General features: G+C 43.4%; 2 protein-coding genes across 2 annotated transcripts; both read right to left on the reverse strand.

Annotated features, from left to right (window-relative positions):
- Window positions 1–20,147: 20,147 nt before the first annotated feature.
- On the reverse strand, window positions 20,148–26,093 carry TCHH (trichohyalin). Its single transcript, XM_049875631.1, has 6 exons — window positions 25,956–26,093; window positions 23,554–25,046; window positions 22,542–23,124; window positions 22,217–22,472; window positions 20,741–22,159; window positions 20,148–20,590 (listed from the first exon to the last, which is right to left on the reverse strand). Exons 1-6 carry the CDS (start codon window positions 26,091–26,093, stop codon window positions 20,241–20,243), a joined length of 4,239 nt encoding a protein of 1,412 aa, XP_049731588.1. The 3' UTR covers window positions 20,148–20,240.
- A 28,378-nt stretch (window positions 26,094–54,471) lies between these two features.
- On the reverse strand, window positions 54,472–58,247 carry RPTN (repetin). Its single transcript, XM_049875633.1, has 3 exons — window positions 58,110–58,247; window positions 56,862–57,288; window positions 54,472–56,789 (listed from the first exon to the last, which is right to left on the reverse strand). Exons 1-3 carry the CDS (start codon window positions 58,245–58,247, stop codon window positions 54,472–54,474), a joined length of 2,883 nt encoding a protein of 960 aa, XP_049731590.1.
- Window positions 58,248–71,619: the final 13,372 nt, after the last annotated feature.

A 71,619-nucleotide genomic window follows, 5' to 3' on the forward strand; every position in this document is an offset into this window, starting at 1 on the left:
GTACACAGCCAAAGATACAGCATTTCAACAATTTCTACATGTACAACTCAGTGACATTGGTTACATTCTTCAAGTTGTGGTACCATTCTTGCTATCCTTTTCCACATTATTCCACCACCAGTATCTTAAACTCACTGCCCCCTAAGCTCCCCATCCAACCTTTTGAGTTACCATTGTCACTTTTATCTCACACAGATAATTTTTTAAAACAGCACAATGCTCAAGGCAGATACCTTTACTAGTTAAGCAAAACTATTCTTTGGTTTTAAAAATGATCTCAGGGCAATAGTTTTAGGGATTTATCCGGCTTCCACAGCTTCAGAAAATCTGGATTCCATGAGAATTTGAAATTCTGGTCTGCATTTTCTCCCTTTTGACCAGGATTCTTCTATAGAATTTTTGATCAAAACATTCAGTAATGGTAACCAGTCATCATCCAATTCTTCTGGTCTTGTGTCAAAAGAGGCTGTTGTTCATGGAGGTAACCAAACATATCCTCTTCTGATTCCTGACTCTTCTTCTTCCTTTGTTGCTTCAGGTGAATGGAGACCAATTGTTGTACCTTGGATGGTTGCAATGAAGTAGAAGGCAGAACAGAAGTACTCAGGAACAATATTGGGCCAATTGATTGGGATGTCCCTTGAAACCAGGACCCTAAACCCCCAAACCAAGAAAACAAATTCCATGAGGTATTTGGTTGTACATAAGCAGCCTGAACAGCTGCCCCCCCCTCCCTTTTTTTTTTGGTAAAAAGATATATAACAACATTTAAACTGGCAATTCTTTTTTTAAACTTTCTATTTCATTTTTTAAAAAATTGTGCTTTAGGTAGAAGTTTACAGCTAAAGTTAGTTTCTCATTCAAAAATTTATACACATAGTGTTTTGTGACATTGATTGTAATTCCCACAATGTGACAGCACTCTCCCCCTTTCCACCGCTGTGTCCCTGTGTCCATTTGTCCAGTTTTCGGTCCCTTCCTGCCTTCTCATCTTGCTTTCGGATAGGAGTTGCCCATTTGGTCTTGTATATTTGATTGAACTAAGAAGCACATTCCTCACAGGTGTTATTGTTTGTTTTATAGGCCTATCTAATCTTTGCCTGAAAAGTGGGCTTTGGGGGTGGTTTCAGTTCTGGGTAAGCAGAGTATCTGGGGGCCATAGTCTTGGGGGTCCCTCTAGTCTCTGTCGCACCAGTAAGTCTAGTCTTTTTTCATGAACTTGAATTTTGTTCTACATTTTTCTCATGCTGTATCTGGAACTCTCTGTCGTGATCCCTGTTAGAGTGGTCGGTGGTGGTAGCTGGGCACCATCTAATTCTTCTGGGCTTAGGCTTGTGAAGACTCTGCTTCATGTTGTCCTTTAGTCCTTTGAGTTAATATTTTCCTTGTGTCTTTGGTTTTCTCCATTCTTCTTTGCTTTGGAGGGGATGGGACCAATAGATATATCTTAGATGGCCGCTCTCAAGCTTTGAAGACCTCAGATGCCACTCACCAAAGTGGGATGTAGAACATTTGCTTTATGAACTGTGTTATGCCAATTGGCCTAGATGTCCTCAGAGACTATGGTCCCCAGCCCTCAGCCCCAGCAACTTGGTCTGTCAACATGCCTGGATATGTCTAGGAAACTTCTATGCCTTTGCCTTTGTCAAGTAATGCTGACTTCCCCTGTGTTGTGTGTTGTCCTTCCCTTCACCAAAGCTGACCCTTGTCTACTATCTAGTTAGTGACATCCCTCCTCCTCTCTCCCCACCCTTGTAACCATCAAAGAATTTTTTTTCTTTGTGTAAACATTTTCTTGAGTTCTTATAATAGTGGTCTCATACACTATTTGGCCATTTGTGATTGATTTATTTCACTCAGCATAATGCCCTCCAGATTCATTCATGTTGTGAGATGTTTCACAGATTCGTCATTGTTCTTTATTGCAGTGTAGTATTCCATTGTGTGTACCTACCGTAATTTATCCATTCATTTGTTGATGGGCATTTAGGTTGCTATTGTGAATAATGCTGCAATGAACATGGGTGTGCATATGTCTATTCATGTGACAGTTCTTATTTCTCTAGGATACATTTCTGGGAGTGGGATTGCTGTTCCGTAAGGTATTTCTATTTCTAGCTTTTTAAGGAAGCTCCATATCACTTTCCAAAGTGGCTGTATCATTTTACATTCCCACCAGCAGTGCATAAGATTTTCAGTCTCCCTGCAACCTCACCCACATTTGTTAATTTCTGTTGTTTTTTCTTTTTTTGATTAGTGCCAGTGGTTTCAGGATGAAATGGTATCTCATTATAGTTTTGATTTGCATTTCCCCAGGATCACAAGCATTTCCTCATGTGTCTGTTAGCTGCCTGAATGTCTTCTTTCATGAAGCATCTTAAACTGGTAAATGTTTTCATTAGCTCCTCTATACGGGTTCCTCTTAGTAGAGAATATTTAATCAACAGGATAATTTAATTTGGTTGGTGTCTTAGATATTTAAAAACATGATTATTTTTCTAAAGAACAACTTTGCCTGCTTTTAAAATGATGTAAGAAATAGACAACAACAGATCCATGAAAACAAGTGTAAAAGACAAAGAGCTAGGTAATGAAGGGGTGGGGAAAGGAATAATTATATGAGAAAACCTAGGCATTGCTTTTAAGCAAAAACCTTGTTCTATGCTTCTTGATAAACAAGAACTGAATGTTGTGGGGGGAGAACCCACATTGATAATTTCCACCTATAACAATTTCTCGGTATTCTCTCAAAAAGGAGAAGATTCCTCCTGAGAATTGGGATTGGTATGTGAGAAAAAAAAAAATTTTTTTTTTTTTTTAGGTCATCTTAATTCTGATCAGTCAGTATCCCTTGAACATCAGCTATCTTTGACACACTGTGCCAGGGACTGGAGTGTTCGAAGTTAAGACCTACCCCTGCTCTGGAGCTTAGGGACTAATCTCATGAGAAATACTTGAAAGGAACTGGATTATGTTCAAGTCTGGAAAGAAAGAGACTTATAAGGAGGCATATTAGCTGTGTTCAAATATTTGAAGGGTTGTTATGGAGAAGAGGAATGGGGTGGAGAAGAGAAAAGAACTTATGTTCATTGAACACTTATGACATGTCAGGAGCTTTACAATGGTTATCTTGCTTAATTCTCACAGCTGTTTTAGGTAGTTTTTATCCACCTTTAACGGATAAGGAAGTTGAAGCTCTTGACTGTTAAGTAACTTGCCTGTGGTCACGCAGCTAGTAAATGGCAGAGCCAGGATTCAGAATTGAAACGTCTCAAGAATATGTCTCTGAGCCCATTGTCTCAAGCTCCTTATTCTGCATAATGCCAGAGAATAAAATAGAGCTAGAGTCAGTGGTTGGAACTTTTCTGAAAAGGAGACTTTAGTTCCTATTAAGAACTTTTTAAGGAGTAGAACTGTCTGACAATAGTATGGGCTTCTCCTAAAGTAATGAGAACCCTGGCACTAGAACTGTTCAAATAGAAACTGAATCATGTCCATTGACTAGGTTATAGAAGGAGTCCTGCCATGGGAAGAAGTGAGACTAATGTGACTTACAATGAAGGACACAGGGCTCTTTCAACTTTTTCATCTATGGTTTTAGGTTATAGTTCTTATTTAGAAAATCAAAATTGAATCTTGCCCTGCCTCTCTGGACAATATAAATGCTGGTTCCCTAGCCCTTTTACAGGCATATCTAATTTTCCAGTCCTTACTCAAGACTGTTTAATTAATACCTATACTTCTGAGTGGGCAGTGACTTAGAGGGATGGTAGAAGGAGAAAGGAGCTTTCTATCTAATGTTTCAAAAAAGTATTAAGGATGCTGTACAACAAGCCAAAAGCCATCCTACCATCACCAAGGAAAGGAGGCTTCCTTTTCCTTCTAAAAAGATCCCTCTAACCACCCCTCGGTGATAGTCTCCCCCCACCCCAATTTTGTATGGAGATGGTGCAGAAAGGAAGACAGGGCAACAAAAAGAAGTTGATTAATATAGAACTGTGTTTAAGAGCCTCTTACTCTTTCAAAGTCATGACTGCAGTCTTGAGTAAAGACTTAAACTAAAATCCATATGATGGCTACTTTGGAAAAGAATGGCTAATAAAACAAGTTTTAATGATTCTCTATAATACTGTAAAATTTGGCAAGCAAAAAGAGGACTTCAACTTAGATTTATGTTTTAATCATCTTTTTATTTATTGTAACAGTAATAAGAGTTTTTCTCCAAGACGCTGGACTAAGCAAATGTATATTCTTAAAGTTCCTCCTAAAATAGAAGTATAGGGATAAAAACAGAAAAAAAAAAAAAAGAGTAAACTACATTTATGAACACAACTCAGGAGAATCACAACTGAGAGAAAGATTTCAATAAATCTGTAGAAGATGGAAAGTGGCTGATAGAACGTTTAAGACTGAAACAAGTGGAGGAAGGCACACCCAAGAATGTGCTATGAGGGTATGGCAGAGGAGGTGGGGGAAAATCTGGCCATCAGAACTTGGAAAAGCTCTGGGCTTAGAATCAGCAGATATGATGGAAGTTGTGTGAGAAGTGGGACTGTAAATAGGTGCAGGAATTGAAGATTTGTATCTTAGTCATCTAGTGCTGCTATAACAGAAATACCACAAGTGGATGGCTTTAACAAAGAGAAATTAATTTCTTCACAGTAAAGTAGGCTAAAAGTCCAATTTCGGGGTGTCAGCTCCAGGGGAAGGCTTTCTGTCTCTGTCGGCTCTGGAGGAAGGTCCTTCTCGTTAGTCTTCCCCTGGAGTAGAAGCTTCTCTGCGCAGAAACCCCAGGTCTAAAGGACTCGCTCTGGTCCTTGTGTTTCTTTCTTGGAGGTAAGAGGTCCCCCTGTCTCTCTGCTCGCTTCTGTCTTTTGTATCTTAAGAGATTGCCTCAAGACACAATCCAATCCTGTAGATCCAGTCCTGCCTCATTAACACAACTGCCGCCCGTTCTCCCTCATTAACATCATACAGGCAGGATTTACAACATACAGAAAAATCCACAATACCGGGAATCATGGCCTAGCCAGAGATACACACATTTTTGGGGGGACACAATTCAATCCATGACAGTTTGTATAAAGAGCTTCTGTCTCCATAGTCATTTCCATCTCTCTTGCACGCTTTAGAGCAGAGAATACAAGCATCTGGACATTTACTGCTTAACCCTCCTAGCAAAACCCCCAATGACTCTTCCCTAAAGAAACTGAACAAACTTCCTAGAAATGCTAAATGTAAGCCCCTTGAGTGTCCTGAATGCCTTATTTTCCACTTTATCTTCAGAAGCTAGAAGAGTACGTGGATTATAGGTGCTCTATTTTTTTTTTTTTTTTTATCACTATTTGTTGACTAATAGACTCTGGAACTGTTACCAGAGAATGGCCTAGGTTCTTGTCTTCAGTGTAGGAAAGAATTCAAACACTGAGACAAATAATGCCAAGTGAACAAAGGTTTATTAGCAAGCAGAGGGTTAGTAGTAAAAGTACATTTGGCTAGGAAGCGTCAAGCTGGCTACTCAGGTAGAATCTGAGTGCCTTGATAGTCCTTTTCTTAGGGTTTTATACCCTCAAAAAAAAAAAAAAGATTTTTTTTTTTTGTTTCTTATCTGTCTCTGTTAACATTTAAAAGCCAGGACAGGACCACCTGTGGAGACTGCTTGCTTGGCTTAAGGTTTAATTACGAAGTTAGGGACCTTATCAAGTTAGGGACTTTATCAAGTTAAGGACTTTATCAAATTAAAGACCCCTGTAAAGATCATTTCCTTGGCTTAAAGTTTAACTATGTAGGGACCATCTTATTGAGGAACGTCACCACCCCCTGCCTACCTCTTCCCAAATAGAAGCTCTCCCTCTCACCCTTACAAAACCTAAGGCTTCTAGTATAAATGTTGGTACTCCAACAAAAACTCTCTCCAATAGGGCATTTGGTGAATCTGCAGCATAACAGCCATTTCCTTGAAGATTGACAGGCTTCTCCCTCACCCTGCCACAAATTCCCACTCACGGAAGCAACTTTAGTGCTAAAAAGACCTATTTATACAAATAGGAGAAACCCAGGCCTTTTTATTAACATAAATGTGCAACTTAGAATATCTAGGCATATGAATAAATCAGCAGCATAAAAGAGAAAGAACAAGCTAAACAGAAAAAGTGACCCCAGAGGAAATACATAAAACTCAGTAAACACAAGAGAAGTTTAAAAAGTCTAAATATATCCCTAGGAGATTACATGAAACAGGCCATGAAACATGAAAAGTAGATAATCAGTGAACAAATAAGTTTTTTTTAGATAAAAGATAATTTCTGAAATTAAAAATTCAATATAATAATAATAATTTAAAAAAGTTCACAAAATCTTCTAGAACGGGACTATTCAACAGAACTTTAGATATTGACATTATCTAATACGGTAGTTGGAGCCTTGGTGGTACAGTGGTTAAGAGCTCTGCTGCTAACCAAAAGGTCAGCAGTTCGAATCCACCAGCCATTCCTTGGAAACCCTATGGGGCATTTCTACTTTGTCCTGTAGGGTCGCTATGAGTCAGAATCTACTCAACGGCAATGGTGTTTTTTTTGGTTTGTAATATGGTAGCCACTGGCCACATGTGACTGTTAAGCACTTCTGTGCACTACAACAGTTATTTAAAACCATCTCTACTATCTTCAACTATGTGCCTCCCTTCTCACTCTTAGAAGATGATCTTGCCTCCTTGTTAGGAAACTAAAAGTCATCAAACTGGAATCCCTAAACTTTCTTCCACCAACCTATAAACTTACTTGCATCTATCTACATCCATGTTTTCATTCTGTTATACCAGAGATGGTGTCCGTCTAAGCCTAATTCCTCTTTCTGGATCCTATCCTCTGCTGCCTCCTCAGGAAGCTTGCTACGTTGATTATTCCCTCTCTTTTCTATATTTCAAACTCTCTTTATTTGTTCCTTCCCAATAAAGTCCCTCTTCAAGTCTATCTCATTTTATGAAATCCTAGCCTGTGTCCACAACTCCACCAATGATTCCCCTACCCTTCATACTCAGTGCTCTTAAGAGATTTGCCTTCTTTGTTTCTACTTTTTCCCTGTGCTCATTTACCCATTGCATTAAGGTATATGAGATCATCACTTACTACCGTCTTATCACATGTAGTGGGCGGTTTTCAGCCCTTATCTTGCTTGTATTCTCAAAATATTTTATGATGACAACCACTTCCTCTTTCTTGTAACATGTTCTTCCCTAGCTTTTGTGACACCACATACTTCTGGTTTTTTCCTGCCTCTCTAACTGCTCATTTTAATTCTTCTTCTTAGTATTTTCTTTTGCTTTTCTCATAAATGTTGCTGTTCCTAAGGATTTTGTCTTAATCCAACTTTTGTCTCTCTTCATCTATGCCCTGAATAATCTCATCTACTTTTTTTACTACTGATAGGCTGATATTTCCCATTTATATATAATTCCAACTTATTACCTGAGCTGCAGACTCATATAACCAGTTGCCAACTAAATATCACTTCCTGGAAACCTCAAAAGCACCTCAACCTCAATATAAGTAAAATTGAACTTGTCATCTCTCCTTACTATGAATCCAATGTACCCTTGTGCTTCCATCAATAATGGCGCCACTATTCACCCAGTTTCATAAACTACAAACCTGATATCATAATTTATCTTCCACTCTCCACCACCCTTTAACATATCACCAACTTCTGTTCATTTGAATTCCCAGATATCTCTCAAATATACCCACTTCTCTCCACCTCCACCACAACTATCCTAGCTCAGGCCATCATTGTCTCTTCCAGGGACTGCTGCAATATCCCGCTAATGTTTTCCCTACTTCCATCTTGACCTTCTCCAACCCATTCTACACACTGAAGCAAGAATGATTCCTATAAACTATCAATCTCTGTTATGGGTTGAATTGTGTCCCTGCAAAATGTGTATCAACTTGGCTAGGCCATGATTCCCAGTATTGTATGGTTGTCCCCTGTTTTTGTGATCTGATGTGATTATCCTATGTGTTGTAAATCCTAACCTCTATGATGTTAATGAGGCAGGATTAGAGGCAGTTATGTTAATGAGGCAGGACTCAATCTACTAAAACAGAATTTGGTATCAGAAGACTGGAGTGCTATTCTAACAGATACTTATAATGTGGAAGCGGTTTTGGAATTGAGTAATGGGTAGAGGCTGGAAGGGTTTTCAAGTGCCTAATGGGAAACCCTGGTGGCGTAGTGGTTAAGTGCTATGGCTGTTAACCAAGAAGTCAGCAGTTCAAATTCTCCAGATGCTCCCTGAAAACTCTATGGGGCAGTTCTACTCTGTCCTATAGTGTCACTATGAGTCGGAATCGACTCTATGGAAGTGGGTTTAGGTTTTTTTTGGGTTAATAGTAAAAGCTTCTGGTTGTACTTCTTCCAAGACAGATTTGTTTGTTCTGGCAGTCCACGGTATATTCAATATTCGTCAGCACCACAATTCAAAGGCACCATTTCTTCAGAGGTCTTCCTTAATCATTGTCCAGCTTTCACATGCATGTGAGGTGATTGAAAACACCATGGATTGGGTCAGGTGCACCTTAGTCCTCAAGGTGACATCTTTGCTTTTCAACACTTTAAAGAGGTCTTTTGCAGCCGATTTGCCCAATGCAACGTGTCTTTTGATTTCTTGACTGCTACTTCCATGGGTGCTGATTGTGGATCCAAATAAAATGAAATCCTTGACAACCTCGATTTTTTTCCCATTTCTCATGATGTTGCTTCTTGGTGAGTTGTGAGGAAGAAGTACAACCAGAATGCTCCTTAGAAGCAAGGATGGTGAGACTATGTCTCACATACTTTGGACATGTTATCAGGAGGGATCAATCCCTGGAGGAGGACATCATGCTTGGTAAAGCAGAGGGTCAGTGAAAAAGAGGACGACCCTCAATGAGATGGATTGACACAGTGGCTGCAACAATGGGTGCAAGCATAGCAACAATTGTGAAGATGGCGCAGGACCATGCAGTGTTTCATTCTGTTGTGCATAGGGTTGCTATGAGTTAGAACCAATTTGACCACACCTAACAACAACAATAGTAAAAGCTTAGATTGCCTTGAAGAGACTGTTGGTGGAATTATGGACATCAAAGACAATTCTGGAGAGGACTCAGAAGGAAGTGAGTTGAAATGTTACCCTGGAGGAGGTGCAGATGGCAAGGAGCAGCAGCAGTGAAATGACAGTAGCAGAACAAGGGGACCAGTGTGAGACAACGCTGGAGCTGACTCATGGAATGAGAGAGCTGAGTGCCTTTGTGCAAGAGGCTTCCTGGCAGAGTAGGGTATTTCTGAGCACTTGTTGGTGGAGCTAGGTCTGCTGACCCACGTAGCATGAAAGTTGAGTGCCTCTGGTCAGAGTTTATTGGTGAAGTGGGATGCCTCCAGGGACCTACTGGTGGAACTACAGAGCTTTGGAACACTTGCCCCATCCAAACAGACACCTGCAGCGAGGTCTGAGGGGCTGAGAGGCCAAGGAACCAGGAAACAGGAGCTGAAGAGACAAGAAACACAGGAAACAGAGCTACCTCAGTCTGAAAGGGTTGGGCCATGACCTCTGGGGTCTCAAAGGGTTGGGCCACAGGCTCCTAGGTTTCCAAGAGCCAGATCTTCACCAACTTAGTTCTGGAGTGTGGGGCTGCCTTTCGTGAGTGTCGGTAGGATGGGGCCAGATCTGCTGCTCAAAGCAGAGGGCCAGGGCTACTATGCCCAAAGGGCAGAAGAACGGGGCCTGCTGGGGCTCAGGGGATGGAGTCACCACTCAGATGGACTAGGAGAATGGGGCTGCCCAAATCTGGGGGAGCAGAGTTACCATTTCAGTGGGCCTGGAAGGCAGAGCTGAAGCCCAGAGTCCAGAGGCCTCTACCAAGAATTCAGGAGTATGGCCAGCACTCACAGTCTAGAGGGCAGGGCCGTTGTCTAAATGGTCTCAGAGAAAAGAAGATTAATTTCGAGGCTTGACAGCTAATGTAATGTGTTTTGCTGACTTGCTTGGTGCCTGTTATTCCTTCCTTCCCTCTAATTTCTCCCATTTGTAACGGTAATGTCTACCTTGTACCTGTCCCGCTGTTGTACTTTGGAAGCAGATAACTTGTATTCTAGATTTAACGGATGTAGAGGAATTTTGCCCCAGGATGGAATTTGAACTTGGAGTTGATTTAAGACCTTTGGTACAATATGTTGAGGTGAAAGTGTTTTACATGTGGTGAGGACATGAATTTTGGGGGGCCAAAGGGTGGAATGTTATGAATTGAATTGCTTCCCCCTAAAATCTGTATCAACTTGTCTAGGCCATGATTCCCAGTATTGTATTGTTGTCCACCATTTTGTGATCTGATGTGATTATCCTATTTGTTGTAAATCCTAACCTCTGTGATGTTAATGAGGCAGGATTAGAGGCAATTATGTTAATGAGGCAGGGCTCGGTCTACAGAATTAGGTTGTATTTTTAGTCAATTTCTTTTGAGATGTAAAAGAGAGAATCAACCAGAGACTGAGGGGACCTAATGCCATCAAGAATGAAGACCCAGGAGGGGAGTGCATCTTTTGGACCCGAGGTCCCTGTGCCAAGAAGCTCTTAGACCAGGGGAAGATTGATGGAAAGGACCTTCCCCTAGACCTGATGGAGATAGGACACCTTCTCCTAGAGCTGGCTCCCTAAATTCAGAATTCTAGCCTCCTAAACTGTGAGAGAATAAACTGTTTGCTAAAGCCATCCACTTGCGGTATTTCTGTTACAGCAGCACTAGATAACTAAGACAATGTGGTTCATCATTCCTCTGCTTAAAACAATGTTTCTTCGATCTCCTCAGAATTGACTTAATACAACTTAAAAGACTCTCATAACCTCTCCAGCCTCATCTCTTGTCATTTACCACCTTGTATTCTAGGCTCTAGTCAGATTTAACTTTGAAGTCCTTGAATCCATGCTGCTCTCCCTTGCCTCCAGGCCTTTAAATATGAACTTCACTCTTCCTGGAAAACTATCTTTTCCTCCTCACCAGGTTAACTTTCTACCTATCCTCAAGTTTCAGCTTAAACATCATTCTCCTGGGAAGTCTTTCCTGACCCTGCTAAATGGAGTTAAATGTTTGTGTTAGTTTTCTAGGGCTGTCATAACAAAGTACAACAAGGTGGGTGGCTTTAAACAGTAGAAATTTATTGTCTCAGTTCTAGAGACTAGAAGTCCAAATCAGCATGTTTGAGTCATGTTCTCTCTGAACCCTCTAGGTAAAGATCTTTTCTTGATTCTTCCAGCTTCTGGTAGCCCCAGGTGTTCTTTGGCTTGTAGATGCATATTCACATGGTTGCCCTTCTGTCTCCCTGTGTCTCTTCTCCTCTCTTATATGGACATCATTCAGATTGGATTAGGACTCAGTCTATTTTAGTATAACTTCATGTTAATTGATAACATCTTCAAAGACCCTATTTACAAACAAGGTCACAGTCACAGGTACCAGGGATTAGAACTTCAATTTATCTTTTCTTGGGACACAATTCAATTCATAACAATGTTGCTGTTCTCATAGACTCTGGGATCCTGCAACCGTAGCCCTTTTAGTAGGAGGACCTGAAGCTTGTCTCCTTTTCCTGTCTCTACCCACCCCCTTCCACCACATGGTCAGAGGTGAAACCTGGGGAGTGGAAAGAAGTGATTTGACCTTATGAGCTAATGTGAGGAAACTTTGCGAGGTGCTGCAGAAAAAGGGGGAGGCATGTGCACTCTTAGCATATAATAAGGCCAGGATTATTATTTCATAAGAAATAGGGTAAAACGTGCTAATAGGAAGAATAAAATTGACTCATAATACCTATACCAGACAAGGTGGCTTTCAAAAGGAAAATAGTCCTTATGGTGATAAGTTTTATTTGAATTCAAATGCTTATGAGAAAGCCAGAGCCTGGATTGGAAACCTTACCGTTGCTCTCACTGCCCTTTTCCCCACAACAATACACAAGAGCATAACTTACCTTTGTCTTGACCCATTCCTGCACCCTCATCCCACTAATGGGCACTGAGATACTAAGACCAGAGATCACTTCAGCCCCCAGGCAGAACCAGAATAAACTGGGGAGAAGAAATCGTGGTGCCCAAGACTAAGGATTTTTTCAAGATAAAAGAAAGGACTTAGGACTTCATATTCAGAAGAGAGGGGTGGCATGTTTCATAGACGGGCAGTAGAGGCCCTGGACAGAAAAGGGCTTAGGGGAGATGTAGTCAGCCATGACCAGGTTTGCTGCGCCACCTCAAGTAGGCCTAACGGTGCAGAAAACAAAGCCAAACCAAACAACACAGAAATCACTTGGTTATGAAACTGTGATACAAGAAATTTTGTTTGAACCCAGAACCTGAACATTATGTCAGAATGATATAAAATGATGAACTCCTTTGCCCCCTCTCATCCAGCCTAAAAACGATAAAAAAACAAAACAAAAACAACAAAAAAAAGTGATCCTGTGGCTCTGGGTTCTCTTGGTCTGACAGATTCCTCACTCTGCAAGGACTGTTGGAGCCCCCAAATTTTAGCTGTACCTCATAAGGAATAAAAGAGAAACTGGGGAGCTATGTCCATTTGCACCATCAAATATCCTTGATCTTGAGTATGTCCTTTGCATTTTCCGCTAACTGAAACAATAGTAAAACAAAGTGAACATATTCCTGTTTGAGTCTGAATTGTCATTCTTGCCAGTCTTCAAACCCAGATCGGTTTTCGTGGCCTGGCCTTAACTGAGGAGAAGATTGTAGAAAGAGAGAGGGAGGTAGCATCCTCACAACACCCTCCGTTGGCTAAGGCAATGAGCCCTTGCTCTGTCCCTCCTTAGCACCTCCCACTTCTCTCAACTTTGCTCAGCTTTGGGTTCATAAACGTGAACTTGTTTCTGAATAATATCTTAAAACTTTACTATGTTCCAGTGTGCATTCAGTTTGGGGAAATTGGATAGGACATATTCAGAATAAAACCAAAAACCTGTTGCTTTCAAGTCGATTCTGACTCATAGTGACCCTATAGGACAGAGTAGAACTGCGCCATAGGGTTTCCAAGGAACAGCTGGTGGATTCAAACTGCCAACATTTTGGTTAGAAGCCAACGCTGTTAACCACTGCACCACTAGGGCTCCATATTCAGAATACCAAAATACCCAAACCAAATCTGTCGTGGTCGAGTTGATTCTGACTTATAGTGTCCCCACAGGGCTTTCAAGGCTATAAATCTCTATGGAAGTAGACTGCCACATCTTTCTCCCATGGAGCCACTGATGGTTTTGAACCACTGACCTTTTCTTAGCAGTCAGGTGCTTTAACCAGTGTGCCATTAGGGCTTGGAAAATTCACTCCATGGCATTGGCCTAAATCCTTGTGGCACTGTGGGTGGTAAAGACTATAAATATCCAAAAAAAAAATGACCAGCTATAAAAATAGTAGCCAATTTTACTGACTTCTTCCTCCACAGAAGGAATGTATAGATACACCCTATGGGCCCTGACAGGGAAGGTCTCTTGCCTGGGTGCATGCCTATCACACTTTATTGTTGTCAGACCTATTTTATTTAAAATTGTATTCCCAGTGTCTAACAAATGCCTGGCACAGATATAAATGAATGATATGCATTACAAGAGGAATGTATCATCATACAATAAATATTCACTGAACACTTCCATTCAAAGTACTTAGAGAAGCAATCGAACATTTATAGAACACCTAATCTGTCCAGATGCTATTGATGATCATTTGACAAATATTTATTGAATACCTACCTACATTGTGCACTTAATTCTCACAACTCCTTGAGCCAGGTTTCTTAGCAGGAAGTTAAGAAGGCTTCATAAAACCTGTTGCCGTTGAGTTGATTCCGACTGATAGAGATCCTATAGGACAGCGTAGAGCTGCCCCATAGAGTTTTCAAGGAGCGCCTGGCAGATTCAAACCGCCAACCCTTTGGTTGGCGGCCATAGCACTTAACCACTATGCTAAGAAGGCTTCATGGGGACTAAGAGCTTTCTGAAATTCTACGCAAAATTTTGTAAGTATGTGTATTTTTCTAGGGAGAGAGCCCACATATGAGAATTTCATAAAGCTCTACTGCTTACTGTCTCTAGGGGAAGGAATACACAAAATAAGGTTGTAGTCTATTCAAGTTGTAGTCTCTGTTTTCAAGGTATTCGTAATCTGATTGGGCAGATGAAGCATGTATAAAGCAAACTAAGGCAGGATATTGTCATCGGTTAGCGGATAATAAAGATAATGTTTTTGAATCTTGATGAAGAGAGATATCATTGTGTGTCAGAATGATTAGGAAAGATTTTAGGGAGGAGGTGGGACCCCATCTGAGTCTCTTATGGATTGACTTGTGTCCCCCCAAAATGTGTATCAACTTGGCTAGGCCATAATCCCCTAGTACAGTGTGATTGTTTACCATTTTGTCATCTGAGGTGATTTTCCTGTGTGTTGTAAATCCCACCTCTATGATGTTAAGAGGCAGGATTAGAGGCAGTTACGTTAATGAGGAAGGACTCACTCTACAAGATTAGGTTGTATCTTGAGTCAATTTCTTTTGAGCTATAAAAGAGAGAAGTGAGCAGAGAGACAGCGGGGCCTCCTACTACCAAGAAAGTAATGCCAAGAGCAGAGGGAGTCCTTCGGACCTGGGGTCCCTGTGCTGAGAAGTTCCTAGACCAGGGGAAGATTGATGACAAGGACCTTCTCCCAGAGCCAACAGAGAGAGAAAGCCTTCCCCTGGAGCTGGTGCCCTGAATTCAGACTTCTAGCCTCCAAAACCGTTAGAGAATAAATTTTTCTTTGTTAAAACCATCCACTTGTGGTATTTCTGTTATAGCAGTACTAGATAACTAAGACAGTCTTATACACTGAGTAGAAATTGTCCAGGTATACAGGAGGGAGAGAAGCATTCCAAATAGCTAAAATTATGTCAATAAACCTTTGAGGCCACAAGGCATTCTGACCACAAATAGACTACTCCAGCTTGAACACATGGTTTGTTCTGGAGGGTACTGTGAGGGCCAGGGTTTCAAAGGTGAGTTGGAGCTAGATTGTGAAGGGCTTAGGTTCCAAACTGAGGACCTTGGAATTCATCTTGAAGAAAATGTCACACTTTTTTCTTTCTTTCTTTTTTTTTAAAAGAGAATGATGACAAATAGAAATCCAGATTTTAAAAAGTTTTTGTACTTTGAGTTTTGCCGCGGGAGCCCTGAGGGTTCAGAAAATGATCACCTACTCTGAAATCAACCTTTTGGGTTTGTTTCAAATGATTGCATGTGACTGTCAACACTTACTAATAAGGGAAACATGTGCTTATTACATATTGCACAGATGATAATCTTTGGCAGATTACAGTCACGATACACTTGCTGAACAAACTTATAATTACCATGACTGAATGCAGATATTCTCAACGTGTAATTAGTGCAGAAGATGTAGCAGAGAGGGGTACATGCTTAACTAAGGGCCACTGAAATTTTTGTTTGAGTGGGACCAAGTTCCAGGACTTTGTTTTCTCCTCTGAAAAGAATGAGAATCATTAAATGTGTATGTGAAATTCCTAAATCAGAGGAGCAGTGGGCTCTTGTAGTACCAGGGTCACAGAAAATGGGAAGAGTTTAGAGTTTTCTTCCTCAGTGAATAAACTCGGGATGATAAGGAGTTCTGGGAGGAATTTGGGAGCCCAATCGAGGGAAGTTCAGGGTCAGTTGACTAGAAAGGAAAGATCTTTGAAGCTGGAAGTAGACTCTGACGATCACCTTCATTAGTTAATTCTTTTTCCTGTTTTCTGTTAGCTAAAGGTGGAAGTTGGTGCTAGGGGTTACTTGTGTTGCTTTGAGAGTTTCGGTTGAACAAGCTGAATGTTAGAGTGAAAATAAAAATGTTTTTCAGTCCTGGGAATAACCCTGGGGATCTCTCTTCCAGCCTCATAGTCTGAAATATGGAAAAATGGAGGCCTAGAAAGCTTAAGTGGTTTGCACAAGGACACAGAGCCAGTGAAGTGAAGGAATAAGAGAGAATGACAAGAAGGGAGGCTGGAAAGGCAGGGACCTAGACTGTCTAGTTCACCAGTGTATGTATGTCATGGATTGAATTGTGTCTCCCAAAAAATATGTATCAACTTTTTAGGCCATGTGTGGTTGGCCCCCATTTTGTGATTGCAGTTTTATGTTGAGAGGATTAGGATAGGATTGTAACACCAGCCTTACTCAGGCCACCTCCCTGATCCAAGGTAAAGGGAGTTTCCCTGGGGTGTGGCCTGCACCACCTTTCATCTCTCAAGAGATAAAAGCAAAGGGAAGGAAAGCAAGCAGAGAGTTGGGGACCTCATACCACCAAGAAAGCAGCACCAGGAGCAGAGCGCATCCTTTGGACATGGAGTCCTTGCGCCTGAGAAGCTCCTCTGCCAGGCGAAGATTGAAGACAAGGACCTTCCTCCAGAGCCGACAGAGAGAGAAAGCCTTCCCCTGGAGCTGACGCCCTGAATTTGGACTTGTAACTTACTAGACTGTGAGAAGGAAACCCTGGTGGCGTAGTGGTTAAGTATTATGGCTGCTAACCAAGAGGTCAGCAGTTTGAATTCACCAGGTGCTCCTTGGAACCTCTATGGGGCAGTTCTACTCTGTCCGATAGGGTCGCTGTGAGTCGGAATCGACTTAACGGCAGTGGGTTTTAGTGGGTCAAAAAAAAAAAAAAAAAAAAAAACAGACAGAGTAGAAATGCCCCATTGAGTTTCCAAGGAGCACCTGGCGGATTTGAACTGCCAACCCTTTGGTTAGCAGCCGTAGCACTTAACCAGTATGCCACCAGGGTTTCCAGTGGGTATAATGGGTAGACTGTGAAAAAATAAATTTCTCTTCGTTAAGGCCATCCACTCGTGGTATTTCTGTTATGGCAGCATCACGTAACTAAAACCATGAATACTGACTGTAACAATGCCTGTCACATACCAGAAGTTCAGTAAATGTTTGTTGAATGAATGAATGACTAAACCCCAGTCTTCTGGTTCCTTATAAAGCATTCATTCCACTGCACTATAGAAACTACGGAAGATCTAATAAAAAAGAGTCTGAGCAACCAGGACCTGCTTGTACAACATCAAAGGACAAAGATCACAGGGCAGATTGGTCTCCCTAGGAACATAACCTTACCTTATAGGGAGACCAACTTTTTCATCACGAAGTGCATTGAACCTCATTCCCCAGCAGCAGCCAAGGTGATGTTTATAGAGCTCCCGACTTAAACAGTTATGCAGCCAATTACCCAACAACCTCAAGGTTCTGCCCATACACGTACATTATCCTGGTGGAGCAGTGGGAAAGTTGGCCTCCAAGTCCCTCTGCCAGCCTGCTGAAAGAACAGCCAGAGGGCACCGGTTGGCTGACACGCTTTTATTTTTAAACTACGTGTTGTTACAACTGTGATGAAACAGTGCTTTCTTCTTTGGAAACTGGCTCTTTCCTCACCTTGTAAAGTTGCTACAAGAACTCTGTAGGGTTTTTACTATAATTATTATTGTCCAACTATAGTTTAGCTGATGAATGTATATTTCAGGAATGTCCTGGGGCTGGCATTTATCAGGATGCTCTGAAAGAAGTACCCATTGAAAGGATCCTGGAGAAAGCCGGTGAGACTCTTCCAGGGTTTCTGTGAATATCCTTAAATAAGGAAAAGGAAACTTACTTGAGGAGAAAAACCGTTTTGCAGTTAGAAATCATTTGAAAGAAACAGCCTCACAAGACAGTGTCAAGGCACCCCCAGGCGCTGCCTCTGGTGAACATCCACCATTTGTGTTAAAGTGAGAGAGAGGATGGTGCCCCATGCAGAAAACACAAGCTGACTCTGCCAGAATGATACCAAGGAGCTATAGGTTTGGCTTCCTTGTCTCCGCCACTGACCACAATGTTGAGTGGCTTTAACTTTAGGGTATATTTTAATCCTGCACAATTAGAAATGATTAGGGCCTTCTTAGAACTTCTTCCTAGTTACCAAGCTGTGAATAGTAAGTAGAGTCTCCAGCAGAGGACACAGGAGTATTCGGATCATTAGGTGAGACATTGATTCTTGTGGCCTGATTTGTATCAAGCACCTTCTGACTCAGTCACCTCATGGGTCAACTGACAGGTCGTCTGCAATTTCTATAATGCTGAACTCAACTTTCAGACCATTTTCTACCACTGGTTCATTAGACACAGGAGACCAAGAAGCTGCTGCATTCTCAGAAGGATTTTTTTTTTTACGTCTTACATTTTGCCATACATTTATGAAACGATCCTGGAGAAAGCCAGTGAGACTCTTCCAGGGTTTCTGTGAATATCATTAAGTAAAGGAAAAGCAAACTGACTTTAAGAGAAAAACAGTTTTGTAGTTAGAAATCATTTAAAAGAGATAGGGTTCCAAGACAGTGTCAGGGGATTCCCAGGCTCTGTCTCTGGTGAACATCCGCTATTTGTGTTAAAGTGAGAGATGGTATGTATACCCAAAACAAAGCAAACCTGTTGCCATCGAGTTGATTCCAACTCATAGCCACCCTATAGGACAGGGTAGAACTGTCCCATAGGGTTTTCAAGGAGTGGCTGGTGGATTCAAACTGCCAGCCTTCTGGTTAGCAGCCAAGCTCTTAACCACTGTGCAACCAGGGCTCCTTCTAGATCTCAGTTTCCCCATTTCCATTCGTCCAGTTTTTCCTGTCCCTTCCTGCCTTCTCATCCTTGCCCCTGCACTGGTGTGCCTATTTAGTCTCATGTACATGGTTGGACTATGTGTGTTATTGTTTGTTTTATAGGCCTGTCTACTCTTTGGCTGAAGAGTGGACCTCAGGGGTGACTTCAGGAGGAGATATTAACAAACATTCGGAGTATCATCATTTGTCATGACCAGTGAGTCACTGCAAGCAAGGGCACATAATGCTGTAGGGTCTAGAGTGAAAAGACTTGGAAAGAGAATCCCACTTTGGGGATGCAAGTAATATAGGGTTCAGCCTTACTGGGAAAAATGGTTGGGGAAAATACAGAGGTTTTTGTCTTTTTTCTGTTTGAACATAAATAATGGTAACAAAATACCCTTAGGTGAATGGGAACTTATGTCAGTTTTCAGACCATTAGATCTTGAGTTATGATTTGACGCATAGTTAAAACAGACAAAAGAAATTGTTTGCCAATCATTTATTATTAATTTTTCACACAGTGCAATTATTTCAACAAGAATATCTCTAAAGTAGTATCAATAGGCCTTAAAGGATTGTGGGCTGATGCGTCTTGTTGAAGGGCCTCTAGGAACTTGCCCCTCTGGTCATACATTTTCCTGTTTCCCTCCCCCAACACACTGTCTGTGATCTCTTATCGGCCCTAGAAGAAGACAAATGTTTACAGGATCCTGGGCAAATTCCCTCTCACCTGAAATTAACAAAGGTAGTAATATTCTCAAGCCCATCAAAGACTGGAGGAAGAGAATCGAGCACTACAGATGACAGCAGACACAGTTTTAAAATTTGAGTTCTAGAGTTGAAGAAACACCGTGCTTTTGCTTCATGGTATTTCAAGTACTGATGGAGTAAAAGATTAAAAAAAATTTGAATTCTAAACCTTTAAGCGAAACCTTACTCTTTATCGATATTTCTTCCAGTTACAGGCTGATTTTACAGCAATTTTTCTGGAGTGGTCACTCCCCCCTTTACGATTCAAGGGTGGTTGTAAAAATTCGGTGGCCTCACAGAATTTGTACTAATTATGCCACAACCAATGAGAGGCTAACTGGAAGTCAAGATTAATGTAATTTAGGTGCAAGAAAAAATATCAACCTGAACATTAAAAATACAATTTTGAAATCTGAATTCTCCACAAGATGGATCATTCATTTTAAAAATAGACTCAATTCTTTTAAATCTCAAATCATATTATTCTTGTTACTTCTGAAAGCATGTTTCTCAAACAAAACTCCTCAAATTAAATGGTCTGTGTTTTTATAAATGCACACCACATTTACACCAAAGAGGACATCCTGCCATAAAGAACTACTTAAGAAAGAAAGAATAAAAGGCAGAAATACAGTACGTGAAATGAGTGTAGTTTAAGACTTTGGAAGGAAAGACACATTCTAACAACAGAGTTTCCCCACACCCAGAAACATCTGAATCATCATTTGGTACCCAGTGTTTCTCATTTTCCTTTGCTCCAGGCTTTGGCCGGTGTCAGGATACTGGCCCCAACTCTTAAGGGCGGTATTGTGATCTCTGCTCTTGGATGTACTCATAGAGAGGGCTGGAGCGCACCGGGGGATTGACGAACTGACGCTTGCCCTGGTCTTCCTCCCGGAGTTTCCTCTCCCGCTCCTGACGACGTCTCTGCTCTTCTTCCTGCCTTAGTTCTTGTTCCTGGCGACGCCTCTTATCCCTGGCAAACTGTTCCTCCGCCCGGTACTGCCTGTCACGCTCTTGCCGGTGCCTCTGTTCTTGCTGCTCCTCGCGCCGCAGCTGCTCTTCTTCCTGGCGGAACTTCCTGTCCTGCTCCCGGCGGCGTCGCTTTTCTTCCTCTCGCTCCTGCTGGAGGCTCTCTTCTTCCTCTAGGAACTTACTGCCTTTTTGCCGCCAGCGCCTTTGTTCTTCCTCTTGCTCTGCGCGATTCAGTTGTTCGTCCTGGGAGAAGGCAGCGTCTAGTTCCTGGCGGCGCAGCTGTGCATCCTCTCCTTCCTGGCGGAGCTGTTGTTCCTCACGGAATCTTCTGTCGCGCTCCTGGCGACTCAGCTGCAGCTCTTCTTGTTCCTGGCGCAGCTCGTCTTCCTCGCGGAACCTTCTGTCGCGCTGCTGGCGGCGCACCTGTTCATCCTCTTGTTCTTGGCGCAGCTCTTCTACCTCGCGCAAGTTTCTGTCGCGTTCTTGGCGAAGCTGTTGCTCGCGCTCCTGGCGATGCAGCTGCTCCTTCTCGCGTTCCTGGCGCAGCTGCTCGTCTTCGCGGAACTTTCTGTCGCGCTCTTGGCGAAGCTGTTGCTCCTGGCGGCGGAACTGCTGCTCTTCGCGTTCCTGGCGCAGCTCTTCTTCCTCGCGAAACTTTCTGTCGCGCTCTTGGCGATACTGTTGCTCGCGCTCCCGGCGGCGCAGCTGTTCATCGTCGCGTTCCCGACGCAACTGCTCGTCCTCGCGGAACTTTCTGTCTCGCTGCTGGCGGCGCAGCTCTTCTACCTCGCGGAACCGTCTGTCGCGCTCTTGGCGAAGCTGTTGCTCGCGCTCCTGGCGGCGCAGCTGCTGCTCCTCGCGTTCCTGGAGCAACTGCTCGTCCTCGCGGAACTTTCTGTCGCGCTGCTGGCGGCGCAGCTGCTCATCCTCTCGTTCTTGGCGCAGCTCTTCTACCTCGCGGAACTGTCTGTCGCGCTCTCGGCGAAGCTGTTGCTCGCGCTCCTGGCGGCGCAGCTGTCGCTCCTCTCGTTCCTGGCGCAGCTCTTCTACCTCGCGGAACTGTCTGTCTCGCTCTTGGCGACGTTGTTGCTCTTGCTCCTGGCGGCGCAGCTGCTGCTCCTCGCGTTCCTGACGCAACTGCTCGTCCTCGCGGAACTTTCTGTCGCGCTGCTGGCGGCGCAGTGGCTCATCCTCTCGTTCTTGGCGCAGCTCTTTTACCTCGCGGAACTGTCTGTCGCGCTCTTGGCGACGTTGTTGCTCGCGCTGCTGGCGGCGCAGCTCTTCTACCTCGCGGAACTGTCTGTCGCGTTCTTGGCGAAGCTGTTGTTCGCGCTCCCGGCGGCGCAGCTGCTGCTCCTCTCGTTCCTGGCGCAGCTCTTCTTCCTCGAGGAACTTCCTGTCGCGCTCTTGGGGAAGTTGTTGCTCGCGCTCCTGGCGGCGCAGCTGTCGCTCCTCTCGTTCCTGGCGCAGCTCTTCTACCTCGCGGAACTGTCTGTCTCGCTCTTGGCGACGTTGTTGCTCTTGCTCCTGGCGGCGCAGCTGCTGCTCCTCGCGTTCCTGGAGCAACTGCTCGTCCTCGCGGAACTTTCTGTCGCGCTGCTGGCGGTTCAGCTGCTCATCCTCTCGTTCCTGGCGCAGCTCTTCTACATCGCGGAACTGTCTGTCGCGCTCTCGGCGAAGCTGTTGCTCGCGCTCCTGGCGGCGCAGCTGTCGCTCCTCTCGTTCCTGGCGCAGCTCTTCTACCTCGCGGAACTGTCTGTCTAGCTCTTGGCGACGTTGTTGCTCTTGCTCCTGGCGGCGCAGCTGCTGCTCCTCGCGTTCCTGGAGCAACTGCTCGTCCTCGCGGAACTTTCTGTCGCGCTGCTGGCGGTTCAGCTGCTCATCCTCTCGTTCCTGGCGCAGCTCTTCTACCTCGCGGAACTGTCGGTCGCGCTCTTGGCGAAGCTGCTGCTCCTCGCGTTCCTGACGCAACTGCTCGTCCTCGCGGAACTTTCTGTCGCGCTGCTGGCGGCGCAGTGGCTCATCCTCTCGTTCTTGGCGCAGCTCTTTTACCTCGCGGAACTGTCTGTCGCGCTCTTGGCGACGTTGTTGCTCGCGCTGCTGGCGGCGCAGCTCTTCTACCTCGCGGAACTGTCTGTCGCGTTCTTGGCGAAGCTGTTGTTCGCGCTCCTGGCGGCGCAGCTGCTGCTCCTCTCGTTCCTGGCGCAGCTCTTCTTCCTCGAGGAACTTCCTGTCGCGCTCTTGGGGAAGTTGTTGCTCGCGCTCCTGGCGGCGGAGCTGCTCGTCCTCACGGAACTTTCTGTCGCGCTCTTGGCGACGCAGCTGTTCATCCTCGCGTTCCTGGCTCAGCTGCTCGTCCTCAAGGAACTTTCTGTCGCGCTGCTGGCGGCGCAGCTGCTGGTTCTCGCGTTCCTGACGGAGCTGCTCTTCCTCGGGGAAGTTTCTGTCTTGCTGCTGGCGGCGCAGCTGCTGCTCCTCACGTTCCAGGCGCATCTGTCCTTCCTCGCGGAAATTTCTATCACGCTGCTGGCGGCGCAGCCGTTCTTCCTCCAGTTCCTGGTCCAACTGTTGTTCCTCCTCGCGGAATTGTCTGTCGCGCAGCTGGCGGCGCACCTGTTCTTCCTCCCGTTCCTGGAGCCGCTGCTCTTCCTCGCGGAACTTCCTGTCGCGCTCCTGGCGGCGCAGCTTTTCCTCCTCCTGGAATCTTCTGTCACGGGACTGCTGGAAGCTTTCTTCAGGGAATCTCCTGTCTCCTTCCTGGCGGCGTCTCTTCTCTTCTGTCCCCTCTCTCAGCAGCTGCTCTTCCTCTCGGAACTTCCCGTCTAGCCTTTTGGCTTTCTCTTGCTCTTCTCCCCGCAGTGGTACTTCAGTTGGGAATTGCCGCTCGCGCTGCAGCCAACGCCTCCTCTCCTGCTCTCGCTCCTGCAGAGAGAGCTCCTCTTCTAGTTCATCCTGCTGGGGCCGCCGATCCTGCTGGAATTGTCTTTCCAGGACCTGGGACTCTTCCAACTGTCGGGCTTTTTCTTCATTCTCTCTGTTTTTGCGAACTTCATTTTCCTTTTCTGGTTGTCGCTTCAGATCACGGCACTGATCCTCATCTCGGAATTGCTGCTTCCTTTCCTGGCGCTGCGGCTCCTCCTCCTCTCTATACTTTCTGTCCCGCTCCTGAAGCCTTCTTTCCCTCTGCAGCTGCTCCTCCCCTTGTTGTAGTTGTTCCTCCTCCCGATATTGTCTCTCCGGCTCCTGGCGCCTTCTCTTCTCCCGTTGCTCTCTCTGCAGCTGCTCTTCTTCCTGCTGCAGCAGGTCCTCCTCCCCGTACTGTCTGTCACGCGCCTGACGCTGCAGCTGCTCCTGCTTGGCCGACTTGGAATACAGCAGGTGGCGGCGTCTCTGGCTTTCTTCTTCGAGCTGCCATTTCCATTTTTGATCGCGGCCTTGGTCCTCTTGGCGTCGCCTGATTTCCTGATCCTCTTGGAGGTTGCCCTCTTCCTGGAACTGTCCTGCGCGCCTACGGCGCTGGAGCTGCTCCTCCTCCTCGAGGAACTGCAGCTCCTCCCTGTCGCGCCGCTGGTCCTCCTCCTCACCGAGCCGTCCGTCGCGCTCCTGGCCTTCCTTCGCCCTCGCCTGTCTCTCGCGCTGCTCCTTCAGCGAGGACCTGGCCGACAGCCTCTGGCGACGCTTCTCCCTCTCTTCCTCCAGCTGCCACTGGAAGTCGCGGCGCTCGCGCTCCTCCCGGAGTTGCCCGGGCCGCGCCTGTCGCCGGGCGTCGTCCTCCAGCTCCCGCCGCAGTTGCTGCTCCGGCTCCTGGCACCGCCTACTCTCCTCCTCCTGCTCCAGGCGGCGCCTCTGTTCCTCCTGCCTGCCGGGCCGGGAGCGGACCTTGCTGTGCCGTGCGTCGGCCTCGCTTTCTGGCTGCCACTGCCACCGCGAGGCGCGGCTCTCGCCCAGTTCCTGCTGCTCCTCCTCGGCCAGCTCCTGCTCGCGGCGCTCTTGCTCGCGCCTCTCCCGCTGCGCGCGTGGCTCGTCGCGCCCGCGTCTCGGCAGCTGCAGCTCCTGCTCCAGCCTCTCCCGCCTTTGCCGTCGCTCTTCTTCCACCTGGCGCTCCCTTTGCAGCTGCTCTTCTTCCACCTGGCGCTCCCTCTGCTCCAGCCTCTCCCGCCTTTGCAGCTGCTCTTCCTCAGGAAACTCCGCGGGCTCCCGACCCTGGCGCCTCTGCAGCAGCCCTTTCTCCTCGCGCCGCTCCAGCCCTTCTCGCCTTTGCAGCCGCTGCCCCTCATCGCGGCGCTGCGGGTCGCGCTGCTCACGTCGCTGCTGCCTCTCCCTCTGCAGCTCTTCCTCCACCAGCTCCCTCTCCTGCCCGTTCTGCTTGCGTTCTTCTTCCACTAGCCTCTGCCGGCGCTCGAATCTCCTTTGGTCTTCTTGCCTGCGGTCATTCAGTGGGTTCCTCTTTCCCTCGTACTTTGCTCCCTTCTCCTCGTCGAGCCCGGTGGCCTGGCTGAGAGCGTAATAACAAGCTTGAGCCATCCTGAAAATTAACAGGAGGTATTCATGGAAATCGATAAGCCCATTATGGTCGCGATCCAGAAGTTCCAGGACGAGATCCACCGTCTCAGGGTCATGTGGTCTCTATGAAAAAGATAGAAAAAAAAAAGTTACAATGTACTGTTCACAAGTAAACTACAAGACTTGAACAACTTTCACACAATTAGGTAAATCCCAATGGTATCATGTCTTGTCTTTCGTTTGTAAAGTGTGAACACCTCGTTTTAAAGCTTGCATTTTTCGAAGTTCTTGCGTCTTGTAATTTAGCGCTGATCCAATGATCCAAAGAACACAAGTTCTCTTTACTTGGGTGAATAAGAGTAGACTCATCCTCAGGAGAGAAACACAGTGGAAATTTATGAAGATTTGCAGCTGCCATTTCTATCTGAAATAGCCAGTACCTCTGATTTGATTTCTATCCTATGTTTGAAAACAGAACAAAACATTTAAGGTAACACCATTTTACTAGGGAACAGGCTGATTTCGGCTCCTAGCATTTGGAATTAAATTTAAATTCTTCCCAAGTCCAGTTTGATTTGATATCTTTGGTGATAACTACCCATGAATAGTTCATTCGCATCGCCATTAAGTACATCAAATATTTGCTAGCAATTTCTTTAGTATTGAGACTTTAAATGCCTTTAGACTCATAAATGAATGCAGGGTGTAGTGTAGACCTGTGGTGGTGTGAAATGAATGGAAAAACTGCTCTGGTCTTGCTCTGTTTCTCCTGAGAAGAAATTTCATAGACCTAATTTTTTTTTTTTTAAATCATAGAGGGAAACCCTGGTGGCCTAACGGTTAAGTGCGACGGCTGCTAACCAAAAGCTTGGCAGTTTGAATCCACCAGGTTCTCCTTGGAAACTCTATGGGGCAGTTCTACCCTGTCCTATAGGGTCACCATGAGTCGGAATAGACTCGGCAGTGGTGGGTTTTTTTTTTTTTTTTTTTGGTAAATCAGTAGAGAGCTTCCCTTTTCTTGTTAGTTCTTACCCGGAGGACATCACCGAATTCCCTTTCAAGGAGTTCCTTTAGGTCTTTCTTGCATAGTGCTGCCCTATCACAATCATTTGAGGCATATTGATTGAAAATTTCGGTGATGTCACAGATGCTTCTCAGAAGTGCAGGCATTTTTTTTCTTCCTTCAAGTTCAAGTAAACCTAGAACAACACAATAGGGTATAGAATCAAAATCCTGTTTCTGCCCTTAAGAAGGCTTCGTCCACACTGTTTCAGGCAGATCCCTGAATGATTTCACAACAGTAGTTTTCGACCTGCATTTTCAAAGCATTTTACCTATAGGTATTGTACTCAGGAAGCGGAAGAGGTGCCCTGAGAAATTTCAAGCCAGGGAATCACCTTCAGACTATCCTGCCTGACTATTTAGATTGCTTTTGATTATCTACCCAATCCAAATTATGTATATATTTTCCTTCTCTAACTTCTACCTAAGAAACGCTGGTGGTGCAGTAGTTAAGTGATCAGCTACTAACCCAAAGGTTGGCAGTTCGAACCCATCAGCTGCTCCCTGGGAGAAAGATGTGGCAGTCTGCTTCCATAAAGATTTACAGCCTTGGAAACCCTATAGGGGCAGTTCTTCTCTGTCCTATAGGGTCACTATGAGTTGCACTCAACTTGAAGCCAATAGGTTGGGATTTTTGGTTTTTGTCTTCCAGCTCCCCAGCATATTTCAGAGCAGTCAGTGAAGAGAGTAGTAAGGAATCTTAAATTTGGTATGTTCCTACTCACAAGCAGATTGCTTAAAATTGGAGCAAAGAGGGTTGGTGAAAGTCAGATGGTGAGAAAAGGCTTGAGAGTATCTTAAAGTGAGTAGAAGTCATGCACAGCTAAATGTGGCAGCAAAATATTTGGGAGCAACTAGAATTAGAAGGGAATGTGTAGTATCCCCGAACGTTAGAGTCTGTAAGAGATCTAGAAGGATAACCCATAAGTCACCAATCCTACAAGTAAACGCTACTTCTTCCTAGTCGAAATGCAGAAACACCATTGCAGAAAACAGACAGTGCATCTTACATACTTTAACTCAGTCAGATATATTACAGATGTTCAATTATCAAAAGCACCTGAGAGGCCTTTCCTGACTGGCTACTGGAGTCAACAGGTCAAACTGAACCTGAAAACCTTTGAATACTATTGGTGTTGTTGGTAGCTTTTGTTAAACTCAAGTAAACCTCTTGAATCTTGACATTATAAAAAACAAGACTTAGCCTCAGCAGATCAATGGTAAAAGAATACATGGAAGGTTTCACAGGCTGGGTGAGTTTAGTGGCTCAGCTGGCTGGCCTCTTTATTTACTTCTCAACTCCAATACCTCAGATGCCAGAACTATATGAAGATGGCCCATTTTGGGTAGAACCAATATAAAGAGAGAACAGAGGATTGACCATCTTTTGAGATAGCCATGTTTTGGAAGATGAGCCTCGACAGAGCCACACGTGATCTTCCCCCAGTCCCTGAGAAGCAAATGATACGGTGTTCAGATCCTTGGGAGAAGGGATACATCTCCATTCAAGTAATGGCTTCAACCATAAGAAGATGGAATGGAGTTAGACATCCCTGTAAGATACTGATCCCCTCTGGCGCAGAGAAAGCACCCCCTAACATCTCCAATAGCTAGAAGATGAAGAATTGTACCGAATGAGACTTACCCACTTCACCAGAAGAGGAAGTCAAGTGCTCGCTGACACCGCTGGCAAGTGTACTGGGTAACTGGGAGCAGGGCCTTTTATAGGGGTTTTAATTGTGCCCCGGAGAGCAACTTGGAAAGGTGACACCCACTCTGCGGGTTGGCCTGATTCATTCCTAACCAAGCCCAACTCCACCTCTGTCTCCGCAAATGGCTTGTTTATCCCACAATTTGCTTATGTAGCTATTTGGCACGAGGTTCACAGCGTTTGCCTCCCGACAGGGTATTGGCCCCACCTAACATGAAAGAGGAGAATATTTGGCAGCATCTCTACTTTTCTTTAATTCAAAATTAGGAAATTAAGGCAAAGAAATTTGATGTTTGAAATCCTCATTGATTATGACTTCATTACAAAGTAGCATCCTAAAGATTGCTTAAAAGCCATTTATTTGGTAAAAGATATAAGGTCAAGGTTGGGTATAAGCAGAAACTTTGGCATAAACTGATCAGAACTAATTAATTTCTCAGTCCTTGGGGAACTGCTCATGATCCCTACCTGAAGCAATTCTAGGACATTGAAAAAGGAATTGATTTAGTTTCTTTTCTAAAAACACAGGTGGGAAAGACTTACATTTGTATTCCTGGGTCTTAGGAAGTTTTTCTTACAGATTCAGGGATTGCCTCCTTAGTAAACACTTTTGGAGGGTGCTTTAAAAATACGTTTTCATCAAACTATTCATAAGGAAAGTTGAAAACTGTCAGAATTTATTCTTAGGGGTATCACATCTGAATGAAGTTTGCTCTTTTCTTATTTCATTAGCATATTGAAGCCCCAAGAGAAGAAAAGCTGACGTAATGCATTATTGTAGATACAATCATCATAAGTTACTAATGATTATGACACCTAAACACTTGAGTCTGCTTCTCCTCCTGGAAGCACATTATGGTCGTTCAATTAAGGTCGTTCTAGCCCATTATTTCCATCAGGTCAGGGCTTTCTCAGCCTTGGTCATCATTTGCAAATCTCAGTGCGTCTGATTGTAAGGAACTGGAGTTTATTCCTGGTTGTCAGTGACTCCTACCCTTATGTTTTCAGACTATATGAAACTTTCAATAGGTTTATGAAGACTATTAAATAATTCAGTGGCTTCTTGGCACTTCTGCTTTTCTGTCTCCTCCTGGATCCACACAGAGGCAACTGCTGCTTGTCTGAATTTCGGGGGAGACTTTGTAGGGTCCTTTAATGGAATGTAAAGATTTGGAACCTAGGTATTAATGGCTATTTCTTTGTCTGCAGATTTGTCCAAATGATAATGAAGTTGGATTCAGTTCACCCCTTCACTTACTGCCACCCCAGATATGGTGTAAAGCAGAAGGTGGAAGTGATAGGAGATGGGATGGCAGTTTTAAGTCTGGACCTTGCCTCCTGAGAAACTTCAGCACTAAAGTCTGTTTTCTAGGGGGTTTCCTAAAAATGCCACTGTTTCTTAGGATCAGTTAGTAAACTTCTTGTTGCAGCTCCTCAGTGTTAGGAATGAAGGTCTCTCCTTTCCCTTCTGTTTAGAGCTCTAGACAATTCTGTTCATCTTTGGGCTCCAGGATGGGAGTATCCTGAGCAATGTGCACACTGCAACAACAAATCATCATGGAATCCCCATCTCTCACAGAGGGCACTAGTCTTTTCTATGGGAATCCTGCAAGGAATTTTCTGGACAAGCTCTGCCTGAGGTCTGCTTTTGGTTTTATCCACCTGTGTGTGATCTGTGGGGAATCTCATCCCAGGTAGTGGGATGAAATTGCACAACTCTATTTGAGATTACCTTTCTATAGTTAGTACACCCAGAAGGGCACTAAACAGCTATTAGGTTCTATGAGAATAAAGGGAAAATACCCTTACTAATTCAAAAATAATGGTTGAGCAAGCAAAATAGAGAGTAAACCCAAAGGGAAGATACTTCTGAACAGCCTTGGAAAAAAAAATGCCTGAAATTACCTCCTTGGTAACAGAAAACCTCTTCTTCAGAATGAAGCTAGATCTTAAATCCAATGATGGCTTTCTTCCCCACTCTTGTTTAAAATCAGTACACCATGAAGGGAAATATTTTAAAATCCTCACAAACTAAAGAGAATCAGCCTTCTCTTACTTGTTGCTCTTGGTCTGTCATCAGAGAGGTTGTAAATAGATTCAAATGCTGTCAGTTTTCCTGTCTAAATCAGGCTTGATACTCTCCTTAACAAAGTGATCCTACAAAATGTTCTTTTAATTTTACAGTGTCATTATTTAAGAAAGTTGAATGCAATTTTAAAAGGAGCCATTGTCATGAGGTTTGGACAAAGAGATAATTTTCATTGTTTTCTATTCCCTAAAAGGTTGGTAAATACCAGAGAATGTAGATATCAAGTTCTGACAAATTGGTTCAGTCAATTTTTATCTAAGACCAATTGGGAATTCTTGAAATCCGGAGGTTTCCACTCATTGTGCTTCATCCAAAAAGGATGGTGTTTTTGTAATCTGCGGATCTTTGTATTCTTTATAGACTAAAAGGCTCATTGTATTTCCTTTGTAAGTCTGGAGACTGAGGCACTGAGGGCCAGAGGACATTACTGACTCACCTAGGAATGACCTCAAGTGCCCCTGTTCATTCTGCTAGAATGCTCTTCTTTATTGAGGGTTTAGACCAGTGGATCCAGAGCACAGCTAAAGTATCATACTGTTACTTCGCTTTGAGACTTGGGCTCCTTATTACAGAGAGAATGACATATCACTCAGATGCTTTGCTATCACATCAATCATGAAGCCCGTATCCGTGCTGAGATCTCTGGGGGGGGAACTCTGCTGAATTAACAAACAAATACAGATCTAAGAAAATATTGGGTTTTCCTGGTCTTTATCTCATTCAAGGGCTCATTTCCCATTTTCTTCTCTCAGAACCTAGAAAAAGAAGACAGCAGCTTTGGCACTCTGTGGCCTTCCACCAGGATCAGGCCTTGACTCGGCCTTATTGGATAACTGCCAAAGTGGGAATTTAAAGAAAGCAGAGAAGGTTCCAGTGGCATCTTCAGCCTAATGGGCTTCTCTAGAACCCGGTGTAAGCCATGATGTTGACACTTGGGGAAAATGTCCACAATAGAATGATTTTAGATGGCTTTGAGAAAAGTAAGATTCTTTTGTAAGTTCTATTAATGCCTTTCTGATGAAGACTTCTTTAAAATTATATGTTCAACTTTTTAAGTTTTCCTGTTGTTTCTTCTTATTCACTGCCCCATCCCCTGGGACCCCGCCTCTGCCAGAACTTGAGGCCACACATGAGTTCCGTCTCTTCCCCTAAGCCTTCCCTTCCCCTTACGTAAAATAGCCTTCCAATTAAAATTTTTTTTTTCTGCAGCATGCATCGTCAGCGCCATAAACCTAGCACTAGTTAATATGTAATTTTCATATTCTTCTCTAATTTAATGGATGTTTGTTTTGTCTTCTCAATTAGGCTTTCAGTTCCTTACAGGCAGTGCTGTATCTTTTATTTCTCCTGGGTGCTTAGCAAAATCCTTGCTGATATGCTATAAGTTTATTGCATTATGGCCGCTTGAATGGCCACCAGGTCAGAAGGAGATGAGTCGCTTGAGCTGGGATGGAGTTCTGTGGGTTTGGGTGATGGCTTGGCATGAGGGTACATACCATATGGGAGTCAGCCCTTCTGGGGCCTCTTTCCAGTTTCACCACATACAGGACAGGTGACTGAGGAGACAGCACCCCACCCCTCTCTGCCTTTGCCTGTGCCCATCACTTCACCCCCCTGTTAAACGAGGATCTGTAAGACACAAATCCCTTCCTCAGAGGGGAGCTGTGATAATTACAGGTTGTAAAGCATTTTGCAATTCTTAGGCATAAAAGGGCTAATTATTATTATCATTAATAATTCTTAATTTTTATCTTCTCTCAAGAGAGATTATCCTTGCTTTTATTACGCCCCCACCCTGGTGGTAATTATACCCCTGAGAGTCAGCAGACACTTTAATCTTATGTCATGCCACGCAGGGTGACGGAGCCCAGGTGCTCAAGGAGAGCGTTTCCACCTTCTCCCCACTTCTGGCTGTCACCAGGGTAGCACATGGCTCCTGGCTTTCCTTGTCATTAAACTGATCAAAGATTTTAAATAGTTTCCTTGCCCTGCAACTGTATCTTAACAAGCAGCTCCTCAGCTTCACAGAGCTTTGAGATTTGTCAAAAGACACACTGACTAGGACAAATGAATTTCATTTTTTATAATTCGATGAATACCAGGAAAGAAGGAAGCCAACATTTTGGTGGTTTGTGACTGGATAGTAGAGATTTCATGGTGTCGATTATACAAAGTTTCACAGCTGCCATACAAAAGAAAGGCTATAGCTCCTCAAGAGTAGAGGAGCTATGTGACATCCTCTGCTCGTCTTCGAATTAGATCTGTTTCTTGTAGAATGGTAAGCCAGTCTGTTGGGATGAGATAGGAAGACTTGTACCTAAAAAAACAAAACACAATTTTTTTTTTTTTGAAAGAAGTTTTGCTTCTGGCAATAATGTATACCATAAAGGAGGTGGGACACTAAGGTGGAGACTCAATAGATGCTTCAGGTTGGGGAGGGGATAGACTCCCAGATGTGGAAAAGACCATCACCACCAGCACAGCCAGGTGTGTGGGGTTTGGTCTGCAATGTTTTCTCCAGACCCAGATGTTCAAGAACTACCTTGTGTCATGATACAGTTGTTGAGTCCTAGTCTTGGGTAATCCCTGGTGGCGTATTAGCTGCTAACCAAAAGATCGGCAGTTCAAATCTACCAGGAGCTCCTTGGAAATTCTATGGGGCAGTTCTACTCTGTGCTATAGGGTTGCTATGAGTTGGAATCGACTCAACGGCACTGGGGTGGGAATCTTGGCTAAGTATTTCAGCACCCTGATCCCCCCCTGCCCCCAATGCCTGAGGTAGGGATGCAGGAGGAACAAGGGCAGGAAAAATTCTCAGAATTTTTTGATGGCTTTCATTTTGACCCTTCCCCTCCAGAGGGGTCCATGCCTCTCCAGGGCCCTCCCTGTGTCCCAGAATCCTTCCTTTAGATTTCTCTCTTCCTCATTTCTTATTTTCTTCTCTTTTTACTTACCTTTCCCTACTCAACCCTCACAGTGGGCTGATCCCATTGTGGATAGGGTCACCATGAATCAGGGGCGACTGGACAGCAGCAACAACAGCAATGACCCCACCCTCAAAACCACTCCAAACACAGCTAGGGAGCTAGAATAAGGCTTGAGGAGGCTTTGGGGGAACCAGTTAAGGTCCTTGTCCCTTTCCCTCAAGTTGGGATCTGACCGAGTTCATAGCGTTAGTGCAGAAGCAGAAGGCAGGCTGTGCATGTTTGGTTTCTTCCCAAGATAAGTGTCTTTTAGGTCCACAAACACCTGTGAGCCTTATATGCCAGGGCCCAGCAGAGTGCACTGGACCTCTTACTGGAAGACATGCCCTCCCTGCCCTGTGATGATTTGGAGTGGGAAATGTTGTGATAAAGAAGGTTTAATTCCCCAAATAAGTCTATATATTAGTTCTTGCTAAAACATTTTCTAAGAATACTCAAAAAACTACTAAGAGTGGTTACCCATAGGGAGGGGTTGGGGAAGTACCTTGTTAGCATATACCTTTTTATACTTTTTGATATTTGAACCATGTGTGGTGCAGTGGTTAAGAGCTATGGCTCCTAACTAAAAGGCTGGCAGTTTGAATCCACCAGCCCCTCCTTGGAAACCCTATGAGGCAGTTCTACTCTGTCTTATAGGGTCACTATGAGTCAGAATTGACTCAACGGCAAAGGGTTTTTTTTTTTTTTAAATGTATTACCCATTGCAGTCAAGTCAATTCCGACTCATAGCGACCTTATAAGACAGAATAGAACTGCCCCATAGAGTTTCCAAGGAGTGCCTGGTGGATTTGAACTGCCAACCTTTTGGTTAGCAGCCATAGCTCTTAACCACCTACTCAAAAAACAAACAATGGAATTAAAAATATAAAAGTTTAATTCCCAAGGGAAAGGAGACGAAACAAAGAGAAGATAGCTAACAGAATATTGCCAGAAATTAAAATTTCATTCTAAGCTGTGGAAGAATGGACAACAGGAGAATTGCCAGGAGTCAATGCTTCTAGAAGACAAGAATGTGTTTTACTTACTCAGTTTATATTGTACCTGGCAGGACATTCAGAGCTTAATACATTTTTAAAAGTATGATGAAGTTAAATAGCCTTTAACATTTTTTTAAACCTCAAAAGTCACTGAAGTAATTGCACAATAAGCATTGTTGTTGTTGTTGGGTGCTGTCGAGTCGGTTCTGACTCATAGTGACCCTATGCACAACAGAACGAAACACTGCCCGGTCCTGCGCCATCCCTACAATTGTTGTTATGCTTGAGCTCATTGTTGCAGCCACTGTGTCAATCCACCTCCTTGAGGGTCATCCTCTTTTCCACTGACCCTGTACTTTGTGAAGCATGACGTCCTTCTCCAGGGACTGATCCCTCCTGACAACATGTCCAAAGTATGTAAGATGCAGTCTTGCCATCCTTGCTTCTGGTTTTACTTCTTCTAAGACAGATTTGTTCATTCTTTTGGCAGTCCATGGTATATTCAATATTCTTCACCAAGACCACAATTCAAAGGCGTCAACTCTTCTTCGGTGTTCCTTATTCATTGTCCAGCTTTCACATGCATATGATGCGATTGAAAATACCATGGCTTGGGTCAGGGGCACCTTAGTCTTCAGGGTGACATCTTTGCTCTTCAACACTTTAAAGAGGTCCTTTGCAGCAGATTTACCCAATGCAATGCGTCTTTTGATTTCTTGACTGCTGCTTCTATGGCTGTTGATTGTAGATCCAAGTAAAATGAAATCCTTGACAACTTCAATTTTTTCTCCGTTTATCATGATGTTGCTCACTGGTTCTGTTGTGAGGATTTTTGTTTTCTTTATGTTGAGGTAAAATCCATACTGAAGGCTGTGGTCTTTGATCTTCTTTAGTAAATGCTTCAAGTCCTCTTCACTTTCAGCAAGCAAGGTTGTGTCATCTGCATAACGCCAGTTGTTAATGAGTCTTCCTCCAATCCTGATGCCCCATTCTTCTTCATATAGTCCAGCTTCTCGGATTATTTGCTCAGCATACAGACTGAATAGGTATGGTGAAAGAATACAACCGTGATGCACACCTTTCCTGACTTTAAACCAATTAGTATCCCCTTCTTCTGTCTGAACAACTGCCTCTTGATCTATGTAAAGGTGCCTCATGAGCACAATTAAGTGTTCTGGAAATCCCATTCTTTGCAGTGTTACCCGTAATTTGTAATGATCCACACAGTCGAATGCCTTTGCATAGTCAATAAAACACAGGTAAACATCCTTCTGGTATTCTCTGCTTTCAGCCAGGATCCACCTGACATCAGCAATGATATTCCTGGTTCCACATCATCTTCTGAAACTGGCCTGAATTACTGGCAGTTTCCTGTTGATATGCTGCCGCAGCCATTTTTGAATGATCTTAAGCAAAATTTTGCTTGCGTGTGGTAAGCATTAGTTTTAGGCTTTTAGCTATTCTGCCAGACGTGGAATTGGAACTTTCTAGATATTTTTCTTTGAGTTTTTTTTTTTTTTTTTTTTTTTTGGTACATGGAGTGTACTGGGAACATGGATGGCTTCTCTGGGTATCTGATAAAGCGCAGCCTAGCTCTTGGCTATCAGCTGGCTTGCTGTTTGTTCTTGGGAGAGGGTACACCATTAAAGGCTCATTCAGAACCACATCTTTTGAAAGCATTTCCTAAACAAGAAAAAGTGCATCTGATAACACAAATTAGGTCTTTGAAGTGAACCATGTCCTCTAGAGGTGTTATAAAGGGTGACGATTACAACTTCTCAAAGGACAAGCATCTGTTTTTCTGAAGTTAGTGTAATTCCTTCTTTACGGGCCAACAGATTTCGAAATACATTATTGGAGTCCCTTTGGTTATGCTTTTCAAGGTGCAAAACTCTTTGATACTGTCTGATCCCACTTATATGAAATAAATATATAGAAACAAAAGATTATTAAGGGTTACCAGGGTGGGAGAGAGTGAGGAAAGGGAAGTTTTTTTTGGGGGGGCCATGGAGTTTATGCTAATGGTGATTGAATATTTTGGAAAAAGATCACAGTTATGGTGGTACAACATGAAGAATGGCATTGAATAGTCAATGTGGAAGTTGTGCGGGTGAATGTTTTGGTGTCTGTATTTTCACACGATAAAAACGAAACAAAACCAAACAAAAATCTGTTTGAAAGTCTCTGGCTATAAGCCCTAAAATACTGGTTTCTATACCCTCACCTGTCCCATGAGTATTCACAGTGCCCTGCAAGTCAGCTAATCACAAACTTTCATTGGGAATCTATTATATGGAAATTACTGTCCCAGGTGAAAGAGAGGAGGGCATTGGAAAAGACAAGATTCCAGACATTCAGAGGGTATGATGTAGTTGTGAAGTCTGGTTATAATCTATAAATTCTCTATAAAGAAGGAAGGCATCACTGCTGGCTGAGGTAGTTTGGGAGGATTTCAGGGAGGAGGTGGGGCTTAATCTGGATAGGAGGAACAGATTTAAAATAGGCCAAGTGGAACATGGAGCCTTGCACACAGACAGCACACAGACAGTGTGAGAAAAGGATGGGGAATAGGAAAAGGCCAAGTATATTTTGAAAAAAAGAGAGCTGCCTAGGCCAAAGAGAGTGGAGAGTTTGTCACTATTTGATAAAGGGCTGTGTCTCCTTCATCCTTTCAAGGGCCAGCCTCACAGAAGAGAAGGTTTTGTTTCATACATTCATTTAAGGAGGAATTGAGTATCACAGGTTGCAGGTTCCATGAAGGTGAGTTCCATGTTTGTTTTGTTCTCTGCTGTATTCCCAGTGCCTGGAATAGAGAAAGTACTCGGGAAATGTTTGTTGAATGAAAGAATAAATGGCTTGCATTTATGTGCTGTATACAAGACCATGTATAAGTGCCATGACCAGAAAGTAGCCCTATAAGAATGCAGAAGAAGAAGTCGCTCCTGGATGGTGGTACAAATGGTTTGTACAGTGGAAGAAAAAGCCTGGTGATCTGCTCCCTTTAAGATTACAGCCAAGAAAACCCTATGGAGCAGTTCTACTCTGTCACACATGGAGTTTCCAATGGTCGGAATCAGCTGGATGGCAACTGACAGCAAGAACGATGGAGAAGGAGGAGGAGTAGAGAAGGAACACTTGAGAGAAGTCACGATGAACCATACGATAGGAGGGAGGGCACAAATTTATTTTCTGAAATCTGAATGGGAGTACTGAGTGGGTGGCTGCATTGTCAGGATGCAAGGGGTGGCAGTAAGAATGGGGAGGGCAGGAGTAGTGACATTAAAACTAATATCCTTGTTCTTGATCCACCTTCGAGGTCAGTGATTTTTTTTTTTTTTTTGAGATAAGAACAAAGGTTGGGGAAAATGAATTATTTTTGCCATGAGGCTGGTTTCTTATCTGTATCTTAAAAGTAATGCCATCATCACCTGAGCCCAGGCAGAGCTTCCTCTGCTATTATTATGCAAATGAATACTTGAATAAGCAGAACTTGCCTCAGAGAGGAAAAAAACTGCCCGAGGCTGCAGCCTAGGCTTGGTTAAGTAGACTGGTGTTGCCCATATTTGGGTAATGGCTGGTGAAGGAGGCTTTATTGTTCTGATTCAAGCATCTGCCATATTTCATCTTAATCCTCTGCACCCAGCTTCATATGATCGATTCGGTCTAATCAAACTCACTGAATATTGGCCTAGGTACCAGGAATTCAAAGACAGACCTGACACACCTCTGTCCTGCATCCAGCTTAACTGGGGGAAATTTGGCTTATAAGACATGGTAGTGGGGAGTCTATTTTTCGTTGTTGTGATCATCATCATCACCACTGTAAGCTAGATACAATAGTAACTGTTGTCTCTTATTCATTCTTACACCAATCCTGTATAGTTGGCATGACTAGCCTCATTGTGTATATGGAGAAACTGAGACTTCAAGATGTTAAATGACCTGCCAAAGTTCAAAGAAGTTGGCATTTGGCAGAGCTGGTATTTGAATGCAGATCTATCTGACTCTAAAACTCATACCCTTTACTGTCATTCAATAAACAAAAAAAACCAAACCTGTTGCCATCGAGTCAATTCCGACTCATAGCGACCGGACAGGATAGAGTAGAACTGCCCCGTAGAGCTTCCAAGGAGCACCTTTTGGTTACCAGCTGTACAGTTAACCACTATGCCACCAGGGTTTCCTTGTCATTCAGTACTACTCCTTTAATTCTTTGCTGCCTGCGTGGATGAGTGGTTTTTTCCAGACAGTCCAGATGGAACAAGGAGGCATTGCAGACAGGGAGAGGAAAGGTGTAGAGTAGGAATTGGCAAAGATATTTTGAGAAGAAGATAGCTGATGAGTCAGACCAGTCTCTCTTTGATAAAGGGCTATGTCTCTTTGATACGGAAAGTATCACTTAAAAGATCTTCCCTTTACCTCTGCCCCCAGCATAGTTCACCTAGTGTTGTGGTCCCCTCTGATGTGGTTAGAATGACCACATGCTTTATAGCAAGGTGGCCTCAGCAGCGGGAGGCCAGTTCCATGAAGGAGGTTTCTGAGATATCTGACATCTCTCATGTTCGTGTTCATCAGCCATAGTTCATGATCTTTGTCAGGAGGCTGGGAGGCACTTGTCTTCAGTGAGAGCTGGTGATGATTAGACCAAGATAACTTGACTTCAGTAATGTTTTTCCCCTGGCAACTTTGTGTGAAGAAACCACACTAAACCAGGACCAGTTTGTGCAGCTGACGGAGGCACCAGGGCAGAGAGCGTCCTGTTATCAGACACCAGCACAGTGACTGCTGAGTGTCATGTGTGGACTCTGCAGACTTCTAGCCACAGCTTGATTATAATCATTAAGTTTTTACGGGACGATGAATGTATTGCCAAGGGTTTTATAATCCTCTTTTTATTAGTTGTTCCCCATCCAGCCACTATCTCACGGAAGGGCTGCCGCCTCTGCATTCCAGGTGTGGAAGGAAATAGGACCACTGTGAGGTGAACTTGCTTGCCAGAGGTTATCCAATGGGGTTCAGACTTGCTGGAATGGCCAGATGTGGTCTGTTCATTCAGGCCAATCTGTTGACATGGGAGCCATGGAGATTTAGAGCTAAGGAAATAATACCTTGGAGGTCTGGAAGGTAGCAGGATAGATTTGGAATTTGTGTTTTGTCTTCGAATGTAAATTTTGTTTTTGGTGTCAGGAATTTGATGAATCAAGAGTAGAACAGCTCAGTCAGTCTGCTCCCCTTTCTGTGCTTTTTTATGTACCATCTTCTTCCTTGCTCTCCAGAAGAAGTTCGTCCTGAACAACGAGTGATCCAAGTTCCAGGCATTTATTAGAGGAGGACCCGGCTGGTGGGTGGGGTCTTGATGGTGCTGATTACAGGCCACATGAGAAGCCCAAGGTAGCTCTCTTTTGTTTGGAGATGGCTTTATGATATCCTCTTATCCTCCATAGAGGGTATCTAGTTAAAGCACTAGTTTCATGGGCTTTTCCTAGATATTCTGGTACTTGAAAGAGGGGCTCTAACATTAACTAAATTTGGGAACTCTTGGCTAAACAAATTGAAACAGGTGCCTTATTTATCATTCTTGTACAGCAGGGTTTCTCAAAGCCTTTGACGTGTGTTGTGAGTTTCCAAAGGGGGGCTCTAATGTAAAGCATTTAGAAAACTTGTGGACCACCAGCTCCTTCTGCACACCCCCACCCCATCTACCTTCTGACAGTAATATTCTGTAGAATACCCATGAGACCTGACAGACTCCTGAGCATGTCCCAGTAGACAGGCAGCCCGCGGTCCCCTTCCTTCTTTCTCTGGCTCTTCACGGTGCATGAGGCTTCATGTTGCCTTCAGAAGCCATATGCTTCCTTCACTGTTCTTGTCGGAAGCATGGTGAAATATCTGCCTTACTACATAGACCTCCTAGGGGTAAGCATGTACCTAAGGCCCAAAATGAACTAGACACCTTCTGAACTGAAAGTTTCTTTTTTGCCTTGGCTCATTATGCCGACTGTAACGTAATGAATGAGTTTTGATTATGGGGTATGTGGTGGGACATAAGTTGCCACAGAGATCTCAGGAGTACAGATCAAGTAGATTGTACTATATGTGAACAACATCTTGAAATTATTTACATCAGTGATTTTTCAACATAAGAATGGCCTTGTGCTATCCCCACTGAACTTCCTCTCAAAACTACGAACTTGGGTCTTTTTTTTTTTTTGTACAAGGTAGTGCCAAAGTGTCAGAATGTATCCTCTTCAGGAATTGTTCATTTTTTAGTAGATTCTGGCAAGCCATGTAGTAAATTGGGAGTGGGGGTTTTGCCGTAGGCTCAGCTCAGACAGTGATATTCTCTGAGACCTTAGGTGAGTTACCTACACTCCCTGGTCCCCAGTTCCCTAACTATAAAATTAGGGTAATTACTCCTGCTTCCTCCCTCCCTCCTAGAGGTGGTGCTAGAGCACATGACATCATAGATGGGGAAGTGCTTTGAATTTATAAGAAAAACTTACTGTAGAGAATTTTTTAAGGTGCTTGACCCCTCTTCTCCCATTCTCTGTGTTTTTTCCCTTTTCTTAGCATCTGAATATAGAACCCTGGCAACAGATCAATGAATGAGAGGTGAGGTTAGGAAGAGAGTCCTGTGTGTAGAACTGGCCGGGGGGCCTTCACCAACTCTTGCTTTCACAAAGCGTCTCATGGACTGGAACGCTGTGCTCCTTAAACCCACTGTGAATATTGCGTTTTGTGTTCTCTTTCCTTTATCTAGGAAAAGATATTCATAGAAAGTTGTTGTGGTTAGCAAAGTTGATGCCGACTTATGGCGACCTTATGTGTGCAGAATAGTACTCCATAGGGTTTTCAAGACTGTGTGACCTTTTGGAAGCAGATCACAGGCCCTGTCTTCCGAGGTATTGCTGGGTGAATTCGAACCACCAACCTTTCAGCTAGTAGACAAGCACTTTACCGTTGGCGCCACCAGAACTCCTACCCATAGGATACTCCTGAGGGAATGTGACCTGACAGACTCCTGAGCGTGTCCTATTCAGAAGGTTCACCACTAGAAGGTTTATGCAGAAGCTGAGAAGCAGCTTCTGTTAGCGTGGGGTATTCATTCTGATTACTCAATAGTTCTGACTTAAGTCTTTGTAGTATGTGTCAGGATTCAGGGAAATGTTTCCTCATTAAACCTTGTCAAACACCCACTTGCTGACATTTTGCTGGATTTTGTTCTTCCATTGGCCTTTCTTACCACGTGCCCAGGAAATCCCGGACTGGGTTTTAGACTGTACATCTCAGATCACCAGGATCTGGCATCTCAGTAGCTTTTCGCTGTCACAAGCCCAAACCATTTCACTTTCGCCCTGTGCGTATATGATCATGATGCCCATTTTCCAGAGAAGGAGATGGAGGCAGAGGTTGGAAAGACTCGCCTGAGGCCTCAGGGTGACTCATGAGCACAAGGGAGAGGAGGGGTGTGAGTGAAAGATTCTTCTCCCCTGACCTCACTCCAGATCCCACACCAGCCAGCCCATTTTCTCCCATGGACTTGCCAGCCTGGAAACCGGGTTCCAAAGCTATTTTGTTGCCCCCTCCCATCTGTTGTTCATCTTTGACGTAATTCATTTATCTAAGGCATCATTTAGCCCATTATCTCCTTGTGGTTGTCACTCAGATGCCATGAGTTTCCTGCCCACCTGTCTTGCCACTTCAGTATTAGCACAAGTCTCAGTGAGTGCAGTTCCCTACTTGCCCCACTTTTCTCTGCACTCTGGTCTCTGTGTCCAAGACTTGGGATAACATCTCGCCACAATTAAGTGCAGAGTGGTTGCTCAGAAGGGAAGGGTAACTATAATTTACTTCCATTTGTCACGCTGTACATCTTTCTTGACACTAGATACAAAAATAACATAATTAACCTATGAGTGTGGTATTCATATTTTGCAGATGAGGAAACTGAGGCATGGAGAGGCCAAGTGACCTGGCCAAGGTCACACGACAGGGAAGTGGTGGAACTGACATTCAGCTCCCTGTCTTTTCCACCACGCCCTGCCTTGGGTTTTACTAAAACTTTTTGGTGACCACACTTCTTGTTATTTGCATAAGTATAATTTCTTACATTTGTATAGTGATTTATGGCATACATTTAGGACTTCAGAAAACTTAAATAATTTTTATTTCATTTATATGCTTTATAAAAATACAACCTTATAAATTAGGTACCACAGGTAATAATGTTCCATTTTTTTTTAGATAAAGGAGCAGAGGCTCACAAGATTTAGTGATTTGCCTAACATCTCACAGCTGGTGACCAGTCTATACCATATAATCTATTACCAAAATATTCATCCTCAAGTACTGCTTTCATTATGCTGCTCTTCTGATTAAGAACCTTACAGTGGGGGGCACTGAGTTTATGTTAGTGGAGGAGGGAGAACTCAGAAAAGGAGGGTGAGAATGGTTGCACAACTCAAAGAATGTAATCAATGTCATGAATTGTACATGGAGGAACTGTGGAATTGGTGTATGTTCTCCCGTGTATATTCCAACAACAACAACAAAAAACAAAATTAAATACATTATATATAAAGAAAGAACCTTGCAGTGACTACTTATTGCCAAATGTACAATTGGCAGTCAAAAGTTCAGTGCTCTTTTGCCAGCTAGGCTTCCTCAAACATCATTCACTCATGCAGCACACCTTAATTAAATGCTTGTGATGTGCAAAGAACTGGGAATACAAAGGGGAATAGTACATGACCCTGGCCCTTGATGAGATTACAATGTGATCAGGGAGTCAGCCAGGTCAAATCATTATTTTAATCCAGAATAATAAGGGCTGTGTTCGAAGGTATTATGGAAGCACACTGAAGGGGTAGTACCTCACCCAGACAGGGGGCTCAGGGAGGGCGGCTTAGCGTACGTGGTGCTTATGCTGAATCCTGCAGGACTAGTTGGGTGTAGGCTGTGAGGTAGGGAGGGATGAGAGGTGAGGTTGGGAGAGCTAAGCAGGGTAGATCATGAAAGACTTTGAGGGCAAAAGTAAGGAATTTAGACTTTATCCCACAGACTATGGGAAGCCATTATAGGATTTTAGGCAGGAGATGACATCATCAGGTTTGCATTTTAGAAAGGTCACCGTGGCAGTAAAATTGGGAGTGGATTGGAAGAGGGTAAGACAGGAGAGAGGGAAGTCACTTAGGCATCCATTGCCATAAAATAGATGAGAAATGGAGGTCTGAACTAAAGTATTTGCAGTTGGATTGGAGAAAATCAAATCGGAAGGATTTTCAGAAGTAGAAACCCATTGGGCTTGCCGATATAGTGGATGTCTAAGGTGAAGACGAGGAAGGAATCAAGAGGAAGTCTAGGTTTTTGGCTTGAGCAGCTGGGCAGAGACTGGCACTGTTTATAGGGAGAGGGACTGGAAGGAGGGGTTGTATTTTAAGCATGTTGAGTTTGAGTGCCTGTGAGACACTCAAGTTAAGAGGCTCAGGAGGCAGTAGGACATATAGGCCTGGAACTCAGGGGAGAAATCTGGGCTGGGGACATAGATTTGGAAGTCACTGATAGTAATGGGGTCATTGGCTCAGAGTGGGTGAGGTTGACCAGGGAGAAGGGTGTAGGGCAGTGGTTTTCACCTTTGGATATGCATTTGAACCCATGGAGGGACTTTTTAAGAATCCATATTGCCCTGAGCTCACGCCACAGACCTATGAAATTAGAATTTATAGGGATAGGATTCAGGCATCTTCACAGTCAAGTCCATTCCGACTCATGGCAACCCCATGTGTTACAGAGCAGAACTGTTCCGTAGGGTTTTCTTGGCTGTAGTCTTTGTGGAAGCAGATTGCCAGGACTTTCTTCTGAGATGCTGCTGGGTGGATTCGAACCTCCAACTTTTAGGTTAGTAGCCCAGTGCAAACTTTTTGTGCCACCCAGGGACCTCGATCCCTTCTTACAGGCACCTAATCTATTTGCTATTCCACGCACTTAACTTGCTAGGTGTTCATCTGTGTCTCCATTCAAACTACTCCCGATGCCAGTCCACATCCATTCCATACTTAAGATCTGGCTCAAAGCTCTTCCTCCTAGGAATATCTAGTTAATTTTACCTGATTCTGATTGCTCCTTATACATTTGGTTCCATGTTAAAGACAGCCGCATTGTGCGGCAGTGCCAAGAGTCTTGGACTTAGACTGTGAAGATCTGAGTTCAAGTCCTGTCTCTGCTACTAGTTCGTTAGCTGAGCCATATCGGGGAAGTCACTAAAGGTCATCAATTTCTTCACCCGTAAGATATTTGAGAAGAACATTGAATATACCATGGACTGCCAGAAGAACGAACAAGTCTGTCTTCGAAGAAGTACAGCCAGAGTGCTCCTTGGTAGTGAAGATGGCGAGACTTCATCTCACGTACTTTGGACATGTTATCAGGATGGACCAGTCCATGAAGAAGGACATCATGCTTGATAAAGTAGAGGGTTATCAAAAAAGAGGAAGGCCCTCAATGAGATGGATTGACACAGTGGCTGCAACAATGGGCTCAAACATAGCAACGATTGTAAGGGTGGCACAGAACTGGGTAGTGTTTCATTCTGTTGTAAATAGGGTCACTATGAGTTGGAACTGACTTGATGGCACCTAGCAACAGCAACAGAAAAGGTGTTCTTAGCAATAAATACTTTGAAGGGTTGATACAAGATTTGCCTGTGAGAATGTATACATTTGTATGTGTATAGGGTGGTGGTATGAAATTTTGCACTGCCAGTAGCTTACTTTGCGGTTGTCCCAAAGTCTCTCTCTCTCTGTGTTTATTTCTCTAACTAGATTACAAACTCCTTGAGGACAAACTGTGTTTTGTTTTTCTGATCCCTGATTAGCTTAGTATACTGTCGTGATACTCAGGTAGTCTCAACAGATACTAGGTCGTGCCAGTTAAACAAGCGACTGTCCTCCCAGGTGACAGGACGTTTGGGCATTTGAGCAGGACCTACAGCCAGATGGCAGCCTGCACATTTGAGTCAATACCATCTAGTCTATCTGTAGTCTCCAAACACATAAGGGAAAGAATCCTATGTATTTGGTGGTGGTGTTGTCAGGTGCCATTAAGTCGGTTCTGACTCATAGTGACCTTATAGGACAGAGTAGAATTGCTCCATAGGATTTCCAAGGAGTGGCTGGTGGATTTGAACTGCTGACCTTTTGGTTAGCAGCTGAGCTCTTCACCATTACACCACCCAGGCTTCCATGTGTGTGCAGGAAACTGAAAATGATTGAAGCTCAAAACCATCTGATAGCTTCCCAGCCTGCTCTGAGGAACATCCAAAGTCCTTAAGCCTACCAGGCTCTGCATTATTAGTAGGTCTGCAGAGTGTTTCTCTGACCCTGACTCACTCTCCTGCTTATTTTGTATCCACTTGCCTCTATTCCCTGAGTGTACCTGGTATGCTTCTGCCTCAGGGCCTTCGTAGCTCCCGTTCTCACAGATGATCGTTTCATTCCCTTGCCTTCTTCAGATCTTCGCCCCAATGTTACCTTATCAGGAGGTACCCTGACCACCTTATTTAAAATTGTGATCCTCAACATTCCTTATTTTTCCTTCATTACTTTATTTTATTTCCCATAGCACTTGCCATTATCTGATGTAATACGTATTTTATTTATTTATTATCTTCATCTCTCCATTAGAATGTAAACACTAGGCAGATCATGTTTTTTTGTCTATTTTTTTAAACTGCTATGTCCCTGGTGCCTATAATGGTGCCTGGGAAATAGTAGGCACTCAATATTTTTTGAATAAACAAATGTTTTAATAAATGAATGAATAAACAAAGGTTAGTCATCAATGGCCAAGATATTTTGAGCTGGCAGAGACCCTGTTGGTCAAGGAAACTGACTCTCCTTTTCTTACTCCAGTTTCGTGTTGGTTTCTTTCTAGGGTTTTATTTAATCAAATATGGAGGTAACTCATGTTGCTTCCCTTGGTGAGACAGCTGTTTAGCTTTCTGGCTTTTTTTTTTTTTTTTCCAAAGGGAATAAATCCTCAGGAGAAGAGATCTTTGGTATTTTTGAGTCTTACTTCAAACTCTCATCTCTCATATCTCCTGAATTCGGCTCCTAGTCTAATGGAAATTCCTAGCTTCTTTGGTGGGAGTTTTTCTAAAGATAGGGGACCAGTGCTCAGCACTGGGCCCAGTGTACACTAAGAGCTCAGAGAATACCAGTGATGGTTATTTTTTACTCCTGTTTGAAAACAATTGTTCTCTTCTTTTGGACTCATCACATGGAATTATGATTGCCTCCTTTTCTCGTGGATTGTGAGTCCTTGATGGCAAAGACAATGCCTCTATACCCTTAATGCCCAGCATAGTTCCAACAAATTGTAGTCATCAATGTTTGTTTGTTGGATAGATGAATGAAGGAACCTAAGACTTTCAAAGTCCAGCCTCAATATTAGGCACTGTGGTTAAACTACTTGACTGCTAACTGAAAGACCAGTGGCTTGAACCCACCAGCTGCTCTGTAGGAGAAAGATGTGGCAGTCTGCTTCTGTAAAGATTATCCGTTTCTGTCAAGTAGATTTGGACTCATAGTTACCCTATAAGACAGAGTAGAACTGCCCTGTAGGGTTTCCAAGGAACAGCTGGTGAATTTGAACTGCCGACCTTTTGGTTTGCAGTCAAGCTCTTAACCACTGCGCCACCAGGGCTCTCCATAAAGATTACAGCCTTGGTGACCCTATGAGGCAGTTCTACTCTGTCCTATCGAGCCACTATGAGTCACAATCAACTTGACGACAACGGGTCTTTAAGATGTTGTTATTAGTAGACATTGCACTGTAGGATCTTAAAAATGAATAAGATAATGATTTTCTTGACTTTAGAGAGTTTATTACCCAGTGTGAAAGACAGACTTGCAAATTATGAACTTAAAAATAAGCTGAATAAATTAGAATGCCACAAAAGAAGAAGAAGAATAGTAGGAACATAGAGGTAGGGTGGAAAAATTAATGACTAGTGGAAACCCTGGTGGCGTATTTGTTAAGTGCTGAGGCTGTTAACCAAGAGGTTGGCAGTTCAAATCCTCCAGGCGCTCCTTGGAAACTCTATGGGGCAGTTCTACTCTGTCCTACAGGGTCGCTATGAGTCGGAATCGACTTGACGGCATTGAGTTTGTTTTTTTTTTTTTTGGTTTTAAGGCAGCAGTAGGAGATGGTTTATGAAGATGAAATTCGAACCAAGATTTTAAGAATGACTACAATATTTATCGAAGAAACCCAACTGCCTATTTAAATCCTAATCATTTGTTAAGGACCAGGACAGGTGCCTCCTCTACTATGAAGACATTTGCTTTGCCCCACCTGAGTGTGATCTGCCTCTCTTTTGAACCTCCGTGGTGCTTGCTTTCTTACTGCCTTACCACCTTCTCTTACAGCCCTTGGTGTGCGTGAGGTGATCAATAATTGTTGTACATCGAACCATTGTTACTTCTATGCATGGCTTAGTGCCTACTTCTGCCCCTCACTAAACACAAACTCTTTTAGGCATCAGCTGTGTCTTCACAGTTCTTTAGTGCCTGTAACATGCGAGGCACCCCACAAATCTTTATAGCAGCCCTGTTAGATGATGTTATTATCAGAAGCTTAAAAGGAGGAGACTGAGGCTCATATCACACAGCCAGTTAAGTAATTCGGTCAAATTGGAATACACTTCTATCAGATTCCCAAGTCACTGCACTTAACTCCATAGTATAGTGCGCCTCTTAGCACAGTTAGGGGATCTAGTAAAATGCTCTGTAAACCAAAACCAAACCCACTGCTGTTGAGTCGATTCTGACTCATAGCAACACTATAGGACAGAGTAGAACTGCCCCCATAGGCTTTCCGAGGAGTGGCTGGTGGATTCGAACTGGTGACCTTTGGTTAGCAGCCATAGCTCTTAACCACTGCGCCACCAGGGTTTCCAAATGCTCCATAGCTGCTTATTAAATGAGATTGAATTTACTGAATGAATGGAAGCGTATATGTCTCATCTAGTGGCAAGCAAGGCCTACAGTACTGGATTTGGGGCTGTGATACCAAAAAAAGCCAGTTCCAACAGATATTGGTGACGGTTGCACAACGTGATTGATGTAATTAGTGTCACTGAATTGTATATGTGAAAACCTTGAATTGGCCAATGTTGTGTTACATATACCTTTACAAAAACAAAAAACAAAACAAAACAGCCAGTTCCCAGGGGCACCTAATCAGGTCGCAACCAGGATGTGTCACTTGTTTCTTTTGATTAGCACACTTCAGTTTTTAGAGCAGTTTTGTTTAGGCTTACAGAAAAATTGTGCAGGAAGTTCGGAGGGCTACCATATGCCCCCTCACCCCCCACACACGATTTCCCCTGTTACTAACATGTTGCATTAATATGGTACGTTTGTTACGATTGATGAAGGTTATTATTACATGATTATTGATATGTTATTACTGAGGAAAATCTGGAGTTTACATCAGGGTTTACTCTGTGTGTTGTATGGGTTTTGACAAACGCGCAATGTCCTGTATCCATCATTGCAGTATCTTGTGGAATAGTTTCATTGCCCTTGCAGTTCTCTGTGATTCATCTGTGTGTCACTCCCCTCCTCTCCCTGGCAACCACTGACCTGTTTACTGTCTCTATAGTGTTTCCTTTTCCAGACTGCCATGTGGTTGGAATCATACAATATGTAGCTTTTTCAGACTGGCTTATGTCACTTACCAGTATGCAGTGAAGATTCCTCCACGTCTTTTTATAGCTTGATAGCTCATTTCTTCTTACAGCTGAATAATACTCCAATGTATGGATGCACCACAATTTGTTTATTCACCCACCCATTGAAGAACATCTATGTTGCCTCCAATTTTTGGCAATTATAAATAAAGCTGCTATAAACATTGGTGCAAGTTTTTGTGTGGACATGTTATCAACTCATTTGTCTAAATACCTAGAGTGCAATTACAGGATCCTATAGTAAGCCTATGTTTAGCTTTGTAAAAAGCTGTCAAACACTGCATTCCCACCAACAATGACTGAAAGTCGGTGTTGTTCCACATCCTTGCCAGCATTTGGTGTTATCAGTGGTTTGGATTTTAGTCTTTCTAATAGAAGTGTGGAAGCCCTGGTGGTGTAGTGGTTGAGTGTTATGGCTACTAATCAAAAGGGTGGCAGTTTGAATCCACCAGGTGCTCCCTGGAAACTCTGTGGGACAGTTCTACTGTGTCCTATAGGGTTGCTATGAGTCAGAATCGACTCGATGGCAATGGGTAATGAGTTGAGAATAGATGGGTAGTGGTATCTCGTTGTTTTAATTTGCAATTTCTTAATGACATATGATGTTGAGCATCTTTATATATGCTTATTTTACATTTGTGTATCTTCTTTGGTGAGGTGTCTGTTTAGATATTTGCATTTTAAAAATTGGGTTGTTTGTTTTCTTAATGTTGAGTCTTAAGAGTTCTTTGTATATCTTGGGTAAATGTTCTTTATCGGAGCTGTATTTTGCAAATATTTTTTCCTTGCTTTTTCATGCTCCTACCATCATCTTTTGTGAAGCATAAGTTTTTAGTATTAATGAAGTCCAACTTACCAATATTTTTCTTTTATGGATCATGCTTTTGGTGTCACTTCTAAAAATTCAGGATATGTCATGTTTTGCATCTATAGCTGTTGTAACAAAATTGGTGACTCTAAAGGTCTTAAGTGTTCACTGGGCTGACAGCTCCATACTGTGACCTGTTCCCTTCCCAACAGTGTCATTTTTGTCTAGACAGCTCCTAAGGTCACAGGGAATCCAGTGACCAGTTGGTGGCACTAGAATCCCATATGCTATTTTCCTCCAGCTTGCTGACAAGGTGTTTTTCAGCCTCTGGGATATTTACTGTAATTCTTAAGACTGGCTGATTGACCTAGACATTTCATTATAAAACCATAGCATTATAGGCGTGAAGGAGACATTATAGATTGTCCTGTGCCAACCCCTCATTTTAAGGACTAGAAAACTGGAGCACATTATGGGGACATAAATTACTCAAGGTCATATGTGGCATTAATAGCAGTGACAGGACTAGAATTCAAGTTTCCTGACTCCCAGTACAGTGCTCTCTTGCTTAGCCTATTGGTATTTGTTTAATAGGTATTGTTAGTCTCTTTTCCTTTCAAGAATGCAAGCTGTTTTTTAAGAGATTGTATTTTGACAGACAATAAAACCAAAAACCAAACCCTCTGCTGTCGAGTTGATTCCAATTCATAGCGACCCTATAAGACAGCAGAGAACTGCCCCATAGAGTTTCCAAGGAGTGACTGGCGGATTTGAATTGCTGACCACTTGGTTAGCAGCCATAGCACTTAACCGCTATGCCACCAGGGTTTTCTGACAGACAGTAGGTACTCAATAAATGTTCAGTTCAAATGAGGCTCCAACTGCTTGAGTAAGTCTCCTAATAAGTTAGCCAACAACAATGGTTGCAAATTCATTTTGTGCTGGTTCTCAAAGAAATAAGAGACACAATGGGTTTCTTAATGACCTTATAGCTTTGGTGGAAATGATAAACTACATAATTGAAGCAACTGAAGGACACTTGTTTGCTGGCATCAGAAAGCAAAATGCAGGCAGGGCAACCTGAATATATGGAAGTCAACAGAGCAAAGAAGGACTTGTCACTGAGGGGTGGTTAGATGAAGTAAGTTTTGAACTAGCTTTTCAAGGAGCTGGGAGATATGAAATGTTGGGGTTGGGCTTTAAGGGAGAAGAAGGGGAAACTTGTTTAATGAGAAAGAAAATAGAATGACCACCATCTGGGATCCTGCAAATCATGGAGGATGTTGATAGTACTGAGGGGAATCTACTTCCCCTTGTTGGCGGAGGGCACAGGAAATCTGAGAAAGGCTGGGACCTGAGTGGTAGGTGAGCATGGGATGGATGAAAGCAGGACAATGGGCATAGGACAGTGGTGCTAGGCATGTAGGGAGGGTTGTGATGTAATGGCGAGAGTTCATTCAGGTGAATTTTATTCAATAAGCACTCCCATATACTTACTCTGGGTGATAATGATGTAAGAAATAAGGTGTGAAACTTTTTCTGAAGGAACTTCTAATGTAGCCGGGGAGTGAGAAATGTTCATTGATACCTACACTACTGTAGAATGTGATGATGGTCACAGAAGGTTTCCAAAGACATTGCCTAAGGACAAGGTAGGTTACTTTTGTTCGGGAAGAAGGGCTATCAAGGAAGGCTTCTTGGAAGAGTTGGCACTTAACCTGGAGTTTTCAATAAGCATTTATTAAGCTTCTATTAAAAACAATGTAAAAGGAGAAAAGATAAATAAATAAGCAAGAAGATATTGGATTATTAATCACCTTTGTGTATATTATCTCAATTAATTTTAAATCAACTATTGGAAAATTTACCTCCGTTTTACAGATGAAGAAACTGAGGTTTAAAAGGATAAAGAACTTTGTCTAAGATCATAAAATTAGTAAGTAGTGGAACTAGGTCTCAAATGCAGGTCTTTTTATTCTAAATTCCACCCTTTTTCCATATATGGTCATGCGTCACTTAATATCCAGGATTCTTTCCGTGAAATAGGATGTTATGTGATTTGGATGTTGTGTGAACATGCCTAAATTGCAAGCATTAGCATTCACTGATTTTCTACCTTTGTGTTGTTTAATAACCTTTTGTTTCACTGCCAAATCCATACTTCTCCTTTGCCTCTTGCTGCCAGTAGCACGGGTTTTGCTGCATTTGGGAGCCATGATGCACGTCTTGGGGATATTTTCAAAAGAGAAGTAAATGAAGAGATAGTGCTACCACGCTCAAGAGACGCGCAAAACACAAGATTGAATGCTGCTGCCTATGAGTTGAAGCATACACTGTTATACGGTAACTTTTTATTCATAAGTAGGGAAAGTTCACATTAAAATAATGATAGAAAGTACAATGTAGTACATACATAAGCCAGTAACATATGCATTTATCAAGACATGTGTATTAAAGATTATATATGTACTGTACCACTATACACCAGGCAGCACAATCGCTTTGTATACAAGAGACATGAGATTCACAGGGTGTGTGTGAGAAGCTGTTGTGTTCGGTATGTTTGGTTACGTCTGCTAAGTCCTGTTCTCTGTTCGGAATTTCTGAACTCTTATAATCTAATGGGACCATGAACGTATATGTGGCTGGGATGTATATGTGGACGTTAGATGTTTCTCCTTCCTCTTTACACATCCCTCACCTTGGACCTTTCCTTTCTGACCTTTAGCTTTTGGCCTTGGAGCTCTGGATCACCCTTTGTTCTGCCCTGGTTCCAGGGCCTGCGTGGGGTTATCTTATCTGTGGCGGAGAGGTTAAAACCAGTTGCCCTCAAGTTGATTCCAACTAATGGCAGTGCCAGGTGTGTCAGAGTAAGGCTGTGCTCCGTAGAGTTTTCAATGGCTGATTTTTTTGGGGGGGTAGATTGCCAGATCTTTCTTCTGAGGTGCTTCTGGGTGGATTCAAACCTCCAACCTTTTGCTTAGCAGCTGAGTGCATTAACTGTTTCCACTACCTAGGGACCACCCAGCTGTTTCTCTCCATCCCAAACTTCTCCCCAGCCAGTCTTTCCTCTTCATTTTCTGCTCAGAAGACTTATGTACTGATAAGAGGAAAAAAAAAAAAAAAATCCAAACTCTTTGGTGGATTTTGAAGTCCTCCATGATCTCATTCAATTCATCCTTTTAGCTTTGATGGCCTATTTCTCTCTTCAGTGCTTTATAGGTGTACCCTTTGCTTCACTGAACACTCCTGGGCTTTCCTTTCCATCTTGTTCTCATGCTGTTCCCTTGCCTAGCACTCCTAAATCCCTCGCACCTTTCACTGCCCCACTGATCCGCTGAGATCCTTGGTGAACCCTAAGCGGCTTCCAGATTTTGAGGCCTGTCACCTTTGGATTTATTCTCCACCCTCTGATTTAGCTTGCCAAGGAAGGTCTAAGTTAAGAAGAAAATTTGTGAAGAAGATTCATTTTACCCCTGGACAAATACGCCATTTGAGCAATGAAGTGTGTGACAGGTGTTACAACAAGAGTGAGTGGGAATTTAAAGAAAGGAGAGCTTGGAGTGCCCAGGAAGGCTTCTCAGAAGATAGGATGTTTTGGTTGTGACCCAGAGGATGCCTAGGTTTTTGCTAGGCAGAAAAGAGAGAAGAGATGTCCCAGGCTGATGGAATAGTATATTCAAAGATATGAATTAATGAAAGATGCTGGTATATTAAGGAAAGGTCAAGTCTTTTGTGTGGCTACAGCATAGGATACTCCTGGAAGGGTGTCTCATGAGAATTAGCTAGTAAGGTCATCTGGGCCAGATCGTGAAGGGCCGTGTGTGCCATACTAAGGAGTCTGGTTTTATTCTAAAGTCACTTGGGAGCCACTGAAGAGGAGAGAAATTCAGGTAGTGGAGGCGAAGAAATGGGAAAAGATATGAAGGATTTAGAATTGGCAAGACTTAATGACCATTTGGAGCCCTGGTGACGCAGTGGTTAAGCGCTTGGCTGCTGACCAAAAGGTCGGCAGTTTGCATCCACCAGCTGCTCCTTGGAAACCGTGTGAGGCAGTTCTACTCTGTCCTATAGGTCGCTGGGAGTCAGAATCGACTTGATGGCAATGGGTTAATGACCGTTTGAATGTGGAGGTGAATGAGAAGGAAAGGTCAAATGTGACTCCTCTGGGGGGAGGAAGCTGGAGATGATACTTAAACAAGTTCCATTTTCACTCCTTATTTTTGTTTCATATCAATCCTTTTTCTTTCAGTTCCCAGAAACTCAAGGAATGAAGGTGTTTTAGAAGTCCAGAAATGAGGTCTCAGAAAATGACCCACCAGTTAAGATAGCACAGCCTCACAATGAAGAAGGAAAAAAGCCATAAGTCATTGCTCACCAATTGTTTATTGAGTATTTAAATACAATTTCGTAGTCTGCGCACAGACTTTCTTGTGTAGGGTTTTCAGGCCTCAGGAGCTGTGGAATAACAGGTTGGCCTCTTGGAATCTGCAAACATATGGCATATGTGTTCTATTTTATATGCTCAGAAACTAGAGCTGAAGTTGACCTAGTCAGCTCTAGTGATGGGAACTCAACATACAGTATCGCTGATGAGGGTAGGACCGTGGGTGCAGGAGGTATTGTTGACATCAGAGACACCCTCTGTGATCTCTGGCTCCTCTAGCAGCCTCTCACTGTATTTCCTCTCAGTTCAGACTGTGCAGCTTCCAATTCTCGATGCTTCATCCACAGGAGCCAAAACACACCCAAGCTCAAGTTTTTTCTGCCCTCTGGTTGTAACACAAGTCTTCAGAATACCTTTCCAGTTTCTAAACTTTTGGGAGAAGTGTCCTTCCCTTTCAATGATCCAATCAGGCCCCACCTATACGGAAAGCAAACTAGGAAATGATTTAATTCTCAAATTGATCGAAATTGGGTTCTAATTATTTCACCCAGTTTACCACTCAGATTTTACCTATCCAGAAAACCCTAGAATTGTTGCTCGAAGAGCTGACATGCCCTAAAAACAAATGTTGGTCCTCAAAAGCATCATTGCATGTAGATAGAGTAGAGGATAGAGAGAAGACATACATTGTCAAGCTCTTAGAGAGAAATAAAGATGAACTTGACATGTAGGTTTCTTCCTTGGCTTCATGTTGCTTTAGCTTTGATGATCATGCAGCCTAGTACTGATGCGATCTCTGTTCTTGTACGTAGTCGTAAAGGGGGTTGGAAGAAATAGCTGCCTTGGTAGGATGATCTCTATCCTGTTCTCTTCTTTGGGGCCTCCCATTGCCTTGGGTTGAATGGAAGGCTTGGTCACTACGTCTTCCCTGTGAAACTCGACTCTGGCCACCCTCATTCAGGTGGAAAGTTTCTCTGTTAGAACAACCTTGCTGGGTCACATTGAATTGTTGATTCTGGGACCTGTCATACCTCTCTTCCCCCTCATGGGTTTGTGTATTCTGTTGTTGCCAACAGTTTTGATCCTCTTCATGGATTTGCCTGTTTCCTCTCTGACGGTTCTGCTCACCTTCATGGGTTTGCCTGTCCTGTCTCTGACGGTTCTGCTCACCTTCATGGGTTTGCCTGTCCTGTCTCTGACGGTTCTGCTCACCTTCATGGGTTTGCCTGTCCTGTCTCTGACGGTTCTGCTCACCTTCATGGGTTTGCCTGTCCTGTCTCTGACGGTTCTGCTCACCTTCATGGGTTCGCCAGTCTTGTCTCTGATGGTTCTGCTCACCTTCATGTGTTTGTCTGTCCTGTCTCTGACGGTTCTGCTCATCTTCATGGGTTTGCCTGTCCTGTCTCTGATGGTCCTGCTCACCTTCATGGGTTTGCCAATCCTGTCTCTGATGGTTCTGCTCATCTTCATGGGTTTGCCTGTCCTGTCTCTGATGGTTCTGCTCATCTTCATGGGTTTGCCTGTCCTGTCTCTGACGGTTCTGCTCACCTTCATGGGTTCGCCAGTCTTGTCTCTGATGGTTCTGCTCACCTTCATGTGTTTGTCTGTCCTGTCTCTGACGGTTCTGCTCATCTTCTTGGGTTTGCCTGTCCTGTCTCTGATGGTCCTGCTCACCTTCATGGGTTTGCCAATCCTCTCTCTGATGGTTCTGCTCATCTTCATGGGTTTGCCTGTCCTGTCTCTGATGGTTCTGCTCATCTTCATGTGTTTGTCTGTCCTGTCTCTGATGGTTCTGCTCATCTTCATGGCTTTGCCTGTCCCTTGTCTGACAACTTTGTTCCTCTTTATGGGTTTGCCTGTCCCGTGCCTCACGTGGACTTTCCTGGCCTTCATGGCTGTGAATACCCCAGCTTTGATGACCCTGCCTCTCCTCTGTCTGGCTATGGCTCTGCTGGGTTTCAGCCTGTCTGTGGCCTTGCTCACTGCCACTTGATTGCCAGTCTCTCCCTTTGTGGCAGAGTGACCTTTCTTGCTGGATTTGTGCCAAGAGTTTGTGCTGGTGGTGTTGGGTATCTTCAAGCTGCCTTTTCCATGCCTGCTGTCTGTTCTGGGACCCCTGCCTCTGGTTTCGGTTTACTTCCTGTCCTTGAGTCTGCTGACTTAGTCTCCCTGACCTTCCTGATTGCTCAACATATGTGTCTCTTCTTGTTCCCTCGGTTCCTTGGAAGTGCCTATCTTGCCCTTGTATTTCAGTTTCTCCAGTCTCTGTCTGTCCATAGTGGGAACTGTGGACTTCCTTGTCTGTCTGACCATCATGGGAACTCTGGCCTTGTCTGTCTGTCTGACCATCGTGGGAACTCTGGCCTTGTCTGTCTGTCTGTCCATAGTGAGAACTCTGGTCTTGTCTGTCTGTCTGACCATAGTGGGAACTCTGGCCTGGTCTGTCTGTCTGACCATCGTGGGAACTCTGGCCTCTTCTGTCTGCCTGTCCATAGCGAGAACTATGGCCTTGTCTATCTCTCTGACCATAGCAGGAACTCTGGCCTTGTCTGTCTGTCTGACCATAGTCTGAACTCTGGCCTTGTCTGTCTGTCTGTCCATAGTGAGAACTCTGGCCTCGTCTGTCTGCCTGTCCATAGCGAGAACTCTGGTCTTGTCTGTCTGTCTGACCATAGTGGGAACTCTGGCCTGGTCTGTCTGTCTGACCATAGTGGGAACTCTGGCCTTGTCTGCCTGTCTGACAATAGTGAGGACTCTGGTCTTGTCTGTCTGTCTGACCATACTCAGAATCCAGTCCTTGCCTGTGTTTCTGACCACAGCCTGATTCCTGATCCAGCCTTCCAGACTGTCCATAAATACAGCCTGTTTGCTGTTGTTCTGTATGGCTAGAGCAAGAGTCCTGTCCAAGTCTTCTAGACTGGCCACAGCTTGATCGTTGTCCAAGACTTTCAGACTGATTGTGATGAGAATCCTGAACTGGTTTTTCACATTGATTTAAGGCAAAGAGATATCCCTGTCTAGACTTATGACTCAATTTTTGACCATAGCTAGAGTCTTGGCCTTGTCTCTCAGACTGATTTAAGCTGGAATCCCTGTCTTGTCTCTCAGGCTGACTATAGTGAGAATCCAGATTGTACCTCTCAGACTGACCATGGCGGGAGTCCCAACCTTGTCTCTCAGACTGACCATAATGAGAGTCCCTTTCTTGTCTCTCAGACTGATCGTAGTAAGAATCCTGATCTTGTCTCTCAGATTGACCATAGCTAGAGTCCCTTTCTTGTCTCTCAGACCCACTGTGGTGGGAGTCCCTATCTTGCCTTTCAGAGTGACCATGATGGGAATGCTGCCTTTCTTCCTCATGCCTCTGCCTATGTTGTCTGCCTCTGTTTCTTGGGAATGTATGATCTTGTACTCCCTCCTGCTCTTCTTCTTGCTGGGAGGTTCTGTCTCCACATGACTGGATATCTAGCTTATGATAGCAGGCTTGGGCCAATTGGAACACCAACAAGAGGTATTCATGAAAATCAATATGTCCATTGCTGTCTCGATCCAAGATGGTCAGAATGGTTTCCACAGTCTCTGGGTCATTTGGTCTCTGTAAGAAGATGAAACAAAGACTCAAATCAGATGCCCTCCTATGAATAGTAAGATATGTGCCAAGGTCCATGCCCCAGTCCATTCAGTTGTGTATGGACTTTCCTTGGTTGAGAAACCTTTAATCTGAAGACTTGGGCTTGGTTCTTCTAGTCTTTGCTCAACTGATCCTCAGAACCTCATCCCTTGCTGGGCCAACGGGAGCATGATCATAGGGTATAGATATCTCCATTTAAAATCAGCTCCATTGATAATAAATTTGAGTCATTTGAGGAAGTTATCCTATCCCAACCCATCACATGGTATATCTTAATTGTTGGTTTACCTATTCCTTTCTCACCACACTGGAATCTTGGAGGGAAGGGAAAATGGCTTATTAATCCAGTGCCTAGGATGGTGCTAGGATGGGGTATGTGCTCAGTGACTCTTTTTTGAATGAATGAATACATAATAAGATATATAAAAATACAGATGGCTCCAAAATAAAGAAATCAAGATATAAACCTTAGATTTCCTACTGAGAAATGATTCCCAGTTACTTTAAAGTTATACACCCTCCTGTTCAAACTCAGATACAAGAACGGTGCATGTGCATGTGTGCCTGTGTGTATGTGTGTACGCGCACACACTTGTGCATGCATGTGCACGTGCTGGAAGAGAACTTCTGAGCAGCTGCCTGAAATTCTTTCTGTTACAGGGTGAAGGTGGACCATGACCAAATAAGACAAAAATGCTAAGCCCTGGTGAGTGTTTTGGATGCAGGCAGCAAAGTCACTCACACTTGATTCCATGAGGCTGGGGCCTATCCTGAGCCCATCTTACCCAGAGGATGTCTCCAAACTCAGCCAAGAGTAGCTGCTTCAGCTCCTTCTTGCACAGCGAGGTGCAGTCCCCATTCTCACTGGCATGTTTCTGGAACACTTTGATCACAGTGAGTATGCTGCTCAGGAGTTGAGCCATTTTGGCAAATACAGGTAGATATCTAAAGGAAGAAACAAGATTTCATCTGTATTTAGGATGAAGATCAGGAAATAGCATTTTCAGAGGAAAAGAGGTCCCTCTTGGTCTGGGAAAGAAGCTGAAAAATGACAGAGCCCCTTCTTAGCCATACTCCTCACTCCTTTTGATGGCACAATTAAGCTCCAAATATCACATACTATCGTGGGAAATGGGTGCAAATTGTGGTTCCCTTGCTAGCAAAAGAGGCAATTTCATTTAAACACACAGACACACACACATATAAAAAACCCACTGCTGTCAAGTAGATTCTGACTAGTAATGACCTATAGGACAGAGTAGAACTGCCCCATAGGGTTTCCAAGGAGCAGATGGTGGATTTGAACTGCCAACCTTTTGGTTAGCAGCCGAGCTCTTAACCACTGAGCCAGCAGAGCTCCCTCCCCCATACACACACACACACACACACACACACGTTTATATGAAACCAAAAACCAAACCTTCTGCCAACAAGTCGATTTCGACTCATGGTGACCCTGTGTGTTACAGAGTTGAACTGCTCTATAGGGTTTTCTTGGCTGTAATCTTTATGGAAGCAGATTGCCAGGCTTTTGTTCCATGGTCCTGCTGGGTGGGTTCGAACCACCAACCTTTGGTTTAGTACTGGAGTGCAAACTGTTTGCACCATTTAGGGACTATGCACACATATAGGTACACATACACACATGCATACAGACAGTGAGAGGGTGTTTTACATACCTTGGCCTATAATTCAGGTGGAACTTGCTTGATTGAAACACTTACATTAGAACACAAAGGAGGGGAGTTCAGACAGCCTAGGAGGCAGGACCAGAAGCCAGCAAAATAGAATCTCATTTTCCACCAATGACTAGACTTTGGAAGGGCCACTAAATTAACCCCACTGAACAGGTCTCAGCCTCCTAATGAGCTTTCCTCAAGCAGAGAAGAAAGCTAGAGGTCTCTCACCATGGGCCAAGGAAGATTCCTAGGAGGTTAAATTCTGGCAAGTGCTTCTGGCCTGGATGGTCATTTTGAAAAATACTTACAAAATGGAATCATTGAATAAAAATCCTGTTACAGATAAAAACAATAGAGTGGGTGCACAACTAAATTAACTACACAGGTGATAGGAAGTATATACAATCAGCTAGGTCAACATTGGCCATGCCAGAAGGCTGGATCTTAATAATATTTCTTTTTTGGTGTGAAAATTCCAGTTACTGGATTTACAGGCCTCTATAAGGATTTTTTTTTTTTAAAATAAGGATACCTTTTTATACTTAAGCCCTAACTGCAGAAAACACTGGACTTCCAAAAGCATGAGTGATGCTTATAAGGAATAAATGGCAAGTAATGAATTGCTTGGGACAAGCTGCATGACTTATGGCAATTCCTGACAATGAGACTTGAGTATTGCTAGGTCCCCACGGTCTAGGGCCTTGGCTATGTTGAGCCCTAAACTCATGGATCTTGCCTAACTTGCAGAAAAGATAAAAACCCCACTATGGGAGAATAAGGTATCCACCAGTAGTCTAGCCCTCAGTTTTGGGATGTGTAGGACATACTAAAGCAAAGGCGTGTATATCCTTTAGGCTTAGAAATAGGTTGTCATACTCTCAGAGCTCAGGAAAAGGAAGCAAGATGCTTCCATGGAGCACTTTCTGACCAGCCCAACAAATCACAGTTGGCTATCAAGAGCCTCACAGATTCTGCCACCTTTTCCCCATGCGTGTCTTACCTGCTTAAGGAGGAAGGCACAGAAGAGTCAGAAACCCGAGAGGATACTGGAGACCTGCAAACCCATCCTATTTATAGGGGTTTTAATTGTCCTACTAGGCCATCCCAGGAGACACCCATTCTGTGGCAGATCCTGAATCACTCTGGGCCCAGCCCAGCTTGACCTCTCCCTCTGTAAACTGTTTAATTTATTTACTTCCCTCACTTGCTCACGAACCTGTTTGTCATTAGAATAGGTGACCCCGTTCGTGTCCCAGCCCCATTTAATTTGGGAAGTGTGTGTGTGTGTGTGTGTGTGTGTGTGCTGTTGGGGGTCCCAAAGACAGAGGTGTAGGCTGAGTTCATCCTTAATATGTGTTACTTACCAAGACCAATAGACTACAACAACCAAATCATAGTAAAGGTTATTGATATGGTCATGTTATAGAAATTCGTTGAAAGTAGGGACTAATGATGCTATGTGTATATAAAAAAAAAAAAAAACCCATTGCTATTGAGTCGATTCCAACTCATAGCGAGCCTATAGGACAGGGTAGAACTGCCCCATAGAGTTTCCAAGGAGAGCCTGGCGGATTTGAACTGCCGACCTTTTGGTCAGCAGCCGTAGCACTTAACCACTACGCCACCAGGGTTTCCTTGTGTATATATATATATACGTATATGTGTGTTTATATATGTATGTATACATATATTGGGATATATTTCCTGGAAGAGATGTGTCTTAGTCTAATTTTTGCTTGTGTAGGTTGATATTTGTATTTTCATCTATTGATGAAATTGGTGAAAATTGAATTGCTAATCTTTTCATTTAACAATTCCATAGGCAGGTAGATTGTTGTTGTTCGTTGCCTTCCAATTGATCCCAACTCATGGCGACCCCATGTGTGTAGAGTAGAACTGTTCCATAGGGTTTTCAAGGCTGTGACCTTTCAGAAGCAGATTGCCAGGGCTTTCTTCCGAGGCTCCTCTGGGTGGGTTCAACCACCAGCCTTTTGGCCAGTAGTTGAGAGTTTAACAGTTTTCGTCACCCAGGCTAAGGGGAGAAGTAGATAAATGCCCAATTTGGTGGTGTGTAATGAAGGTGGAGCTGCCACCACTTGTATCTTTTAAGGTCTTACTAAAAAGTTGGAGTTGGGGAACAGCGTGGAAGCTTGTGATCCTTGTGAGGTAGAGATGTTCTCAGAGACTTGAACCTCCGTTTATTCCCATCTCTATACCCATAACATGCTAGCACAGTGTCTTGAGTTTAGGAGATTTTTAGTAAATGTTTGTGTAATAAATGAATTGTTGAATTATTGAAGGACTTGAGAATCTTGTACAAAGTGCAGAAAATCCTATACTTCCTTCTTTTGTTTCATGTCTAGGTCCCTGTTTGAACCTTTTGTTATAAACCAATAAGTCCACTCATCAGCTATCAGTAATGACACTTGCTATTATTGAAACCTTTGAATTGTGGTTGGCGAAGAATATTGAATATACCTTGGACTGCCAAAAGAACGAACAAATCTGTCTTGGAAGAAGTACAACCAGAATGCTCCTTAGAGAAGCAAGAGTGGCGAGACTGCGTCTTACATACTTTGGACATGTTGTCAGGAAGGATCAGTCCCTGGAGAAGGAAATCAGGCTTAGTAGAGTACAGAGTCAGCAGAAAAGAGAAAGACCCTCAATGAGGTGGATTGACACAGTGGCTGCAACAATGAGCTCAAACATAACAATGATTGTAGGGATGGCTCAGGACCGGGCAGTGTTTCGTTCTGTTGTGTATGGGGTCGCTACGAGTCGGAATCCACTCGATGGCACCTAACAACAACAATGACATTATTTACTATGCATTAAGGATTCTGCAAGGTACAAAATCAGAATAAAGAAGCCTCACACAAAAACATTTTGAGCACCAGACAGGACATGCTACATGCTGAGTGCTAGAAAACCTAGGTGCACGTGGAGTCCTCATGAGCCGGGCCCGGGCTTCCTTTGAGAGATGGGATTTGTGTTGTTCCTTGAAGGATTCAGATGGGCAGAGAAGAAAGAGAGGGATTTCTGGATGGGGTGAAAGGAAAGACCAAAGGTAGAAAGGTGAGATTCTATATATATAATGACGGTATGCAGAAGAGTAGAATTAGAGAATTGTGTACCTCATAGGGAAATCTAGCCTTAAAAGGGAAATCTAGCCTTAGCCTCCTAATTTTACAGATGAGGAAGCTGAGCCCCAGCTGTAGTGAGTGACTTGTCAAAGGTCCCATGGAGCTGTGATGCCAGCCAGCCTAGAACCCTTATTTCTTGACCCCAGCCTAATATGCATTCTTATACATCTACATCTCTGAGGCAGATTTGGTGCCTAACATAGGATTGTTTTAATGAGAAATGGGAAACAAACAGGGAAAGTTTTGATTAGGAAAGTGATATGACCAAATCATTGTTTGGGAGAAGATTTTAATGTGACTGCAGTTGGGTGGCCAGCTGTCCCAGTTTGTCTGAGACTAAGTAAGAAGATTCCTGGGATATGAGACTTTCAGTGCTAAAACCAGGAAAACTCTGGGCAAACCAGGACAAATTGGTCGAGCTAGAGTGTGGTGTAGAGGATGAATTGGAAGGAGGAACGTCTGAGCAGGGAGACCACTTGGGAGTCTATTGTGTGACCTAGGTGGGAAGTGATGAGGGCTTTGACTTGGATGCAGCAGTTCAAAACTCTAGGAAGACAGCTGGATAATAGAAGGAAAGAAGGAAGAAAGAAAGAAAAGATGGGGTTTGGGGACAGATTTAGATAAAGGGAAAAGGAGATGGAGAAGTCAGGAGAGACTCTAAAGCTTTGAGCCTAGGTAACTAGGAGAATTATGGTGCCCTGTAGAAACCCTTCTTCTGATGGTCTGATGTGGTCTAAGAATTGGTGTCTTTACTAGCATTCCACAGGACCTCTCTGCCTTTTGGAGTCTTGTCATACTCCCTCGGGCCTGCACCCTCTGCTATTTGAGTTCTCCCAGCATGGGTCAAGACTTAAGTCTACTTATAAATCAGGAGAGCTGAGTCATGCTAAGACTCACTTTTTGCTTTTGCATCTTGACTTATGGGTGCTATTCGGTTACGTCTCTTCTTGCCTATTTAGAACCCAAAACCAAGAGATGGTTGCCCCAGAGGTAAATAAGGGGAGTAGGGTTGGGTGGGATGGGTCTAAAGACAATAGCCATCAAGATAGAGGGCAGAAAAGCTGTGCACCCATTTCTGTACGGCATCTCCTAGGTCTCCCCAGCAACTGTTTTTTTTTTTTTGGATTAGATTGGCTGATTTCTTCACTTGATGCTGCAGTGAAGAGAAAGAGTGTGCTATTAACAGTAAACCAAAAAGACCAAAACCAACCAACCAAACAAACAAACAAAAAAAAACCCATTGCCGTCGAGTCAATTCCGACTCACAGAGACCGTATAGGACAGAGTAGAACTGTCCATTGAGTTTCCAAGCAGCGCCTGGTGGATTCAAACTGCTGACCTTTTGGTTAGCAGCTGTAGCAATTAACCACTACACCACCAGGGTTTCCTATTATCAGTAGTGTCTCCTACGTGTGCATTTATTCAACACTTAGTCCCTACAGGATGGGGAAAGAACTGTGTTGATCATTCAATCGGTTAATCCCGGTATTTGTGAACATACGCTATATGGAAGCCCTTTTGTAGACACTTAAATAAAAGACGCAGTCCTCATCCTTAAAGAAGTTTCAATCGCATTGAAAGGTAGGATGCCTGGCTTCCCTCTTTATGGTTTAAATTGCTTCACAGGTGTTACTGTCGTTGACAGGGCAGGGAGAGAGTTTGCTTAGAGAGGAAGGAGAGGATGTGAGGACTAGAAATAACATCTATTGGAAAGAATCATGGAACATGCTGGGTGCCTTTAGAAGAGTCCCACAGCCTCTTGGGCTTGAGTTTCTTCATCTTTAAAAGGAAAGGGTTGGACTGATCTCTGAGCTTTCTTTTGACATTAACATTCTAAGATTCTATAATTCCAGCCTTAGGGTTGGTGGGGGCTTGAAACCAAAACACCGGTTGCTGTAGGGTCAACTCTGACGCTTGGCGACCCCCAGTGTGTTAAAATAGAACTGTGCTCCATAGGGTTTCCAATGGCTGATTTTTCAGAAATAGATCACCAGGCCTTTCTTCCGAGGTGCCTCTGGGTGGACCAAACCTCCATCCTCTTGGTTAGCAGCCAAGCGTGTTAACTGTGTTTGCACCACCCAGGGACTCCAGTTGGGGTTTTAGAGGTTTTATTTTAACTTTGCTCTTTTCGTGAACTTGACGAAGTTCTCAAAGCTTTGTGCGCCTCAGTCTCCCTCTGTGGAAAATGAGGAGGGCAAATGGGTGTTCTGTTAGTTAACATTTGTAAATTGTACTGAGGATCTACACTATTTTTTTTGGTTCATTGTTTTTCAATTTGTTTCGTTGCTTTTATTTTCAGGTGAGTTGGAATGTGGCCTTGTGGGTCTCAAAGGCAAGCGGTTTTTAAGCTATGATTTATTGAGGTCTATAATTTTTTTTTATCGTACACTAACCAAACGCACCCCGACCCCCCAAAAGAAAACAAAAAAGTTGCCTTTGAGTTGATTTTGACTCATGGTGACCCTATAGGACAAAGTAGACTGCCTCATAGGGTTTCCAAGGAGGGGCTGTTGGATTCGAACTGCTGACCTTTCAGTTAGCAGTCAAACTCTTAACCACTGTGGAGTCCCTGGGTGGTGCAAGAAGTTAATGCACTCGACTGCTAACTGAAAGGTTGGAGGTTCAAGTCCACCTGGAGGCACCTTGGAAGAAGGTCCTGGTGATCTACTTCCAAAAAATCAGCCATTGAAAACCCTGTGGAGCACAGTTCTACTCTGACACACAGGGTTGCCATGAGTTAGAATTGACTTGATGGCAACTGGCAGTGGTGATTGTATGCTAGGCTCCATGCTAAGCATTTTATATACATTAACCAAACCCATTGCTGTCCAGTCGATTCTGACTCATAGTGACCCTATAGGACAGGCTAGAACTGCTGCATAGGGTTTCCAAAGAGTGGCTGGTAGATTCAAACTGCCAACCTTCTAGTTAGCAGCTGAGCTCTTAACCACTGCCCCACCAGGGCTCCTTTATATACATTATCTTGTTTAATTTCGACAACAACCCCATGAAGTAGGGAATATTATCTTCATTTTTCTGATGAGAAAACTGAGGCCCAGAGAAGGATAAATAAGGACTTGCTCAAGGTCACATAGCTTGCAGCTGGCTGAGCTAAGGTTTGAACCATGTCTTCCTGATTCCAAAGCCCTTGTTTGCAACCACTGTGTTATACTGCCACTTTTGGAACAGGACTGGTAATTGCTCACTCCCCAGTGAGAGAAATAGCTTTCCATGTAGACTGAAGTGATTAAGAACAAAACAGCTGCCTAATGACATGCCACGAAGGAATCCAACCTTGACATGACAACCTTCTGACAATTAACTGATCAAATATTTATTATTTTCCTCTGTTTCTTTAGTACCTAAATGGTTCCAGCACTTAAGGAGCTTGTAATCTATCTGGGGAGACAAGACAGATACTTATACCTATAAAAACAAAGCCTACATAGAAAAAGCACCCTCTGTCTTCACAACTAATAGCCCTGCAGACTGCTTTGGAGTGAGGTTGAAGAAGTTATGCTTGCTTCCCATTCCCTGTGGTTCTCGACCTTTTTCCAAGCCTTTGCTGCCTATTTCTCTTGGGACACAGATGTGCCTTGTGCATATGACCCCGGTGCTAATTTGAGCTAATGGAGTTTTCAGGGAGTCTCCTTGTCATATTTTGGGCAAATCGTTGAACACAATTACCATGGAACTCTCAGGCTTCCTTGTTCCTTCTGTTGAGATGTTGGGTGCCTACTTAGTGAGATGAAATCCACAGGATCCAGAGGACGGCTGTGTGTATGACAAAGGAAGGGCCCTGGGCAATCCTGAGGCAGGCACTCACTCCAGTTCCTACTTGACCCTTTGCATTAAGAAGGTGGATAAACTACAGATGGGGCAGATGAACACCTTCCCCTGGAGAGGAAGAGGACTAATTAATAGACATAAAACCCTTTGAGATTTCTTGATACTGAGAGGTCATTTAGTATTATCTGCACAAATAATTTCCCATTTAAAAATCTTTCTTTGCAGATGAATTAAAGCCTTCCGTTAATTACAGGCCCTTTCTCTATTAAATGACATCTGTGGGAGTTGGTGGTTTTTTTAAGTTAACGCTGGTCTCAGCGATATTTTAATCTTGCCAAAATATGTGTTTCTGAGCCAGAGGAAGGAGGCCTAGGGTTCCAGGGGGTCTAGTGAACAGATTTTCTTCCAGAGCTGGGCTCCTTATACTCAGTTGGGGGTTCACTTTCTTCTTCTATTATAATCTTTGTTTTTGGATGCAAAATCCCACCATTCCTCCCCTTCCCAATGTCTCAGGCCCTGTCTTTGCCTCCAGAGAAATGCACTAGAAAATGTCCAAAATCACTGCTGAGCATGGCCAATTTGCCTGTGCAATTTTAGGTAATCCCTACAACATGGCTAATAATGCTACAGGCCAAAACAGATGTCTTTGAAGTGTGTTGAGTGTGGCAGAATTTGGACTATCCAAGTCAGGTTTCTGAGTTTTTTCTTTTTCTTTCATTTTTTTGAAGAGCTTTAATAAGATATAGTTCACGCACCACACAATTCAACCATTTAAAGTGTGTAATTCAATGTTTTTTAGTATATTCACAGGATTGTACAACCATTACCCAAATCCAATTTTAAAACATTTTGGTGTCCTTGAAAGAAACCCTGTACCCAAACCAAACCCATTGCTGCTGAGTCAATTCCAACTCATAGCAATGCTATGTGACAGAGTAGAACTGCCCCATAGGGTTTCCAAGGCTGTAATCTTTACAGAAGCAGATTACACATCACATCTTTCTCCCACATAGCGCCTGGTAAGTTTGAACTGCCAAACTTTCAGTTAGCAGCCAAGTGCTTAACCACTTTGCCACCAGGGCTCCTCATACCCTTTAGTCATCTCCCTTTATTCCCCTTTCTTTCAGCCCCTGGCAAACACTAATCAATTTTCTGTGTCTATAATTTACCTATTTTGAATATTTCATATAAATGGAGTTATGCAATATGTGGCCTTTTTTGCCTGGCTTCTTTCACTTAGCACAATATTTTCAAGGTTAATCCATATTGTACCATGAATCAGCACTTCATTCCTTTTCTTGTGACCAAATAATACTCCATTGTATGGATACTGCATGTTTTGTTTATCCATTCATCAGCTGATGGACTTTTGGGTTGTTTTCATATTTGGCTCTTGTAAAGAATGCTGCTATGACCATTCGTGTACCAGTTTGTGTGTGGACATATGTTTTCAGTTTTCTTGGGTCTACCTATGACTGGAGTTTCTGGATCATATGGTAACTCAGTGTTTAACTCTTTAAGGAACTGTCACACTGTTTTGAGTTGTTTCAAAGAAACTTTCTGAGGCAGGGCCAAGATGGCAGAATAGCCAGATGCTTCTGCCAATCCCTCTAACAACAAAGACCCAAAAAATCAGGTGAAACGATTATATTTATGACAAGCTAGGAGCCCTGAGGAAACATTGATGGCATAGTGGTTAAGTGCTACGGCTGCTAACCAAAAGGTCGGCAGTTCAAATCTGCCAGGAGCTCCTTGGAAACTCTATGGGGCTTCTACTCTGTTCTATAGGGTCGCTATGAGTTGGAATTGACTCAATGACAGTGGGTGGGTAGTGGTAAGAGCCCTGAACATCAAAAGCAAAATTAGAAAATGGGCTGAGTGGCAGGGGAAGAAAAAGACAGCTCAGAAGTGGAGAGGGGCTCCCGGGTCTGAACTGCTGGGATCCCTCAGGCACCGCTCCCAGGAGCAGCAGCGGTGGGCTGGTAGTAGTGTTTGGCCACAGTTTCCTCAGGGAGAAGCAGCCAGCTGCACAGCCTACTCACACCTCCGGAACCAGAGAAGAATAGCACTCTCAGCAAAAGCTAAGTACTTGCATATGTTTTACTGTGTCCCCTGCCCCCAAGCTGGCTTCAGTGGCTGTTGATTTCCCTGGGCCTGAGATAGGCCCATTTGAGCACGCTGAGCCATGCTCCTGGACTTGGAGAAGGGATAAATTCACAACAGGGGGAAGAGATAATTTGCCAGCTCCACTAACTGGGAGAGCTCAGGACAGAAGCAGCTCCTGTCCAGGCATAAACAGTCCGTGGACTTTGAATACCTTTCCTCCTGTATGGACCTGTGTGGGCCTATTTCAGGAGAATAGGCCCTTGCTGGCAGACTGCAACTGTTTAAACTGTGCAGTAGAGAGGAGGGTGTTTGATAGTTGACACCACTTTGCCTATTAAACAGGGTCCTCACCTACCCACATCAGGGGCCTAAGGACTGATGGCTCCACTCAGGTCACCCAGCCACCCATGAGAGTGGTCCAAGGATAACTGGTACCTCCCAGTCCTTACAACCAAAAACACTGGGTGCCCATGGTCCATCTGCAGAACCCCCTCCCAACGTGTATGCTCTAGGGAACAGGGACGTGCTTTCCTCAGAGACACTTGGGGGACAGTTCTCAGGCCCCTGCCCTGTTCGAAGCATGGCCTCTTGCTGCAACCAGACACCGGTACCTACACCAAACACCCCTGCCCCTTTAAGACTGAAGGATGGAGCCTGTACCACACACTTGATGATCAGCTACCTGGACACCTGAGTTGAATTCATACAAGAATAATGAATGGACTCATAAGCTCATATACCTGATAACAGCTCTAACCATCTGGTGACAGGATGTCAGAGCTCCAAAGGTGAAAATAATCAAGCTAGCTCACTCAGGCAACCCATTTGGGCATATCAAAACAAAACAAAGCAAGAAAGTAGGATACCATAAGCAAACATAAAATAAACTAATACAACAATTTATAGATGGCCTGGAGAAAACAGTCAATATCCAACCACTTAAAGAAACAGACCATGATTGCTTCAACAAGCTCTCAAAACAGAGAATCAAAGTATTTTCTGGATGAAGGTTCCTTCCTGGAATTACAGGATGCAGAATCCAAAAGACTAATATACAGAACCCTTCAAGACATCAGAAAGGAAATCAGGCAATATGTAGAACAAGCCAAGGAACACACAGGTAAGAGTTGAAGAAATTAAAAAGGTTATTCAATAACATAATGAAAAATTTAATAAGCTGCAAGAATCCATAGAGAGAGAGCACTCAGAAATTCAGAAGATTAACAATAAAATTACAGAATTAGACAACTGAATAGAAAGTCAAAGGAGCAGAATCGAGCAAGTAGAAGGCAGAATTGGTGACCTTGAAGATAAAGCACTTGGGGCCAATATATTTGAAGAAAAATCAGATAAATGACTGAAAAAAAAAAAAATGAAGAAACCCTAAGAAGCATGTGGGACTGTATCAAGAGAAATAACCTACGAGTGATTGGAGTACCAGAATAGGGAGGGATAACAGAAAATACAGACAGAATTGTTGAAGATTTGTTGGCAGAAAACTTCCCTGATATTGTGAAAGATGAGAAGATATCAATCCAAGATGCTCATCAAACTCCACATAAGGTAGATTTTAAAAGAAAGTCGCCAAGGCATATTATAATCAAACTTGCCAACGCCAAAGGCAAAGAGAGAATTTTAAGAGCAGCTAGGGATAAACAAAAAGCCACCTACAAAGAACAGCCAATAAGAATAAGCTCGGACTACTGGGCAAAAACCATGCAGGGAAGAAGGCAATGGGATGACTTGTATAAAGCATTGAAGGAAAAAACTTGCCAGCCAAGAATCATATATCCAGCAAAACTGTCTCTCAGATATGAAGGTGAAATTAGGACATTTCCAGATAAACAGAAGTTTAGGGAATTCATAAAAACCAAACCCAAACTACAGGTAATACTAAAGGGAGTGCTTTGGTTTGAAAATCAATAATATCAAGTATCAACCCAAGTCTAGAACACTGGATGGAATAAAGGAACTCATAGAATCCAATGAGAATGAAAACACTTCCTATCAGAACCTTTGGGACACAGCAAAAGCAGTGCTCAGAGGTCAATTTATATCAATAAACGCACACATACAAAAAGAAGAAAGGGCCAAATTCAAAGAATTATCCCTACAACTTGAACAAATAGAAAGAGAGCAACAAAAGAAACCTTCAGGCACTAGAAGAAAGGAAATAATAAAAATTAGAGCAGAACTAAATGAAATAGAAAACAGAAAAACAACTGAAAGAGTTAACAAGACCAAAAGCCGGTTCTTTGAAAAAAGTTAACAAAATTGATAAACCATTGGCCAAACTGACAAAAGAAAAACAGGAGAGGGAGCAAATAGCCCGAAGAAGAAATGAGATGGGCAATATTACAACAGACCCAACTGAAATTAAAAGAATCATATCAGATTACTACCAAAAATTGTACTCTAACAAATTTGAAAACCTAGAAGAAATCGATGAATTCCTAGAAACACACTACCTACCTAAACTATCACAAACAGAGGTAGATCAACTAAATAGACCCATAACAAAAGAAGAGATTGAAACAGTAATCAAAAAACACCCAACAAAAAAAAGCCTGGGCCTGGACCTCTTCACTGCAGAGTTCTACTAAACTTTCAGAGAAGAATTAACACCACTACTACTAAAGGTGTTTCAGAGCATAGAAAAGGACGGAATATTCCCAAACTCATTCTATGAAGCCAGCATATCCCTGATACCAAAACCAGGTAAAGACACCACACAAAAAAGAAAATTACAGACCTACATCCCTTATGAACTTAGATTCAAAAATCTAAAATCTACAGAATTCTAGCTAATAGAATTCAACAACATATAAAAAAAAAAAATTAATTCGCCATGACCAAGTGGGATTCATACCAGGTATGCAGGGATGGTTCAACATCAGAAAAACAGTTAATGTAACCCATTATACAAATAAAACAAAAGACGAGAATCACATGATTTTATCAATTGATGGAGAAAAGGCATTTGACAAAGTTCAACACCCATTCATGATAAAAACTCTCAGCAAAATAGGAATAGAAGGAAAATTCCTCAACATAATAAAAGGCAGTTATACAAAGCCAATAGCCAACATCATCCTAAATGGAGAGAGTCTGAAAGCATTCCCTTGAGATCGGGAACCAGACAAGGATGTCCTTTATCACCACTCTTATTCAACATTGTGTTGGAGGTCCTAGCCAGAGCAATTACTCTAGATAAAGAAATAAATGGCATACAGATTGGTAAGGAAGAAGGAAAAGTATCTCTATTTGCAGATGACATGATCTTAGACACAGAAAACCCTAAAGAATCCTCAAGAAAACTACTGAAACTAATAGAAGATTTCAGCAGAGAATCAGGATACAAGATAAACATACAAAAATCAGTTGGATTCCTCTACACCAACAAAAAGAACATCAAAGAGGAAAGCACCAAATCAATACCGTTTACAGTAGCCCCCATGAAGATAAAATACTTAGGAATAAATCTTACCAGAGATATAAAAGACTTATACAAAGAAAACTACACAACACTACTGCAAGAAACCAAAAGAGACCTACGTAAGTGGAAAAACATGCCTTGC

Source organism: Elephas maximus, chromosome 3 (assembly GCF_024166365.1).
Source record: "Elephas maximus indicus isolate mEleMax1 chromosome 3, mEleMax1 primary haplotype, whole genome shotgun sequence".
Taxonomy (NCBI): domain Eukaryota; kingdom Metazoa; phylum Chordata; class Mammalia; order Proboscidea; family Elephantidae; genus Elephas; species Elephas maximus.

Bases quoted from the DNA above. Each gene is read 5' to 3' on its own strand.
- TCHH (XM_049875631.1), bottom strand. From the start codon at position 26,093: ATGCCTGCACTTCTGAGAAGCATCTGTGACATCACCGAAATTTTCAAT. The intron at 23,125-23,553 runs GCCGCAGCGCCA...CCGTGACAGAAG, and splicing joins AAGTATAGAGAGGAGGAGGA to ATTCCAGGAGGAGGAAAAGC. The intron at 22,473-22,541 runs GTAGAAGAGCTG...CAGTTCCGCGAG, and splicing joins GCGACAGACAGTTCCGCGAG to GTAAAAGAGCTGCGCCAAGA.
- RPTN (XM_049875633.1), bottom strand. From the start codon at position 58,247: ATGGCTCAACTCCTGAGCAGCATACTCACTGTGATCAAAGTGTTCCAG. The intron at 57,289-58,109 runs GTAAGATGGGCT...ATCTTCTTACAG, and splicing joins AGTTTGGAGACATCCTCTGG to AGACCAAATGACCCAGAGAC. The intron at 56,790-56,861 runs GTTGGGACTCCC...CTGAGAGACAAG, and splicing joins TGGTCAGTCTGAGAGACAAG to ACAGGGATTCCAGCTTAAAT.